Consider the following 71,700-nt stretch of genomic DNA (forward strand, 5'->3'; position numbering starts at 1 on the left):
GTTTACATACTGTAACGTTAAAAAAAACACATTATTTTCCTCATACTGTCTGCCTGAATATACCTGTATTCACCCTCTGTCTGAAACGCTCCGTTTTAGTGCATTGTAACGGAATTGTGTTGATAGGCAACAGCTTGAGTCCTTGTTTACTTCCTGTCAGCTGATGTTATTTACATACACTGCAGCAGGAAATAAACTGGGACACATTTAGAATGTTTACGTTTAAAACTGCGTAAAGGGTCTAAATAGTGTATATTTGTGACATCACAAATGGACAGAAATCCTAACGACTTGTTTCAAATGCGCAATTTCTAAATATGGGTTGTGTGTATTTCTCCGTATATTGAGCGTTTTGATAGTTTAACAGTATTTATATAGCACTTAAACCTGCATTATAATGTAAAGACTTTGACTTGTAATGGGGTATTTTTTTCAAGGTGATTTTGTGATAAGAATATGAAAACATCCAGAAGAAAGACACATTTCTTTCTTGAGTTCAGTCAGTCTCAAAGTGAGGTCCAGGGCCCCCCCAGGGGTCTGTGGCACTCTGTCAGGGGGTCTGCAAAATAATTTGCTATAAATTATAAAATTGTGCTGTATCATTAAAAAGTGCATAACTACAGATAGGGACCATTTGCGCCAATAAAACAAGCATATTGTGTCCATTACTTTCACCCACGTTAGCTTTGGGCCAATAGAAACTCTGATATGATTGTGACACATCACGTCAATCTGTCATGAATAAGTCACTTCACTCATGGCGCAACGAAATAAAGAAAGAAGAATAAAGAAATATTTGAGTCAGTCCACATTGTCAAGTGAGACTAAGACCAAATTAGCTAAATGGAGGAAATATGATGACAGTTATATCGAGCGACACCGACATGAGACTAAATGCGTCCTGTGTCTTCAGGTGCTAGCGAAGCCATGAAGCCGGCCAAAACACGAAACGCCTGCAACATCAGGGCCAAACAAAGTGGTGTTAACATGATTTAAATTGAAATGTGTTTCTGTTTATCACTATCAAACAAGTCTGAAGTATTTAGGTTGAAAAGGTTTAGAATACAAATAGTTCAAATGGCATTTAAGAGTACAAATGGTTTTAAGCATTATGCTTAATCGGTGTTACGATTATGAGGGAGTCCTAGGAAAAAATGTTCCCCTTTAAGGGGTCCCTGGCCCCAAAACATTGAGTGCGTGTTTCACATGTGATGAATTCATATAATATTTGATGTCCCTTACAAAGAGCACACATGAAATGTCTATTTTGAAACTGTACACTTCACATGAAGTGTCTGAAAACCACTTGTGACTTATGTGATTTTTTTAAAACGCTAACCATCTGAGAACATGAGTGACTTCCTCATTTCACACAAGGCTGGATTACCATCTGGGACAAACTGTCCTGGGGCTATAAGGTCATGAAAGCCCTTCCAGTATCACTATCAAATGAAAAAGTCCTCACACTTAAGTGCTCAAGGTGTGTGAATTTATGGACACGCTTTTTGCTGCAGCTGATTAGGACTTTGCATGTGTTTACTCTGCTCAATTTAATCAAAAAGGCCAGAATCTGGTTACGTCAATGCATCTTTAACCCGTAATGTCTTCTTGTGTTGTTGGCCTATTCTTAAATAGTTCTGGGAAAATTCCCATGATGGCGCCATGCATGAAATCCTCCTCTGAAATGCAGATTAAGGCCAGAGTTTTATTATGGAAAAGGTTCATCTGTGGGCGTTTCTCGAGCTGAGATCCAGCAGTGGGTCAGAGTTGGATTTTTGTGCTCTCGGAGGGAGTGGGCGTGAGGTGAAAAATTGTTTTTAATGGGTGTGTTTGAGATGGATGTCAGACCCTTTAAGTCTTTCACCTCATTCCTCTTGCATGGATGAATAGGATTTAGCTGTCATTTTTTCATCTGCTCCAAATTTAGGAGACATAAACAGGCTAAATATAACAGTCACATGTTTGTCAACTTTAGAGGATATGACACCTGCTTAATGAATAGCCTGGGAAATGTCTTTTTGCCTCTCATCTTTACATTTCTTTCCCTGTGATTTAACAGGAGCAGCAACAATATTCTCAGGTGAACTCTACACACTTTGATTGGCAGGGTAAAATGTACCCTTCTGTAGCCTAGTAACAAGCCAAAGCAATTTAAATGCAGCTTAAAGTGGTCTCACGCTTGGCGACTAGCTCAAATCCAGAAGAAAAAGGCTGCTGTGCTTTGATGGTGTGCTCTCATCACATTTCCATGCTTCGTTCGTCTCTCCGTTTTCATGCACGTTTAGATCAAATGCAGATCTTGAAACTATGCAGTGTGAAACCTATAGCCCTTCTTCTCACATGCTGGACCAAAAAAAGAAAAAAAGAAAAGTCCTTCACCCAGATGACCTCTTCACATCAAAGCTAAATCTCGAGCTTTATGGAGCGATACCGAGCTCCTCTTATATTCCCACTCATTAGTTTGATGAGCAGTAGGTCAAACAGAGGGTGAATATACTGTAAGACCGGAACTGAAGGACTCCTACTTGATGAGATGAGGAACATAGAAATGTCAAATAATAATAAATAAGTGCATATTTCTCTTTGTGGAAAGTGTTTTTTTTCTGTCTGTCCTATAAATGCCAAGCGAATGCAAATGCAGAAGGTTATTTGAGGTATTTCCTATCCAGGCAAACTGAGGACATGCTAGGGAATTTAAAGCGGAAGTATCATAACAGTAAAAGCTTCTTCTATTTATGCACATAGTATGGAAAATGAGTAATAAAACAAATTAGCTCCGCTTATTGAACTAATAGTAAGATACGCATAAAGTGGAAGGTCTAATTTTAGCAGGTTTATACTCATTTCAATGACATGAAATGCTGTTTTCTGCAAATCAACCTGCATAATGTTTTCTGTTCTGCAGGGAGGAATGTTATATAATGCATTCACTGTATGCTGTAACTAAATGATATGCATCAAAAACAGTTTTCTCCTGCATCATCTGCAGTTCGAGGCCAGCTGGGGACTTTTGTTGCATGTCGTTCCCCATCTCCCTCTCTGAGGCTGGATTACCAACATGGTAAAGCAGGCAGCTGCCCCCCGGGGCCCCAGGCCATCAGGGGACAAGAAGGCCGTTAAATTGGATTCATTTTTTTGATAATACTGTATGCACCACTAAAGCACAATGAAGTGAATGCTGAGGGCCTTAAAGGGGGCGGCTGTGGCTCAGAGGGTGGAGCGGGTCGTCCTTTAATCACAAGGTTGGCAGTTTGATCCCCGACTCCTACTGTTTGCATGTCAAAGTGTCCTTGAGCGGAACAATGAACCCCAAGTTGCTCCCCGGAAGCTTTATAGCAACCCACTGCTCCTAAATGCTTAGGATGGGGTCAGAGGTCAAATTTGATTTATGCATGTGACAGTAAAAAAAAATGACGCTTGCATTATTACCTAATCTTGAGGCCTCCGTCTCATAGAGGGGCCTCGAATTAAAATCTACTTTTAAGACTGTTAATATTTACATTTATGATGTGTTTAAAGGAACAGTGCGTAGCATTTTGGGGGATCTATTAACAGAAATGGAATATAATATTCACAAGTATGTTTTCATTAGTGTATAATCACCTGAAACTAAGAATCGTTGTGTTTTCGTTAGCTTAGAATGAGCCCTTCATATCTATACATAGAGAGCGGGTTATCTTCACGGAGTCCGCCATGTTGCTCCGCCATGTTTCTACAGTAGCCCAGAACGGACAAACCAAACTCTGGCCCTAGAGAGAGACGTTCACATTTTTACGTTACCTGAAGGCCACCGTAGTTCTCAGACACGCTTGTGAAACTGCGGTAATGTGAGCCGCAGAGTGTAAAACCGTGGTACCACCAGCCGCCGTCTTCTGTTGCTCCTAAAGTAGTGTTATTATTAGTAAGGATGGCCTCTGAGCGAGGTGAATGACGTGCTACCATGGTTTTGCACTCAGTGGCTCACGGTACTGCAGTCTTGGAAAGGGAGGAGTGAGCGGAGGGTTACTCAGTTGGTTGCAATCTGCTATCACACCACTAGATGTCGCCAAATCCTACACACTGTCCCTTTAAATGGTGCCTATTCCTAAATACATGTGTGCTCAATTAAATTACCAAATCAAACTAGAGGGGGGTCAACAGATCATTTATCAGCAGATTAATTTGGCCCTGTCTCCTCATTTCCTGTCATGTCTCTTTTATCCAATAAAAAACTTTTGTTTTATTTTAAAAAGAACTAAATGAAACAAGCATTAGATGCAGTGTGTAGACTTTTCCTTTAATCTCTGTGCAGTATATTTTGAATTAAAACCATATCTCTGTATGTATGTAGGATGTCTTTATACACCTCCGAGCATCCCAGACCGACACTCCTCCTGTCCCTGAGACATTTGACATGACCAAACTCAAGCTTGAGATCGTCATAAAAAACCAGCATCAGCCTCATAAATGTGGAAAGTCGATGTGTACTGGAACATGCAGGGATACAAGAGATTTTCCCATCATGTAGTTAAAGCATCACCTAAAATGCCAAAGCTTCCATCATGCTCAAGTGTGCTTCAGCAAAGACACTTAAACCCCACTTGGTTGCCTCAGAAGTGTGAGTGTCAGCAAAATCCCTAAACTCTGAGCCTCAACAGGCAGAAAATTGCTTTATCCGTACAGTCATGAAACCATAAGAACAGTCATGTGCACTGTGGGCTGGTTGACGGGACGCAGCCGTCAAATGTGGTGAGACGCCACAACGGCAGCATTCCTCTTCTTCTATCAGACAAAGCTTCTTCTCATGACTGACCTTCACTAAATCTGAGCCAGAGGATGAAGCTAATGATGGTTAGATGGAGCTTCAATGTGACAGAAGCCTGTTTGATCCTAATCCTCAGCATAATCCTGCACACTCAAACCTTGTGAAAATGTGGTTTACCTAAGGGGAGGGTGCTACTCGAGAAACGTGTCATATGATTCATAAATCTGTAACTGTGAATTTTTCACTTCTGTCTCCGACACAGAAACGAGATCGAGCCCTCTTTCACTTCTGCCTTCCAATCTGGAAACACGAGCGAGGATTCGTTCATTATAAACACCGTCATAGATAAAGAAGTGAAAATGATCGAGGAGGGGAGAGTACATTCCTGTGGCTTTATTTCTTCGGAAGAAGTGCTACAGTTACAGTTCAACTGAAGCCTCATTGTGACGTTCATAGTTCACACAGCTGTTTTTGCTCACGACTGATTGTGCCAAAGCAAATGGTTGCTACAACATAAACTGTAGACAGTGTAGCCTGTTTTGTTTATTATGGATTAATGACACTATACGGTGTATGTTCAGAGGGAATACTGGATTGATTGGATGCCAATATGATCTAATAAAAAAAAAAAATTAGTGCTGTCAAAGTTAACGCAATACCAATTTGTTAAAGCAAATTTGTTGGGCCTGTTGGGCTGCAGTTTGCCATGTTATGATTTGAGCATATTTTTATGCTAAATGCAGTACCTTTGAGGGTTTCTGGACAATATTTGTCATTGTTTTGTGTTGTTAATTGACTTCCAATAATAAATATATACATACATTTGCATAAAGGAGTATATTTGCCCACTCCCATGTTGATAAGAGAATCAAATACTAGACAAATCTCCCTTTAAGGTACATTTTGAACAGACAAAAAAATGTGCGATTAATTTGCGATTAATCACAATGAACTATGGACAATCATGCGATTAATCACGATTAAATATTTGAATCAATTGACAGCCCTAAAAATAAATAAATCAAATGTTCTTCATTTAATTGTGCATCTGTTCCTCTGAGTAAGCATCAACTTCACTTAAAATGAATGCTTGATTTCTTTTAAATACATGTGTCTGTATTTCTAAAATGAAATAAAGTAAAAAATAAATAAATATTTTAAACAAAATAGGTATTTTAACTACAAAGCTACAGCAACACAAGCCACTCACACACTCCATCATCTAATCCACTTCATTATCGACACTGTTGTTTAATTGTGTGATTTATCACACATTCTAATTAAATTATTATTTTTTAAATTTACTCTTTATTTCATTTTTTGGTACAGTACAGACCATGAAAATAAGATAAAACAATAATAATCAAGCCTCCATCTTTAGTACAGTGTGTCGTTTTGCTAAATGTACATTTGTACTCTCTTGTCTACTTATCCAGGTACTCATTACACTCCATATTGTACTCATAACAGATCATATTAATAAATTGTCATATTGTCAAATTTCTCAATACAGACCATGTAATCAAAGTATTCATGACAGACCATGTTATCAAAGTACTAACGGCGGACCCTGTTATTATAGTATTCATTGCAGACTATGTTATCAGAGTACTCTTCCCACTAAATTAAAAATATTATAATAGTGGTTTGGTAATTGTAGGGTAAAATACCATGAAACAATGAGATGGGTCTTTAAAAATGTTTACTTATAATGTCATACTTTCTCATAAATACAGTATCACTATGTCATAAACACATCATAATAAACCTATAATTAATTGTAGAATGATCCTACACAACTATCAGTAAAGAACATACATTTCAAGCTTGATTAGGTCACTATGGATACTACTTATCACACTGTATGTGGGGTACCATTAGTGGATGGCGCCCTCCAGCTGTTAAAATGCTCAATGACAGATGGTCTGACTTTATCACTGGGAACTGAAGTGACATTAATTACTGCCCTAATTCCAGTTAATAAGAATTAAAAACTGCTTTAAACATACAATAACCAATTGTTGTGTGTTGTTGTGTGTTTTTTGTTGTTGTTCTTCTTCTTCTTTTAGGTAATTATTTATTTTGTCTTATCTTTTATTTTCTTTGTTTTCTTTGTTAGATATGTGAAATACATGAAATGTCATGTCTGTCTTTCTTTGAAATTCTGACTAAACATTTCATTGTATAATTTAATTATTAATATTGTTAGTCTGTCTGTATGTGTATATATGTATATATGTTTATATGTAAAATTCAATAAAAATATTGTTTAAAAACAAAAAATAAAAAAAACATACAATAACCAAAGAAATCTGTTATTGTTGTTAATCTCTCTTACAGTAACTATTTGTGTAATAACTAGTATCTGATAGTACGTTTATGTGAACTTGAACAGTTATATACCCCATATGTTGACTTTAATTGTGTGAAATGATGTCATTGTTTCCTCCAGTAGTTAAAATACTCAATGACAGAGGGTCTGACTTTATCACTGGAAACTGAAGGGACATTAATTACTGCCCTAATTCCAGTTAATACGAATTACACACTGTTTTAAACACACAATAAACAATTAAAATAATCTGTTATTGTTGTTAATCTCTTTTACAGTAACTATTTGTGTAAGAACTAGTATCTGGTAGTAAGTTAATGTGAACTTAATCAGTTATATACCCCATATGTTGACTTTAAGTGTGTGAAATGATGTCATTGTTTCCTATCTACATGCTATTTGTGTGACATTTGCGTGTCATTGTAAAATGTGTACATTTTTTTTATGTTGTTGTTCTTCTTCTTTTTTTAGGTATTTATTTATTTTGTCTTATCTTTTATTTTCTTTGTTTTCTTTGTTAAATAAGTGAAATACATGAAATGTCATATCTCTCTTTCTTTTGAAATTCTGACTAAACATTTCAATATACAATTTAATTATTAATATTGTTAGTCTGTCTGTATGTGTATATATGTATATATGTTTATATGTAAAATTCAATAAAATATTGTTTAAAAAAATATATATACAATAACCAAAAAAGTAATCTGTTATTTTTGTTAATCTCTCTTACAGTAACTATTTGTTTAAGAACTAGTATCTGGTGTTAAGTTTATGTGAATTTAATCAGTTATATGTTGACTTTAAGTTTGTGAAATGATGTCATTGTTTCCTATCTACATGTTATTTGTGTGACATTTGCGTGTAAAATGTCTATACAACAGGAGGACATGGATCAGCCCCAGTGACTGAACTGAACCACAGCATGTAGTTACTGTAAATTAGTCTGTTAAAGAGGAAGTAAGCTACACCACTGTTTGTCATGCTGCCTTAAAGTGCTGTCGGATTTCAAAAATACACTCAACGAATGCGGAAGCTCAAGTAGCTCATGACTCAGAAAGCAGGGATTTAATTCACACATAAACTATGATAGCTGATTTATTGTATAGGTGACGCACATTAAACTGCTAATATCATGTAAAGAATACGCTAAAATAAGTTATTTTTAAGGTTGGCTGTTTTTATGTTTGGAAATCGGAGCTTTTCTAAGAGTACCTGAACGCGTCCTGCTGGTCTGTGCTGTAAACAGACGGTGTGTTCAGGGACGCAGCTGAACTCCGGGTGGATCTGACCAGAACCAGGACTAAACTACACAAAACAGCGATGGTAAGACCGGAAATATTATCTGTATACTTTTAAGAACAATACTATGTACTTTAAGTGAAGTCCATATAGTGTTTGAGTTTGTTTAAGCCTTCTTTAGCTTCACTTTGACCCTTTTCAGAGACAGTTTTACCTGAATGACAAAAAGAGTGAAAGAAAACTTAAAGCAAAAGACACTTGTTGTTGCTGTGAGTCTTATTTAAGCTGCAAAAACGGTCTGTTTGTTCTATTCTGTTACATCCTATTCTACTTTTTTTGTTAAGTTCCGGTTTTGTCGTTCATGCATTATAAATGCAACAAAACCAGCTTATTATTTGCTGTTCACATCAGCAAGTAATAAGCTGTTTTTGTGTGTTTTTTGTGTGTTTATTTTTTCCTGAGGCACTGAAACTAGAAAGTTTCAGAAAGTTTTTTAACAAGTAGGATTAACTGTTTGTTTTCCAGCTCTGAGTGTGAGCATCATCACACAGAAAGGAGGGACCAACCAACTGTATTTCCTTCAAAGTCACACAGCTAGGTGGGTAAATCAATAGAGAGCATCTCTGCTGGTTAATAATATAATTAATTAATAATTAATAAATTATTGTAGTGAGACCATTTTTTTGAAACTTGAACTTCACTGTATAAAATGACCTGTGGTGACCTCTAGGATAATCACCGCCTCATGAAACTTTACAACCACAAACTAAAGCACTAGAGCATTCAGAGACTAGAGACCTAGAGCATTCAGAGGATGGATGGATCAGACTAGAGACCTAGAGCATTCAGAGGATGGATGGCTTTCCTAGCTAGATTGACAATAAGGGGGTTTCTGAGAAGTTTACACAACAGAAACACTCGTCTTTCAGAAAATCTCCAAATGTCAAAAGTTTTTGATCCCAAATCACAGCATGGCTTTTTTCTGTGGTGTTCCTCAAGGTCTTGGTGTCTTAATGTGATATTTTGGAGGGATTATTGATCATTTTGATCAATTCTCAAGTGGTAAAAAATGGTTAGTTTTAGCACCAAATCTGTGTAACAAATTTATCAGTATGAGTTTCTAATGGTCAATATTGGCATCAGTACTTTTGAATTAAAGCATCCTATATATACGCAGTGATGGAAAGTACATTAACCCAATCACTGTACTTAAGTGCAATTTTGAGGTACTTGCACTTTACATGAGTATATTCCATTTTCTGCTACTTTATATACTCCAGTACAATTCAGAGGCAAATATTTCACTTTTTACTCCACTTTTATTTGATAACTTTAGCTACTTTGTAGATTCAGATTAATAATACAAAATATAGGCTATTCAACAACTAAAATATGACGTCATATTATAGATTATGATAAATCTATTGATCCATGGAGGGAAAACTACCCAGCAGATGAATTATATGAAGTAGTTTAGGGCTGCGATTATTTTCATTGTCCATTAATCTGTCGATTATTTTCTCGATTAGTTGTTTGATCTATAAAATGTCACAAAATGGTGAAAAATGTCAAACAGTCCAAGATGACGTCCTCAAATGTCTTGTTTTGTCCACAACTCGAAGATATTCAGTTTACTGTCAGAGGAGTAAAGAAACCAGAAATATATTCACATTTAGGAAGCTGGAATCAGAGAAAATAGACTTTTGTTTCTTAAAGAATTACTCAAAGCGATTGTCAAAATAGCTGGCAATTACTTTAATAGTTGACAACTAATCGATTAACTGTTAAAATTAGCCCCACATTTACCAGCTGCAACATTAAAGTGAAGTACACATGAATGCATCACTAATTATAATCCAATAATATAATATATTCTGAAATGGGCCATTCTGCATTATGAATACTTTACTTTTGGTAGTTTTAAGTACATTTTAATGCCAGTACTTATGTACTTTTACTTAAGGAACATTTTTAATGCATGACTTGCACTTATAACAGAGTATTTCTACACTGTAGTATTGTTACTTTTACTTAAATACATGATCTGAGTAGTTCTTCCACCTCTACCAATACCTGATATCTTGTGTCAAGAGCCAATATTTATACAAGAAAAAACTTCCCCACTGAGACCAGAGTACAGATATTTGTTCAGGACTAGCAGCTCCCTAAAGAGAGTAACTACAGCACACAGGCTGAGGAATTTCTAAACCTTTATTTGTATTATTAATTTTTCAATCTCAGCAAATTAGATAATTCTAACAGAGTCAAACTACTGTCCTGTAAGCTCTTAATAAGTCATGTAAGTTGGATGCTTTCCTAACATGCGTTGCGTATCTAGGTCCTCTCCTGAGTCCACAATGGCCACCCTCGAGGACGGGGGCATAAACACCTTTGGCCGGGAGCTGCCAGCCATGTTTGATGGCGTGAAGTTGGCGGCGGTGGCCACTGTCCTCTACATCATCGTCCGCTGTCTGAACCTGAAGAGCACCACATCGCCACCGGAGACCATCTACCAGGACACACCGCTCAGCCGCTACCTGTTCAAAACCTGCCCGTTGCTGACCAAAGAGTGAGTGTTAATTATTATATACTGTAGTCACAGTTTTAAAGACTTAAGTTGCACCTTGCACTGGGACATTAGATGACCAATTTGAGTCTCGATCACCTGAGAATATGCGTCACATACCTACAAGTAGACTTCTATCTTACAACCACTGACATTAATGACTCAGACTTGACCTGGAGACTCTCTGGGGTTGTAGGGTTGACTATTGGTGCTTTTACAAAATATTTGTACAGTGAGATGTTCGATAAATAATAATCAATAATGTGGATGAAATGACTAACTCTCGTAAAGGCAAATAATAGAACAGCTATAACAGTCTGGTAAAGACATGACCTTGGACTTGTGACTCGACTTGGATTTTTTTTCTACTCATTAATGTGTTTAACCCCCTAAATATTTCTGCACACTGGGGTCCCTAAACAGTCTTGTAATTACATAAATTGGGTATCACTGTAAAGTTGAGACTCTTGTGGATCCAATGAGCCCAACTGTATTCATGTGTGATGATGTTAGTCCCCATAGGAGACATTTCATTGTAGTGAGACCATTTTTTTTTAAACTTCATCTCACTGTATAAAATGACCCATTGGTGACCTCTAAGATAATCACAGCCTCATGAAACTTTACAGCCACAAACTAAAGACATAGAGCATTCAGAGGATGGATGTCTTTCATAGTTAGATGACTATAAGGGGGTTTCTGAGCAGTTTACACAACAGAAAGCGCTCGCCATGTGATCACCGAAAAATACAATTCTTGCAGAAAACTCCAAATGTCAAAAGTTTTTGATTCCAAATCACAGCATGGCTTTTTTATATGGTGTTCCTCAAGGTCTTGGTGTCTTCATGTGGTATTCTGGAGGGATTATTGATAATTCTTATCAATTCTTGAGCGGTAAAAAATAGTTAAATTTAGCATTAAATCTGTGTAACAAATGGTATTAACCCAAGAATTGTTGCAACAACTTATGAGACATAATAGAGCATGGGGATGGCCATCATGTACTTCTATCATAATGTTCTAAACCCTTATATACTTTTACAATTTATTTTAATTAATTAATTCATGTTTATTTCTGATTTATGACTAGAACAATTTGACACACAGTGCTCAGCTGCATCTCAAATTAATCTTCCGGTTCCCAGCTTCCAGATGATGTACACCACTTCTATGTGACATCTACTGCTGACCTGCTATCTCCCCCTAAAGACCCCCTGTACCCCCCTAAAAAAGACAAAAACGGATCTATTGTGGATCTCAGAGGTTTGCTGCTTGCATATGGATGAGCTGTATGTTGACTTGCTCATACAGTACATCCTGTGAACTTGAGATTCATTTCAAAGACCCACTTGAGACCCAGTTATTTCTAACACATTTACAGTACATGGGAATAAAGTGTCTAGAGTTACATGATTTGGTGGTATGAAAATGTCAAGCACTAATAAGCAATCTTCTCTAGCTCAGAGTTTTAATCCAACTGATCTGGCTGGGCTGGACAGTTAAATGACTGGCGGTGCCTGTAGATTTGTCTGCCTCCTCCTATAGTTGGAGTGGTATGTGTGCCCGTCTGTAGCGTGATAATCTGTGCTGAAACATCTTCAGGGTGGAGTTTACAGCTGTGATATGTAATATGGGGCTCGTCCTTCCCTTCAGATACATTCCTCCCTTGTTGTGGGGTAAAAGCGGACATCTCCAGACGGCCCTGTACGGCAAGATGGGACGTGTCAACACGCCAACGCCCTGCGGTGTCCGCAAGTTCCTCCCAATGCAGGACGGGGCCACGGCGAGCTTTGACCTGTTTGAAGCACGTGGAGACCACAGCACAGGAGGTCAGTGGCAAATGCTGGTTTGGATTTACTGCATGTTTAGGATTTAAACTACTGGTCTTCTGTCTTTCAGAACGTCTTATTTGATGAAGATAACACTGATTATTGTATAATTGTCCTGTCTTTTATGTGCTTTGATTGGATCGAGCAGCTCATACTACAGTACAGTATGTACGAGCAGGAGGTCCACTAATGAAATCCCAAGAGCGAAAATGCCATGCATCTCAGAAGCCAATTAAATCAACACACACACATACACACATAGCATCCACTTTTACGCCCACACATGACTCCACTTTGTCTGTGTTCCCTCTTGTTTGTGTGTGTGTATGTCAGATGACATTACCATGGTAATCTGCCCTGGGATCGGTAACCATAGCGAGAAGAACTACATTCGGACCTTTGTGGATCACTCCCAGCGGCAGGGTTACCGCTGCGCCGTCCTCAACCACCTGGGAGCCCTCCCCAACATGGAGCTCACCTCGCCCCGCATGTTCACCTACGGTAAACATCACATGGTAGACTTATGATTACAGGTTTGATCACATGTTACAGTTCAAACCATAATGGGGAAGTTCACTTATTATTGCGTATTTGATGTTGGTTCACTAAATTTAGGAGAACTACTGTAAAATTAGGGGAAGCAAAACAAGAAACGCAAAATGAAACAAAACAGGTTTCAGTCAAAGTTGCAAAACAGAAACACAACGAGAAATAAAAACTGTATTTCAGAAACTTTTTATCGAATGTAAAACTTAAAGGGAGATCCCATCTGAGTTCTGTTCCGTTTTTTTCACATGGAAACTCAGCCGTTAGCAAAAAGCAGTGATTTAGGTTACCACAGTAAGCTAATCAATAAGGTTATGAATAAGTCAAAGTTAGCTGTAAGTTTGGAAAGAACTGAAAGGCTTAGTTCGTATTTTTGAAGTGGTGTTGTACGTATACTCCCGCGTTCTGCAAGGTAAAATTACTGTTTTTGTGAATGTAGTCTGGTGGCACTGAAGAGAGCGATATAACGGCTTCAGTTCGGATTTGAATACATAAGGAACACCACTGGAAAGCTACAGAATAATATAAAACCTAAAAAAATAAATACAAATAAAACTAGAATTACCGCCTCACGGTCGTATGCCTCCGCCAACCAGTCAAGTTGTAGTTGACATCCATGTCTGTCCAAAATGTCATCACTTCATCATTTTATCCTATCAGACATTTCTGTGAAATTGTCATAATTGGCATGTGGATTCTTGAGTTATGGCCCACAAATGTGTTTTGTGAGCTCACAGGGACCTTTGACCACTAAATTCTAATCAGTTCATCTTTGAATCCAAGTGGATGTTTCTGCCAAATTTGAAGAAATTGTCTCAAGGCGAGATATCGCATTCACGGAATGGGTTGGACATGAGGTCACACTGACCTTGACCTTTGACCTATGACCTCCAAATTCTAAACAGTTCATCCTTGGGTCCAAGTGAACGTTTGTGCCAAATTTGAAGAAATTCCCTCCTGGCGTTGTTGAGATATCGCGTTCACGAGAATTGATCGGACGGACAACCCGAAAACATATGCAATCGCCGGCGAGGAGGCATATCGATGGACCCGCCCTTTAAGTATTTATCACTACACAGTTGTAAAAGTGTCTCTCTTTCATTCAGGTTGTACCTGGGAATATGCGGCCATGGTGAACCACATCAAACAAGCTTTTCCTCAGACACTGCTGGTGGTCGTGGGCTTCAGTCTGGGGGGAAACATCGTCTGTAAGTTCCTGGGTGAGAACCCATCCAACCAGGACCGAGTGCTCTGCTGTGTCACCGTCTGTCAGGGTTACAGCGCCCTCAGGTTAGTACAATGAAGGACTGGATATGACTAAAAAATGCACTGGGTTGGTCAGGTGTTTCTCCTACCTGACTGTATGCATACATTTTTGTTTGCGTAGGGCTCAGGAAACATTCCTTCAGTGGGATCAGTGCCGGAGGCTCTACAACTTTGTGTTGGCGGACAACATGAAGAAGCTCATCTTGCAACACAGGTGGAGAAACACAACAACAGTTTCTACAGTTAGAGATGTGTTACTGTTAATCCCTTCAACTCTATGACATTTTATCATACATAAATTGCAGCATTGCTTTATTCTGGTGTGTATGTCAGAGAGCAACAAGATAAAGTTTGGACCTTGCTTTCTCTCAGCTGTATTGAGTTATTTCTCTACAACTGTAGTTCTCAACCTGGAGGTCGGGACCCCCATCGGAGTCACAAGATCATTTACAGGGATCACCGGATGGTTGTGTAGAAAAAAAATAACATAACATATATTAGACTATGGGATGTTTTTTTACATTACATTGCCTGTAGCAGTGATATAATTTGCATTAGAATAGATTTTATTGAGTGTGTTTGTGAGAGTCAAAATGTGCATGCACATGATTTTCTGATGGGGGATTTCCCCCAGGTCAGGGGGAGAGAAAAAGTCACAAAAAACGCATACAAAATTCACAGTGCCTGGAGCACAATGGACAACGCCTCAGTGTTAGCTGTTAAAACTAAACAAAAATGTCATCACAAACAAAGCATTACTTATTTAGCCTACATTTATTAATCAGAACAGTCACAATAATCCCTCAAAATCAGCCGGGGGAGGTGCGTAGAAACAGCTTTTTACTCTGTTCGTAGGGGTCGCGAACACCCGCCTGATTATTCTGGGGGGTTTTGACTCAAAAAGGTTGAGAACTGCTCTACAACACATGAATTGATGCAGTGGATTTATGCAGCAAGAAAGTTGGTGACAACACACCAAGATAAACATCCATAGGAGGTGAAATATAAACAAGAAATCTGTCCTAGACGCCAGCCAGATGCTGAAAAATGAGGCTAATAGTGTTAATTCCTTCAGCTATGACTGGCTGAAGCCTTTGACATTGTTAGACAGGCTTACCAGCCAAACAGAGATTTAGCTTTCTGCCCTGATTTGTCTGAATACCTTTGTTGTGTTGTTCAACAGGAGCAGTCTGCTTAGCCTGAACTCCACCAACATAGGTGACGCAGACATCGGCCGACTGTACGCAGCAACGTCTCTGAATCAGATCGACGACAGCATCATGAGGTGGGTGGAGTTTATGTGGATTTATATATTTTGATTCGGCTGCTAATGGTCGCCACGAACTCTAGAAGCTCTTATCTCTGTCACTTATGTTATCACACGATTTGTACTTCAGGAAGTTTCACGGCTACAGCTCGTTGAAGGAGTACTACGAGAAGGAGAGCTGCGCGCACTACATGCACAAAGTGAGTGTGTAGATGTTTGTACAGGAAGCTTGATAGATTTACTTTGATATACTGCTTATATTAATACTACTACTACTACTTTATCCTCTACTATGCCTTCAGTAACTACTGTGTCTACTACTGTATTACTAGTCTTACTGTTAATACTTCTACTTCTACTGCAACTACTGGTACTACTATCACTACATCTACTGCTTTTACTGCTGTTGATACTACTACGGTACTTCATCTTTCACTAGTAGCTCCCCTCTATTACTTTTCGAGACTACTAATGGTGCTAAGCTTTATATTACTCTGTGACTGCTACAGGTACAGTGTATGGAGTCATAGGAGTGTCATAATACAGAATAAATCTGTAAAAGAATAAGAAAATAAGTGTGGAAATATAAAAAAGAATAAATAAAAGAATACATAAGTAAATAAAAAAATTGGAAATATAAAGAGAAATAAATAAAAGAATAAACAAGTAAAAAAGGAAATGTGGAATTAAAAAGATAAATAACTAAAAGAATAAATAAGGAAATAAGGAAATGTGGTATTATAAAGATAAATAACTAAAAGAATAAATAAGTTAATACATAAATGTGGAAATATAAAGAGAAAAAAATAAATTAATAAGTAAATGCGGAACTATAAAGACAAATAACAAAACATGAAAGAATAATTATAGGCATTTTCATTTATTTTTACATTTAGTTGTCAATTTATTTCTGTATATATTTCTGTATTCTAAAAATGTTTTAGTTTTTTTTAAAAAAAACATTTATATTCTTTTACAGATTTATTCTTTATTATGTCACTCCTATGATTCCATATTGTTACTGCCTGCTACTGCTTCTACAACTACTATCACTAGAATATACTAGTACAGCTTTGACACCTTGTCTCTTAACCAGGTCTATGTGTTCTCAATGGTTAAAGTTAAAGTAGTTAAAGTAATATTTTGACATCACTCTCATGTCTTTGCGTTAAATATGGAGTTAGACAGTGGGATTTAGCTTAGCTTAGCATAAAGACTGGAAGTAAAGGGGCAAAGAGCGAGCCCGGCTCTGTCCAAAGCTCAAAAGAACTACATCCCAGCACCTCTAATGCTCTCTAGTTAACAACACATTGTATCTTGTTTATTTAACCGTAACACAAAAGGAATTTAAAAGGGACAGTTTGTGGTTTTAGAGGAAGTTACACGGTGTAATTTAACTATTTCTTTACAATAAACCGTTTATCCAGTGGCACAGTATTCCTGCACAGTGTCTTTGCTGCTTGGTTGCCTAGCAACCTCACTACCCCCCCAAAACCACAAACTGTCATCTTCAGTCTTGATGCTAAGCTAAGCTAATTGCCTGCAAGCTCTAGTGCCAGACTTAAAGCACAGAAACAAGAGTGGTCAAACTGTTCTTTTTATGAATGAGTGATTGTGAATGGTACAAATAGTGCTATTGCCTCTACACCTACAGTACTACACTGACTATCCCACTACTATAACATCTACTATTACTACTGCCGCTGCTGCTGCTGCTCATAAAGTCATTCAGAAACAAACTGTTGTTCTGTCTCCAGGTCACGGTGCCTCTCCTCCTGGTAAACTCCTCAGACGACCCACTAGTCCATCAGTCACTACTGGATATTCCACGCACGCTCGCGGGTTTGTGTTAAATAGACAAGATTCTTTCATCAGTGGTAGATAATTAGAAGTATTTGCGATGGTGTCGTTAGCTATAATATATCACTTTGGTCATGATGTATACCGTAGGCTGTATATGAAGATGGACGGCATGACGGCTCCTCAAAAGTGAAGCCAAAACATCTGGAAATGACGTCCATATCTCAAGATGGCAGGTCCCGTATCTGGGATATTTTGGCTTCGCTTTTGAACAGTGGGAGGAAGTGGAGACACATCGTCCATCTATATATACAGTCTAAGATGTAGAGTAATTAATCAGTTATAATAATATCGAATATTTCATGTGTTTTATTTCTTTAATTTCTGACAAATCTCTTTCCATACTCTTAATGTATTGATCACCCATCTGTTTTTTTAGTCTCTTCATATCAAATTTTTTATATTTAGAGAAGGATAGGGCGTTAAGAGGAATATCTTCACTATCTAGTTCCATCTCTCGCCACCTAGTTTTCCTTCTATCTTGCATCCATACTCTCACAGCTCTTACTTGTGCCGCCTGATAGTAGGCTCGCAAATTTGTTAGGTCAATAGACCATCCATTTCTTTTGGCAACTTCAGACATTTTAATTTTAATTCTCTGTTTCCTACCCTTCCATAAAAATGTTGCTATGAAAGTACCATTACTTAAAAGTACTTTAGGGGATATAGATGGGTAATATTAAAAAAAAAAAAACAACAGTATTGGCAATATGTTAATTTGCGCAATTCTCACTCGCTCCCAAAGGGAATAAGGAGTATTCAATATTATTCAAATGGATTTAAAGTAAACCTGACACAAAAAATAATTTGGCTAATCTTTATGTTAAAGTCATCTTTATAATAACCAAAAAAAAACTGTTTTGATAGAAAAGCCTTCATCAGAGTCTCATGATTAAGAGACAGAGGCTGCAACTTTCAACACTGCCTTAGTGGACCAATCAGAAAATAGGTGGCATATAAAGGCAGCATATAATAATAAAACGGTAATGTTCATACCTTATGTAAACAGTCAAAGGGGAAGTATGCAGTATGATCTCATTCCTCTACTCATCTGATTATGCCATAAAATGCGGAGGAGTGAACTGTTGCTATGACGGCTCATATTTTGTTTTGAATGTTTGGCGTGTTTCCTAGAGAATGAACAACTACAACAGTAAAACATTGTCCTCGCTGTGACACAAGCTGAGACTAGTGTAGAGAGCGAATGCACCCGTTGTCCTTTCTCTCCTCTGGAGCCGGACACTGGAGCCGGAGTCTTAAGTGTTGATAAAGTCTTGTCGCAGCTATCTGCTCAACACCGCCCAGCCCAGACAGTCCTGTTGAATTTTTCAGGGCCATGTGATACGACTAGGCTGTTGGATTATATATAGAGAGAGAGCAGTGTGTGTGCGTGTGTGTGTGTGTGTGTGTGTGTGTGTGTGTGTGGACCAAGCCTGTTGCCTTGTCTTGCCTCGCTAGGTCACATGCACTGGCCCCTACATGTGTAAATCAGTGTGAGTAATGACTTAAACCTTGACAAGTAAAATTCTAAACTTGTCCTCAACTATTCTTTACATACTTCCCTTCATTTCTAGCTGCGACACAGTTGTTATTAGTTGTACAAGTTCCAACTAAGAATGGTCGAACAAATGCAAAAGCCACAACGCAAATGCAAAAGCCGCAAAGCGAATGCAAAATCCACAATGTTAATAAAAAAGCCACAATGCAAACGCAAAAGCCAAAACGCAAATGCAAAAACCAAAACGCAAATGCAAAAGCCGCAAAGAGAATGCAAAAGCCAAAACGGAAATGCAAAAGCCGCAAAGCGAATGCAAAAACCAAAACGCAAATGCAAAAACCAAAACGCAAATGCAAAAACCAAAACGCAAATGCAAAAGCCGCAAAGAGAATGCAAAAGCCGCAAAGAGAATGCAAAAGCCAAAACGCACATGCAAAAGCCACAACGCAAATGCAAAAGCCGCAAAGCGAATGCAAAAGCCACAACGCAAATGCAAAAGCCACAATGCAAATGCAAAAGCCGCAAAGTGAATGCTAAAGCCGCAACGCGAATGCAAAAGCCAAAACGTAAATGTCACCGTAAAAAACGTGTTAAGGTTGGAGAGAGTGTGTAGGTAGTGTAGAGTAACAGAAAGGGAAAGGAGGACGGCGTATTTCTGTGTGGAAACCGAACATCAGTTACCTCCACAAAGCAGGAGAGTTTAATTATTTACCTTCACATTGACAAGATCAGAGTGACTTTAATTACCAAATGACTGGAAACGCTTAACCAGGGAAAAGATAGTGACACAATGAAGCGCAAAAAAAGTTGCAACCTCTCAAACAACTCAGCAGTTACTCTCAAGATATTTCTGCTGTACAGTCTTTACCAGCACTGTCTATTCCTGTGACTGTGCCAACCAGTGTCCCCCTAATCCCAAAATATCCTTTCACCTTCCTGTTGATGTTTTGAAATTCAATCTCTGCACGAGTTCACAGTCTTGTGCAGGGTCTAAACTGTTAGATGCTATAAAATCTGAGTTTATCTTTGCCAAAATTCCTTAATTGTCACAATTTATTCATTTTATTAAGGCTTCCTATGCTCTGAGTCATATTGTACAGTTTGATGAATATGATTTGTTGGATCTAGTTGGTGAACTTAGACTTTACACGTATGAACTAATATCATGTTTGGCTCTGATGATTAGTACAAACTAGCCCCAACTTATTTTCCTGTTACAGATACTTCCACTATGTTTCAACCAGGCAGAAAGTGAAGCCAATGCTGAAGTGCCCTTAACTTGTATTCTTTCTAACAGCCAGCAGGGGGCGACTCCTCTGGTTGCAACAAGAAGTCTGATTGTATAGAAGTCTATGAGAAAATGAGCCTACTTCTCACTTGATTTATTACCTCAGTAAACACTGTAAACATGAGTTTATGGTCTCAGTCGCTAGTTTCAAGTCTTCTTCAATACAGCATGATGTTCATTTAGTAAATTATGGTCCCATTTAGAGTCAAACAGACCATAAAGCAGGGGATGCTTTAGGGCGTGGCTACCTTGTGATTCACAGGTCGCTACAACGGCGGTGTCCGGTCTGAGAGTTGTCCGTGTTTTTGTCTTACAACTTTAACCCTTTCACAGTGTGTTTTCAGTTCATGAAAGTTAATTCAAACCTTTTCGGGCGCCTAAAAATGTCTTATTCAGCTTTTGGTTGTACTTAGCTCCACCCTCTCTTGGTATATAGTCCCCTTATATTTAGTCTATGATTAAAACAGCTGTTTGGAAGTATGAATGGGCTGGCACTAAACTAGGTGTCATACTTTAACTGCTGAGTATCTTACCTCTCCTTCTATCTGTAGAAAAAATGCCGAATGTGATATTCGCCCTGACCCAACACGGAGGCCACCTGGGCTTCTTCGAGGGAGCCGTGCTGTTCCCTCATCCCCTCACCTGGATGGACAAGGTCATAGTCGAGTACACCAACGCCATCTGCCACTGGGAGAAGAAGCAGCCGGCGTGCAGAGGAGCAGCCACCAGGACATGAACTCCTGCCTGCAGAGCACAGGGGTGACACTCAGTGGGTAACATGCTGTACCTAGACAAGTCTGGAGACAAAACAATAGACCAAAACATACACACTCTGTATTTGCTCTACTTGAGTACTAATGGCACTTAAAGTTGAGGAAGTAATTCTGGGAAATGTAGGAAGTCACTGAAATGGATCAGTAAAGGCTAAGTTGAAGCGGGTAAACTGAAACACATAAGATACCTGAAAATGTAACATGACTCCATGGTGAATCGGTCCTTCCTCTTGTTCCCAGTTAACCTCCAGTGTAACACGAGTTCACCCTCTGCTGGTTTTTGGCAGCTGCTGCTTCTTCTTGAGTCTGGAAAGCAGAGTGATATAATTAGTGGGGAGGGAGACGTACTGCAACCAGAGGATGACCTTTGACCTGCATGTAGAAAAGTGTGTTTTTCTACATGAAAACTTTCCTAGAAACTCAAATATTCATAAATCAGTTTACAAAAAAATTAGACAACTCAATCATTATAAAAACTGGATATTCATCTTAGTGTGAAGGACACTAGTGTGAAGCCTTGAAACCTTTAACCATAAAATACTTTAACACATACCTGAAGACCCACGAAGCATGTTATTATCTATTTAAAAAGTCTTTCAGAATTTAACTTGTTAAGTTCATATGTAAGTGCCTTAATATAAATGTAAATCTGCATAGATTTGGTTTCTCAAGAATCACTGAGCTACCTCTGATTAGCAGCAGTATGACATGATTTATAGTTTACAGTGGGGATTTCCAGCTGTTGCTCAACATAACGTCTGTCGTGTTCAGTCAAACTGTAAATTTAATTTCCTTAATATGGATATAATATGACCTTTTTTTTTCCATTGAAGAACCAGTGTGTAACGTTTAGGGAGATCTAAGGGCAGAAATGGAATATAATATTAATAAGTATGTTTTTTTTTGTGTATAATCACCTGAAAATAAGAATCGTTGTGTTTTCGTCACCTTACGGAGCGTTCCATCTTCATGGAGCCGGCCGCCATGTTTCTACAGTAGCCCAAAACGGACAAATCAATCACTGGCTCTAGTTTCAGTCGGTTGCAATCTGCAACCGACTGAAACTAGATGCCGCCAAGTCCGACACACTGTACCTTTAAGAGAAGTTTGCTGTTTTATTGTAGGACAAATGTGTTAAATAACAACCAGTTTGGTTTATTTATATATATTGAGGCATAAATTTGACCCTTGTTTTTTATTTTGTATTTCCATTGTGTGCGGTGGACCATCAGCTGTTATTGTTGCTGCTGACCTTCACAATAAAGGAATCAGGGTGGCAGGTTTTTAAAAAGTTAGAGAGGTATAAAAATGCAGACAGACAATCCAGAGAATTAATATAGCTGCAAACAACTATTGTCTATGTAAAAATATAGAGGAGTTATGTCTACCTGAGCAGAGAATAAAGTCACTCTCCCTCTGTGCTTTGTTGACATAACCGGGCCGGCCGTGCATGCTTTTTAGTGCATGTGAGCGTGCCCCATTGGCTAGCTCTCAACCGCCACTCTGCACTGCTCTCATACGGCGGTTACAGCTGATAACGCCTACCCTCCGGTTCCCCCTCAGGTTATCACTGTTGACACTCTGTCAACAGTGTTGCCGTTGTTTTCACTGTTAGCGTTGTTAGCGCTGTTATCACCGTTGGCTGCGAGCTGCCGGCTCAGCCGTTGCCATGTTGCGGAGGCAATATAAATGCTCCCAATCTGGCATTAGCACCGTTAATGATTTATTTCTAACACTCCTGTCTGTGTTGTTGACTGGAAATACGGACACTTAATACAAACTAGCGTTAACATTGTACTGCTCCAGGTCAAGCTTGTCCCATTCCATGAACTGCTGTAATAGCATGAGGATGGTCAGACGGGTTCATTTCCTAAAATGCTGCTGTTAATTCTGTCAACAGAATATGTCCTTTATTATATTATAATTTAGGACGCAAGATGACTGATCACAATAGAGCCGGGTCAAACTGTGTTGACCAACACTTTGAACAGAAAGGAGATAAGAGAGAGCAAATGGGACACAAACAGTAAGCGTGTTAAATAAGATATCCTATTGTGGACTCATTTTATGCACTTACCAAACAAATGGACCAAAGCACTCTTCACTTTTCAATAAAATTAGCTCAACTTTTGTACTTTTAATGATTCTGCTGCATTTTTTTGGCCACATGTGTTTCCATGGCTTTGGCTCAAATACAAGTCTCATATTAGACATTACTTTGCACAAGGGCTAATTAATATGTTTCATAAGTGGCCAAGGTTATTTGGGGATTGTTTTAAGCTGCTTATTGCTACATACTGGATGGGTGGAGTTTGCCATGTAAAACAAAAAAAACAACTATTTTTTTGTTTGTATTAAAACACAGAAGACGCATGAAAACTATCACACAAAACTTACCTCTGTTATATCTCATGATATAGTATATTTCCATGATAAAGATCTCAAACATTGACAAAATAAGGGGTGGATTTTATGTGAAGAAATTATTTGTTTTCTGTGGTTTATTCTGGGCCTTTGGTGTGCATGTTTGATACGTTAGTCAGTTTCCTGTGAGTAACATCCTGTCAGACTCTGTAAATATATACAGAGGACTTCCTCCACCCGCGTTCATGCAAGTCTTATTAAAACTGAATATAACCTGCGACACTTTTGTGTCTGTATGTGCAATATGTTCTAACTGTTTGAGATACGCTTGCACTTTACTCTCTATTGTTCTGTGTGGCACCATGTATCCGCTTATGGGTGTAACATTTATAATCTAATCTTAATGTGTTCTGATGCGGTGCACAGTCGTGACTGATTAGTCATATTTGAACTCACCCTTTAATAAATATTTTTCACACAGATTTTTTTGTTGTCTGTTTTATTGTAACCTACATGCTATCGCCATGGAAACGTCGGTTAGTCCACCACTTAGTCCAGGCTGAAATATCTCAACAGCTATTGGATGGATTGCCACGAAGTTTTCTACAGACATTCGTTGTCCACAGAGGATGACTCCAACTGACTTTGGAGTTCCTGTTACTTTTCCTCTATAGCGTCACCATCTGGTCAAAATTTGTATCTTCTAAATACTTTTTTCTTTTGACCAAAGACCTGCAAAAATAATGACATTCCCGACATTCTTTAAGGTTTGAAGTTTCGACTTCTGACCTCCAAGTTCTCCAGAAGCACGACGCCAAACAAAAAATATTGCTGACCTCAACAAACTGATGTGTCTTCGACAAGTGTACACACAGTTGAAATCCCAGAAGTGCATCCTCCACATTATTTTTGGCATTTTTTGCGTTTTTCCGAATAACTCTTATGCAGAAAAGATAACTTTCAGAGATTGTTACCAGCTACCTAATAACATGGCGACATATTCTGTCACCAATTTATATGCAGATCTCATCTTTATTTAATGCTCCTTCCAGACAACTCGGAGGTTGGAATTTCCCAGTTGAAATTTCCAACTTCCGACCTCAAACGTTCCAGGTGCACGACAACAAACGTACACAAAAAACATGACTAACTGTGACAAACTGTTTCTGTGGCAAGAGAGCACACAATTGAACACTTAGCAGTGCAGCCTCCACATTTTTTCTGGCATTTTTGACATTTTACCGAATAACTTTTGAGTTGTTATATACCATAACCAGCTACCTAATAACATGGCGACATATTTTGACACCAATTTACATGCAGAACAGGTTTTATTCTATGATAGTATATATTATTTTAATTAAATAAAGGCAAATATACTTTACGCTGGCTTTTAGATAATGGTTTAACATTTACAATGCGCGCTTTTGTGATTCATTGTTGTGTGACGTCAGACAACTGCTTCTTTGCGAAGTCAGGGTAGATGGATTTGCGATTTGCCCGTGTGTTGCCTGCGACTTTGAGTGGCGTTTCATTGTACTTTTTTCCAGTAGGAGGTCGGATATTTTTGAGTTACGAGTTGTCTGGAACGCAGCATTAGTTTAATACCAATTAGCAAATGTTAGCATGCTAACACGCTAAACTAAGATGGTGAACATGGTAAACATAATATCCGCATGCCGACGCATTTAGCTCAAAGCACCACCTGAGTGCAGCCTCACAGAGCCAGAAACATTGTTGTTAGTCTTGTTCAGATTTGCAAACTGATGCAAAGACTACTGTACAACTTATATTTATATACAGTTTATTGTACATTTATTGACATTCTTATTGGTGCATCAGGTAGCACAATGGGTAAAATGTCATAATATTCATATTGAAGAACAATCTAAAAAACACATGAGAGAGACAGGCACTTGTTGGAATATCAGCCTTGTACTTCAAGGAGAGATGGTTGGGGGGGAACAGATGGTGGAAACTCAGAAAGCTGGAGCCAGCCAGAGTTAAAACAAGCTATGTGGGTGAATACAGTCCAAACAAAGCACAACTAAACAGGTGACAGACGGAAAATCTCAAATCTCCCAGCCAGTTACAACTGAATATTTAATCTTTTTTTTTTCCTTTATGAAATGACATTTAATAAAAGACTTTATTGTCTCTGAATGATCAAAAAATCAAACTGGTGCTTTTGCACTGCCACTTTAGATTAAATACTGCCTCCAGGACAGCCATTGACTTCTATTCATTTGAGTTTGGTATGAAAATCAACTTGCAAAGCCTTGAAATCTGCTTAAGATACCATCCACCACCGAGGAGGACATGTGGTCGCAGCTATTATTTGATCAGTTACAGTTATGCAGTTGAGAGCATGAAGACTTTTCCTTGTTGGTGTCTTTCAGTGAGCTCTGAGATCTCCTGTTTGTGAATCAGTAAAACAATGGACATCAAAAAGAATATTGTGAATTTGGTCTTTTCAGAGCTTCTTTGAACACACCGGCAAGGAAGCGTCAAAACAGCGCCTGCCAAAAAACTGCTTTACTGTGCAAAAATAGGTAAAGAAATAAAGGCAACTACATGTTCATTGTGATGAATTGTCTATTTCAAGCCAGTCTTTAAACTAAGGTTGATTTTTACACAATACTGCTGAGAAGTGAGGTCAATGGTTGCCTGGAAGGTTGAAAATCTTAAATGTTAATGCATTATAAAACTGCAAATCTGTAAAGCACATGCAGTCTGTCATTAATGATCTAAAACAGTGTCTCCAGTCCCATAATGGGTAGATAAAAATGAGGAACTGTAACTGAATGGTTTATACAGAATACTGCAGAGTGGTATAATGAGTGAGAGTGAGTGGTTTCCTGTTGGACTGTGCTCTGGAAAACAAAATCACTTCAACTTCTCACACACTTTCATTCATAACTTGTTTGTCATTACAACCACACAGCTAGATTTGGGCTTTGAGTCTCCACAGTCTGTGGGGTTTGTGATATATATATATATAACGGCTCTTCAAAGGAAGAGGGAGGAGGTTTAGTCGAACAGCTTGGTGGCCGTGGCCTTGCCATCGTACTTGGAATCTTTTCCATCGAACTCAGAGGGAAGGATGTCGGCGTCGAACTCCTTGTAGTAGTTTTCCAGCTCGTCTCCGTGGACGAACACCTTTAGAGCGAAGACAGCAGCTGTTAGAGGTATTTGAGTCTGTCTAACATGTAAATAGGTGGACATTTAATTTGAGTGGATATCTATAATACCCTGAGGTGGGAAATCTTTAAAAGGCAGTGCAACACATAGTTAAATATTAGAAAAACAAACAGATGAGACATTAATTGCATAAACACTGCATAACGTTAATTCTAAAGTGGCATTTTGGGGTATATTGTGGGTATTTGAGTATTATTGCAGGCTTGCAGCAAGCTCCACCAAAAAGAAGCACAAATATTTTAAACCAACATGTTATTCAAATGAAATAGAAAAACATAAATCTTCAAATTGGATTAAATCTGTGTTTGAATCCAAAATCTAAAAGCTAAATTAAGATAATTGATGATAACAATTGTGTACTTTTACTGCTGGTACTATTTCAGTTAAAATGCCTCAGAGCTTCATGTAATGTCACGTCACCTCATATCAGTATAATGTTACGTTCAATTTCTCAATAAAATGATTTAAATCCTGCACTGAGACCCGTTCTGACTGTTTCTTCTAACATGGTCGTGTCTGATAGACTGAGGGAGGAGCAGCAGTGCTGCAGTCGGTCATTAAAGGATCAAATGCAGCTGACTCACTCTCTCTAGCAGCTTGCCCTTCATCAGGGGTTTCACCACATTGTAGGTGGTGGTGAAGTACCAGGGCTGGTGGATGAAGTGCACCGCTTTGAAACGGGCAGGGAAAGAGTCCTGGCAGGAAAAAGAAAAAGTTAAACATCTGATCCTCTAACCTGGTAACCACAATCAGACATGAGGAATAATCTACACAATCTTCTGAGAGTAACATTGCAAGAATAAGAAAACAAAAACATATTTTCCACTAATCTAAAATCTATGGTATCTAGCCGTGCAGAGTTTACAACCTTTAAAAATGAGGGAATATAAAAACCATCTGAAACTCAAACTTGGCTTTTCATCTGCAGCTTTAATATTCTAGACTATCCCTTTCTCTCCCACCTGCAGCATGTCCACCATCTTCTTGAGCTCGGTGGGTTTGATTCCTGACGCCTGCTGCATGGTGAAGCCCTTGAAGTTCTCAATAATGCAGAAGCCATTGATCTGAGTCTCCTCGTTCTCCAGCAGCTTCTCCAGGATCACGCAGTAGGCACGCAGGATCTGAAAAAAAACCAACCCCACCCATGTTGATTGGCTGATTTATTGATTTAAATACTGTATTGCTGATATTTGTGATATGAAGAATAATTATGACAAGTTCCAGTGGTGGAATGTAAGTGCATTTACTCAAGTACAATTTAATTTTGAGGTACTTGTACTTTACTTGAGTAAAGTTAAAATAGTATTAGGAAAAAACAGTAAAAGTTATAAATTTGGAATTTGTTTTTCTTCCCTCATTTGGGATACCTCTATGGATAGAGGCGCCCCTAGCATTCGGCAATGCCGCCTATGCCTCCTAGGGCCGGCTCTGCTTTGCATATTTAGGTTATTATTACAAAATAATAAACTAATAAATTATGATATATTATTATTAAAAACAGTATATAAAGCAATCAAAATTAGCCCTGCTTTTACTAGCTGCAACATTAGATACATCACTAATTGTAATGAAGTGATATAATATACTGTATATAATTATGAAACGGGTCATTCTGCATTAGTGATTTAACTTTTTGTAGTTTATTTATTATATTATTACATATATTATATTATATATTTATTTAGTATATTTCGATGCTAATAGTTTTTATTTATTTTATTTGTTTATTTTTACACTGTGGTTTTGGCTACTTTTATTTAATCTAAAATATAAAAATCTCTGAGTACTTCTTCCACCACTGACGAGATCAGACTGGTGCAACAAAGAAGTTGTTTACTAATTTAAATGAAAAGTGAGTTTGTAAACATGCTGTTTTCTAGGTGCATTGTGGGACATGTGGTCACCCAGAAACCCCCCCACGTACCTCATCGAATGTGATCTCCTCGTAGTCCCAGTTCTCGATGTTGAAGAGCAGAACCACGCGGCCGTACTTGTCTCTGCTGGGCAGGATGCCGGGGTAGCCGGCCTCGATGGTGCTGCGTACGGCCTCAGGGGTCAGATTCTCAAACAGCTCGGGGTAATCCTTCCTGAAACGCACGTAGCCTGGCGGGAACAAAGGAGCACGTTAAGGGGGCACACCAGGCTGTAAATCTGGCATTTGTTTAATTGAATATTAATGCACAATTTATTCCTGTGAATGAAAATGTAGGTTCAGTCACGTTGTCTCTAAACCGATATCAACAGTCTGGTTTCAGTGGAGAGTTCAGTGTCCCATGAAGATCCTCTTTCAAAGGCTTTTTCACCCTGACAACAATAAATCACTGTAATTTTTTTTAGCATGAAAATGATCACCTGTAAAAGTTGGGACATTATTTTGTCAGTGCAAAAATATATTTATTGGTATTATCCTTCAATAAAACAGGTCATTTGAATCCTGTTTTTGATCATATTTTTGTATCCTTATATTATATTCCAGACACCACTGACAGATTTTGATTTTTTAAATTTATACTCGTATATCCAAGTACATTTACTCAAGTGCTGTACATTTTTGAGGTACTTTTTATTACTTTTAGTATTTCCATTTTATGCTACTCTATACTTCTACCTCACTACATTTTGGAAGCCAATATTTTACTTTTTACTCCACTACATATATTTGATAATTAAATTACTTGTAACTTTGCAGATTCAGATTATTAAAACTAAATATATAAATGGTAACACTTTACATTAAAGTCTTTTTAAACATTATATAATGTATAAATCAATACCTTAGTTAACATTAACACCATTGATAAATGCTTACTAGACACTTCAGTAACTGTTAATTTACTGTTAGATAAGGAAGGGCTTGTTTGAATGTTTAATTAATGTACCCTTATTGTAAAGTGTTATAGTATAAATCAACAAATAAATGATGTATTATTATTACACCGCTTTGTTGAATGCTTGATTCTGATTGGTCAATCGCGGCGTTCTGCGGCATTTAATTGTTTTATAACAGACCGTTGCTATGTTTAACAGACTGTTGCTATGTATAACAGACCGTTGCTATGGGCGCAGTTCTGATGTCAGACTCTGGCGACCGTTTTTGTGTCAGATTATTGATTTCTTAACTAAGCAGTCGTGTAATAAGCGTGATAATGTACAGCGTGCCGGTCATTGCTGTGAAATAAACCCCTTCAGGGCGATGAGAGACCCCTCCACTTCGCCCTGTCGGGTTTTATTCCACAACAATGACCGGCACGCTGTACATTATCCCTTACATATGTTTTGCCATTCTGCACAATGAGTACTTTTACTTTTGGTACTTTATTTTGATGCTAATACTGTTGTACTTTTACTTAAGTAAGATTTTGCATGTCTGACTTTTATAAAGTATTTTTTACACAGTGTTCTTTTGCTAATAAGATCGGACTACTTCTTCCACTTCTGCTCATAACATACATACAGATCAGCATGTTTATTATTGCTTTCTCTTATGTTGGATTCATGTGATATAATCAGGAGTTTGAGATTTTCTGGCAGGAAAAATGCTGTCGGTATATTCAAACATTCTTTCTAACGTACCCTTCATCAGGTCGTAGGCTCTGGGAACGTCGTACTTCCTGGCACGGATGAAGCGGACCAACAAACTGTCGGGTTTCTCCCCAAACGTGTCCTGCACGCCCTTGGCCAGGTCGTCACCCACCTCGGCCTTCTCCTTGATGGTTCCTCGCAGCTCCTTTACCGCCGACACCCGCTTTTCATCTGTCTCGTTCAGCTCATCCTTGGCCTGAAGGGGGAGCCGGACCAGACGGTTACCTCACAGTTTGTTATGCAGTACAGTTTAGTGACATAAATAGTAGTTACCAGTTCTTTGAGTATACGGGAGGAGCCCTCTAACAAAAAAAGTAAATGAAAGGTTATGTTTATTAATGTTGCCAGTGACTGATGTATTGTCAGAATGTGCATGGAGAGCTGCGATACACAGAGGAGTACTGTTCGACAAGGCTATCTCATCATTTTAGTTTAATCTGACTCTCTACTTGCCCTGATATTCAGTCCAACCTTCAGCCTTCATGTCAGCCGTTCTCTGTTAGTGAACAACTCATGTTTGTCCTACCAAGATCTACCCTATTGACTTAACTTAGTGTGTTATCCCAGCTTATAAGTGCATACAAAGCTAGCCAGCCTTTTACCCTTCTTTTGCTATGTTTTTAGTGCATTCTTTTAAAGAGGATTAACATGAGCAAAAGTACTGCAGTCGGGTTTGGACAGGAGCAAAACTGGTACTTAACGGGGAAAAAAACTGTAGCTAAATGCCAAGTGTGAGCATAGCCAGCTAGTTTCCTGTCTTAATTTTCTCTTCCTAAATCATCTTATATATAATCTTATATTAATATGTAGTTTAATACATCATAATTAGCGATATACTGCAGTAAAAAGGGATTAAACTCTTGAACGTGAACTATGTTTTGTATCCTGGTTTTTCAGACTTGGTAATGTGAGATCAGGTCTGGTTACCTTCTGCTTGGTGTGGTCCGGCAGGCTGTCGCAGGGTCCAAACACCGGTCCATGGTCCTTGACGGTGAGACGTTCCAGCTTGGCCCTGAGAGCCTGCTCCTCCTCCGACACCATACGGTAAGTTCCACTCTGGAAAGAGAACGGACGACTTGGTAAAGCCTGGTTCTCGACTTCTAGGTGTAAGTGTTGCTGTAACTGTAACTGTCATAGAGTTACTTTACAGGTGCATTATCTTAGCAAAAAGCAGTGTGCCATCTCTACATTTTGCTTCCATTGTAGGATTTGTTAGGGCTCCACATAGTGCAATCATGTTACGCTTATAATTCAGAAATTTATAGAGTCAAGCATTCTGTAGTTCGTTGTAAATACAGGACATCTTATTGTGCACTAGCTGATATATCAAATAGAACTCTGTTAACTGAGCTTTTGAGCTATAAGTCCTGGGTATCATCTAAAATCGTTTTGATATTGGAGCCTATTCAGCAGTTGTGTCTAGAAGTTAACCCATAAATTGCGAAAAAACTCTCGCTACACTCGTTACGTCACGACGACCTATCATAACCTTAACCATCTCGCAAGAGTTTCACAATTTGCGTGTTACCTTCTAGACACGAGTCACGACCCTATTCGGTGTCGACACTAAAACGATACTTTCGATTTGTGATATTGGGCCGTATAAACGGGCGGCAGTAGCTCAGTTCTGTGGGGACTTGGCTTGGGAACCGGAGGGTCGTCGTTCAAGTCCTCGCACGGACCAAATACAGACTGTGAACTGGTAGCTACCGAGGTGCCCTTGAGCAAGGCACCAGACCCCCAAAACCCTCAAACATGTGATTTACATTTACACAAATTAAATTGAGTTAACTTGAAGTTCTTAATAGTTGAATATTGTTGCTTAAAAGACACAAACACAAGCAGCCATATAAAAACTTGGCATTCAGTAAATATCTGATGAATGAATAGAAAACACTACAAATCTGACCAGACATTTGATTCCGACATAATTCAATATATAAAAAAAAGATATGATATTATAGGTCTGACACACAGTCCTACAAGATGCACCTGTAATGTTTTTTAGGGCACAAAACTGTTTCTGTTTCATTATACTAACAGAAGTCAGAGCAAAGCAGCACTGCACCACATAATTATCTATAATGATAATAATAACTATTGTCTCTGCTCAGCAGGCTGTTGCACTGTTGGCCACCCATGAATAGGTCATCTCTGGCACACGTGTTATTAATGACATTAATAATGGATGCGTTCCATTTAGCTGAGCCGGTTGCATGTCGCTGGTATTATGGATACTCACTAACTGGCATTTAATGTGTCTACACAGAGAAACACTTGTACTCTTCTCCTGCTGCCTGCTGGTTAATCTGGTGATCTAAGTTGGTTTCTAGTCTTGCATGTTGTCAATTTAATTCTCTCACAAGACTCGGTTGTACTGTGTGAGGTTTAAAAAGCACAACAAAATACCTTTCCACCAGTGCAACAATCAATAGGCCTCAGTGTTTGATTAATCTCCCTCACATGAGTCCAGTAAAGCCTGTAAATACATGGTGAGGACTACGAGCAGAGATTAGCAGCTAAAGCTACTGTAGCCTGTTGACAATGGGTCTTTTTCTAATGCTGAGCTGCAGCTGAGTCCACGTTAAAGGAAGATGAAGAGGTATTTGTCTTGGCGAATTACTCAATCAGAGCTCTTCAACGCTCCCATTACAGCTCAGAAATCCACCTAATAATATCTGCATTGATTTGACCACAGTTTTAAGTAAGTAAAAGTGCAAACACTTACAACCACAGCCATGTCTTCTGCTCTTTATATCAGCTTCGTACTGTCTAGAAGGGAAAAAAGGGAGGTATAGTAAAACAAACAAACAATTGACACTCTGTTCTCCACTTTAATCCCTCTTCATCCCACCCTCGCTGCTATCACAGGGTACCTTGATTCAGCTATATTTAGCACTTTAGCCCATTCCTGGATGACTTATCAGGAGATTTAAGCTCGACAGTCTTTTGGTTTCATAATCCACAAGCTCACAGTTGTTGTCAAAGTTTAAACTATATTTGGTATCATTGCCAAGAAACTCTGCATATCAAGGTTGAGAAATTTGGTTTGTATTCAACCTTAATGTCCCGTTAAATCTCCTAAAAAGTAGACTTTAAACTAAGCACATGTAGTGTCCTCCTGTTCTAATACAGTAGTAACGACTTAATTGATAGATAGGCAATCAATTAATCATTTCTCAAGTAAAAATACAAAATACAGCCTAGCTCTTTGGAGGATATGTGACATTAAATTTCAATAAATCTTTGGCTTTTGATCAAACAAAACAAGCAATTTGAAGATGTCACCCTGGCAACTGTGATTTTCACGACCCTATAGAGTTGCATTTTATAGAACAAAATCAATAACAACCAGCAGATTAATTGATAATGAAAATGATCGTTCGTTCACACTTAAACTGGGTGAAAAACCCAATGCACAGTTGTATGGCTGCAACATTATTTTAAATGTCTTGTGCATCATTTTACACACATTTCTCTGCAATATTTGGATACCTTGAGGGTTTTTCTCATGGGTTTCATGTGCAGACAAGCATTTATTCACCCTCTTTAACATAAATTACTACTCCATTTCTTTATATTGAATATAAGTTACGTTCATCAACATTTAAATTTTGCAGGCAAAGGTTTGGAGGGACTAAAAGACCTTCCACCTGCTGTACTGAGTCTCTACAGCATATTTCTAAAGACATGTGAGTCCAACATGTCTACACTACATCGATATCTTTGTATTATAACATAATATATACTCAGCAGACACTTAAATCCAAAGCGGCAGAACCACGAGCACATTTTTGGGATTGTCGGTCACAGTGGGGATGCAGCTTTGAACCTGCAGAGGTAGTCCCATGATGCACCTACTGAGTCTCATAACTTAATTATATTTAGCACTCAAATACCTCGAGATACAAGAAGGAAACTGTGTTTTGGAGTCAAAGGCAACAAAATATACACAATTTTGTGACGTCTCTGGTGAAAATCACTGCTTCTTTAACAGTTAAACTACAGAGGAACCCAGTTTTCCAGAGTTTGAGTTGTACAACACCCGAGGAAGAAAAAAGAGAAGCACATGAAGTAGAGGAGTCTTACCTGAGGCAGATGTGAAGTTGCTGGCGGGGAGTCGTCGGTGTGGAGCGAGGTGGACGGGGACCTATGATTTGTAGCGTTGGGATTAGTGGCGTCACACCAGATTACATCCAAGTTTTTTTTTCTTTTCAATCAACATAAAAGTGGGCAGAGGGTGGGAGGAAGTGATGGCGAGGGTGCTGTTGGTCCAATGGTGGAGGGGCTCCCGTGATGAGAGGCAGGGCCAGTGCACATTATGGATGATGTAATTTTGAGTACACACTTTAGGTAAGAGCTGGTTTTAAGAGGACGGAGGGATTTGATTGCATTCCAAAGAGACTTGAGTGAAAAGTGACCATTGTGACTGCTGATTCCCAGTTTGATTTCTGCAACGTGATCGCAAGAGAGAGGAGAGAGGAGAGAGGTGGAGGCTGGTCTGTTTCACATGTTTAGAGACATCATGATCTGCTTCTAATGTTGGGACATGTTTTAATGGGACCAGCACCAATAGGAATGACTTTATTTATTGTTTCAAACAAAGGGCTGGGATTTATAATAAAGTCTCTGTCTCTCCATGTGACTAAATCAGCATTCATTATACAATCCCAAACTCAGTTTAGCAGCAAAATCTAATAAGTAAATGAATCTAATCCACCAAATGTCAAGGAAATCTGTCCTAGTTTTTGAGACACTGTGTCGATGGACCAGAGGCAAAAACGTATTCTCACAGCATCACATTATGTAGGATATATACATGGAACAAACTATGTATAAACTCTATCAGTGCTATATAAATACTGTTAAACTATCAAAACGCTCAATATACAGAGAAACACACACAGACCGTATTCAGAAATTGCACGTTTGAAACAAGCCGTCAGGATTTCTGTCCATTTGTGATGTCACAAATATACAATATTTAGACCATTACACGGTTTTAAACGTAAACATTTTAAATGTGTACCAGTTTATTTCCTGTTGCAGTGTATATAAATAACATCAGCTGACAACAACCCAAACTGTTGCCTAGCAACGCAATTCCGTTTTAATTCCGTTGAAATGTGCTAAAACGGAGCGTTTCAGACAGAGGGTAAATACAGGCATATTCAGGCAAACAGTATGAAGAAAATAAAGTTTTTTTTGAACATTACAGCATGTAAACATTTTCTAGTAGAAACACAAAATACAAGTATGAACCTGAAAATGAGCATGATATGGGACCTTTAAAGGTGTTATGTGAACAGCTTTCGTTGATTTGTGAATATTTTGGTCTGTAGCTGCCATCAGATTTGGTCCACATGCTTTCATTTTTGCAACATGGACAGGCTTAAATTCATTCAGCAACTGGTCGATTAATCGATTAGTCAATTATCAGAAAACTAATCAGCAACTACTTGTTTGAAAAGTTGTTGATTTTCTCTGTTTTATGTTGTAAATTGAATATCTCTGGGGTTTTGGAGTGTTGGTCGGACAAAACGAGCAATTTAAAGAGGTCAAATTGGACTCCAAGAAATTGTGATAAGCATATTATTTTCACTATTTTATGAACATTTCATAGACTCTTTACCAACCTGGCCTAATTCTTGAGTTATGGCCAAAAAAGTGTTTTGTGAGGTCACAGTGACCTTTGAGCACCAAAATCTAATCAGTTCATCCTCGAGTCAAAGTGGATGTTTTTGCCAACGGTGAAGAAATTTCCTCAAGGTGTTCCTGAGATTTGTTCACGAGAATAGTAAGGACGGACAACTCGAAAACATGATGCCTTCGGCCACAGCTGGAAACGGCGCGGAGGCGTAAAAAAGCAACTATTTGGTAGTTAGAAGGGCACCAAATATGCCCTGGTGCAAAAAATATATATAAAAAGGTCTCAAACCACTTTTATGTACTTAACATATTTTCATAAACATACCTACACACACACATGAACACACACACAAGCCACAAGGATTTGGATTTAGACTTACGTGCATTCATATCAGTAAACACGGACCCTAAACTATCCACAATTCCCTGTGATCAGATTAGTTCTCACATACACAATCTGTCAGCGCTAGGAGCTGAGAGTAATATAAAGGTTTATATAACGTGAGCACTTCATCTAATCGGACACACGCGTACTCTGAGGTCTGAGGTTGAGTAAAAAAAAAATCTCCAGATTAATCCCAAGTAATTGAGCAACAGAGAGGTGTGAAAACAAATTAACAAAGAGCAGCTGGACGGTAAGTAAATACAACAGGAGACTGTAATCGGAGTAATCGCTGTGGTTTTTGCTTTTGAGCTGCTATTTGAGCAAAAATTATGATTTTTCTGTCTCTTATCAATAACTGAAAAACTTTCATCTTTCATCTGCAATAGACTGTAACAAATGGACTTGGTAAATGGTAAATGGACTTGCATTTATTTAGCGTTTTTTCTAGTCTTCCGACCACTCAAAGCATTTTACACTACATGTCAGCATTCATCCCTTCACACACACACATTCATACACAGAGGCTGCCATGCAAGGTGCCAATCTGCCCATCAAGATCTAAACTAAATACTCATTCACACACACCGATGGCTCAGCCTCCGGGAGAAATTGAGGGGTTCAGTATCTTGCTCAAGGACACTTCGACATGTGGACTGGAGGAGCCGGGGATCGAACCGCCAAACTTCCGATTGGTGGACGACGTCCTGCTCTACCCTGTGAGCCACAACCAAAAACATCTCTGTGCATTAATTCACAGACTAATCCTAAAAAACATCCCGAGTTTCAGTGATGATGTTCAAGTGCCTCTGATCATCTGAACAGATTCAAAGTTATTTCTAGAGAGAACAGTTTTGTTTAAGGAAAACGTAAACACACACGTCCCGATATCTGATATTTTATCATTTAAATATACACTGTTTTTTATAACATGTACATATCACTGCCACATATAAATGTGAGCTGCTGTATATACTGAATATACTGTAAACTGACATGTATATATATATAATATACTGTACATATCCACCTACATCATGTATGTAAAGCAACCTGTTTCATTAATCATTAAATATGTACTCCAGTATATTTGCACTTCTGTATCATTGTTTGCAATTTAAAGAAACAGTCTGACTAATAGATACCTTGTTGTGTTGTATTGTAAATTGTAAAATTTGCTTGTGGCTTTAAACACCCAAAACTGTTAAACAAAATTATAAAAGATTTTTCAGCTTGCAAGCATAGTCCAAGCATCGCACCTTTTAGGCCATCAGGCCAAAATAAATGCTTATTTTTGTGTTTCAGTAGGTTCTTCAGTAGTCGTTGGATCTGAACTGGGAACGCCACAACCCCACAGCGAGCATCCCAAACATCCAGGCCACCAGAACGGCCGCGATTTTAGTAGTTGATAAAAAAAGGCTGTTTTTAAAAGGTTTAATTTCTGTAAACTTGACATATATCTTAGACATATATCTTATCTCACATCGACGCAGCCGGTTGTTCTTTCTTTCTTGTGGTTAATGTTTGTCGACCATCTCCCTCTCTCTGACCCTGGTCACAGCTAACGTCACCAACACACGTTTTCCATCCTGATGCAACGATGAAGGAGCAGGCGGCCGCCTAGTAATCTGCTAAATCAGGCCTGATTTCAATAAAGCGATTTGGGGAACAAAATTAGATGGATTGGTCAAACAATGCTCCTCTGTGTTTGCTCTCTGCAGGCTGAGCTGTTGGGCCAAGGTCAGGCTTTAGATGTGTGCATGGGTTTGAAAGCTATTTAGAGAGAGACGGAGCATAACAACATGTACAGCTCCACCTGCAGCTCGCTGTGTTTCAGGTTTATAAACTAAATTATAAACTACAATATATCATAATCTAGTGTCATACTCGCATCTGAGACCTTTACAAAGTTACATAAAGCTGTGCAGCTCAGTGACTCACATGGGTGCAGTCGCTGGGATTTAACTGCTGGAAGAGAAGAAAATACCATCATTAAAAGTGACCATGGCGCTTTTGTTTGACGACGTAATATCTTCACACTGTGGAGACATTCTTTCTCGGGTCAGCCCACCTTTGTAACCTATTTGGACATTGGTGCCATTAGACAGATCCTGATCCAGTGTTTGTGACAGACCTTGAACGTTTCCCAACACTAACAGAGCCGTGGTTACACGTGTTAATAATATGCTGCTGCTGCTGCTAACAATGCTGCCGTTAGTGCTGATCTGGCACTGGATCAAGTGGGATGACTCAGCCGCCATGGTTAGGAGGTTTTCCTTCTGCAGTTAAGTGTGATCCTGAACGTAATGATTCATCCCGCAGACATAAAAATGATCATTTATTTGGATGTTTCTATCCACCTGACGAGTCCAACATTCACTATTTTAGCTCTGTTTTTGGTCTCCACCAACTCCTGAAGGAAATACCTGTTTTTTTAGCTGTTAAATGCTCCACTATGTTCCCCAGCTAGTCGCTAACTGTGTATTACACGGGTTTGTTGAACATTCGATTGTGATTGGTCAATCACGGCGTTCTGCGGTCTGTTATTTATTTATTACAGACCGTTGCAGTTCTGATGTCGGACTCTGGCGAACCGTTTTTGTGTCAAATTATTGATTTTTTAAAAGAAAAAATGTTCATCTCTTTTATATTATAGAGCAGATTTAAGTGCTTTATAAATACTTTTAAACTATCAAAACGCTCAATATACGTAGAAATACACAGCCCGTATTCAGAAATTGTGCGTTTAGCGCTATTTAGCAAATGTTAGCAATGCTACCGTGGTAAGTAGGGATTCAAAAACAAACAGTAAAAAAACAAACTGTTCAATGATGTACGAACCGAACAGTGGGCTTGTTGAACTGTTGCACCACTAATGCTAAGCTAAGGTGGTGAACATGGTTAAACATTATACCTGCTAAACAACAGCATGTTAGCACAGATTACCTGCGTAACCTGGTTTCTCTGAGTAAGTTCTGTGAATGCAAACGCACACTGTGAGCATGTTAGCATGCTGATATTAGCATTTAGCTCTACTAAAAGTTTTAAAGGTCCCATATTGTAAAAAGTGAGATTTTAAGGTCTTTTATGTTATAAAGCAGGTTAAAGTGCTATATAAATACTGTTAAACTATCAAAACGCTCAATATACAGCGGAATACACACAGCTCGTATTCAGAAATTGTGCGTTTGAAACAAGCCGTTAGGATTTCTGTCCATTTGTGATGTCACAAATATACAATATTTAGACCATTACACGGTTTTAAACATAAACATTCTAAATGTGTCCCAGTTTATTTCCTTTCGCAGTGTGTATGTGAATAACATCAGCTGACAGGAAGTAAACATCGACCCAAGCTGTTGCCTAGCAACGCAATTCTGTTGCAATTCCATTGCAATGTGCTAAAACGGAGCGTTTCAGACAGAGGGTAAATACAGGTATATTCAAGCAGACAGTATGAGGAAAATAAAGGGTTTCTTGAACATTACAGCACGTAAACATGTTTTAGTAGAAACACAAAATACAAGTATGAACCTGAAAATTAGCACAATATGGGACCTTTAAGTAAGTAGCCGTGTAATAAGCAGGATAATGTTCAGCTAGCGGGTCATTGTTGTGAAATAAACCCTGAAAGAAAACAGAGTGACAGTGTTTCATTTGAACAGGTTTGCCGTTTTATTGAGACATTTAAGAGCAGCTTACAGTGAGAAGTGATGAAATACCACCATTACAATTCACAATTGTAACAATATAAAACCTTTAAGGCCACATATACATGGAGGTAGCTGCAACAGTTTAAACATGAAAATGGTTTGAACTAGTTTTTAAAAATGTGTTTCCCTTCTGCCTTAAAGACGGTGAAAAACATTTTAAAAGCTGCAACTTGATTTGTCGCAGCCACATTTCCATGTTCTCATGTGAACAGAGATACATGAATAAAAACAACTGAAAAATACAGTTGTGTTTTCCAAAATAGCAGTGGCCTAAGATCAGTTTTATGTTATTAACAGTTAATTTTTTACCTTTCAAGTAAGAGCAAATACTGTTTAAGAACTCCGAACTCTTCATATAATAAGTTAATAACCTCCAACTTCCAAGAGCACCAACATTTGTCACCCTATAAACATTATCAAGTCTGTCACAACTAACAACTCTACAGGTAAACATCTGGTATCACTAGGGATGTCACGAGAACCGATGCTTCGGTACCAAGTCGATGCCAAAATTCTGAATCCGTTAGCTTCGTGCAGCTTATCGGCTGCTAACTAATGTTAACTAGCTCTGCTCGTGCCGATTTCAACACGGGAGGTGACCATCATTTACATTATGATGCATTCAGGCTCTATTCAGTAAAAAGTATTGAGCGATGGTAAATTCTAACATTATCGTTTTGTGTTCAAAATGTAGTTCTATTGGCGAGAAACTTGAATAAATCAATTTTTTTGAATGTGATGTTATTACAGCAATATAAAATATATAATAGAGGGAATTATGACTTGTTTAACTTTCTAACAAAAAAACCTGGTATTGATAATCATGGAATTTCAGTGGTACTGGCATCGACTATTACATTTCTGGTATCGTGACATCCCTAGGTATCACAGCAAAAAAAATATGCTGTCAGGAACTCCAATCATGTTTAACATGTTTAAACGTAATAAGTTATCATTTTCAGGCTTTAAAGTTGTTCCCCCCCCAAAGTGATAGAGTACATCTTCTCATGTGAGACAATGCAGATAATATTTCCATATTCCCATTTATTAACATTACTTTTAATCCAGACTTGATTTACAGTCAAGATGTATTTTAATTCACATTATTTAGACATCTGCTCTGATGACTCTACATCACCGTGTAGTGTAATCTGTTGAGGTATTTCCCACTACACATTATGTGAATATGAATACTCTGCTCTCATTGGCTGTCAGCTATGACCTCATTGGGCCAGTACTCGTCCTGCATGTAGTGGTTTGAGGAGGCGAAGCTCGGCTCGCGTGGAACGTCGTCGTCCCTCAGCTTGTTCTGCAGCTCCTGCTCCCACTCGCCCTCCACCAGCTTGTAGAGGTCGAGGGCGGCCAGAGCGTCCTCCACTGAGCAGTGACCTCGCCGCCCCACCTGGACACGTAAACACAGACAGGGTCAACCACAAATCAAACTGCTTTTCATACTGGAAGCAGACTCCAAAATCATATATTTTAAAATATGAAAGATTAATAATAAAATCAACACACAAGCAGGACAGCAGCAGCATGTCAGAAGACTTTTGATAGGAACTTTAAATTTGGTTATTTAAAAACTGTGACCATGAGACTGAGCAGCAGCATTTTACAGTTGAAAAATAAACTCATCAGCGCTCTCTGGTGGACAAACATCATGGTGACGCTTTCTAAATTACATCCCACATTTTGCTTTTCTGTACCGACATTCCCTGTTACTCATCAGTCGTAAATATGTGCTGATACCAACATATCTGTGATTTGATTCTGGCCATGAATCATTTGGGTTTCAGTATCCACTTTACCTTTCAGTTAACAGATTCCTTTATTCCTCTAAATCCTTTTCCTCTACGTACACTTGCTGCTTTCAACAAAAGCAGACAAACCTGCTGAAGCTCACTGAGCAACTGGTTCATGAGCTTTTCAAAATACAAAAACATTCTATAATATTTGACTGAATAACCCTGCGGTTGGATACTAAGGGACACTAATCCTTACATGTGTCTGTGTTACAGGTCTCTTTATACCATATGCCTAAAATAAAGCTCCTTGATGAACTACACAAAGCCTGTTTTTATCAATTACTGGTTGGATAGATAAGATAAATACATCAGAAAAACAACAGAATTGCATGAGAGTATGTGAGAACCAACACCTGGATCTCTTCTTTATAAGGGTCTTAGTTAGAAACATTTTCTTTACAACTTCTAGTCAGTAGTTTTAGGGCTGCAACTACCGATTATTTTCATTGTCGATTAATCTGTCTATTATTTTCTTGATTAATCGATAAGTTGTTTGATCTATAAAATGGTGAAAAATGTCGATCAGTGTTTCCTAAAGCCCAAGATGACGTCCTCAAATGTCTTGTTTTGTCCACAGACTCAAAGATTTTCACTTTACCGTCATAGAGGAGTAAAGAAACCAGAAAATATTCACATTTAAGAAGCTGGAATCAGAAAATTTTTACTTTTTTTCTTAAACCTTATTTATCATTATGTATATAATATGTGAGATAATAAGGGGATGAGCTATTTTAACTGGACATCTGTCTACAAATTTTTTATTTTTTTAAAAATTTCTAGTATAAATGAAATCCCATATTTACAGAGTATGAAGTGTGAAGTTGCTCACCTGTATCTTCCTGTTCAGCAGCTTGCTGGCCATGATTTTGAGGGAGAGGCAGCGCTCGCGGGGGAAACCGGCCAACCGGCTGAGGCGGCGCGTCGTGCACGTGTCCCTGACCATGTGACCTGGATGGAACATGTCCAACGCCTCAAAGTCGTTGTAGATGGAGTGGCCGACGACCACTTTGCCCTCAAGTATACTGAGGATCTACGGGAGAGAAGCCATGCAAGTGCAGAAGAGGACAAATATGAATTGACCTGCCGTTACTGATCATGAAGGGTCGGCTGGGTTTAAACTTGACAATTCAAACCACGTTGAGCTGTTTATAATGGAGCTTTATGTATGATTTAAAACACAGAGACAGCACAGAAGGTATCTTAAATATTTCCCAGACTCCTCCTCAGGCAGAGCTGGTTTTGTACTTCTCTTGTGCGACTCATTTAACCTGCAGTACAGCTTCAGTTTTTCTCAACAATTCCTCACATTTCTACGAACTTGTTTCCCCTGAGGGAATGTCGGCTGCTCAGTGTGGAGCAAAGTGACAACTCCTGCTTGGGAAAGCCAGATAAATGCATTCACATGCTGTTTCTTTACTTTTGTTTTTTTTGTTTGCTGTGAAAGGTTATATTTGTTTGTAACAAGTGATACCCTTTCATACATACAGGAGGTGACCTTCTACTTAAAAGGAACAATGGACATTTTTTAAAACATTGATATTATTCTGGAGGCGAAATAACATGATGGAAAAAATACTGCAACTTGCTCATGTACGTGCATATTTCCAATGGACAGCACTTCCATAAACTATAACTACTGAAATGAAAGAAGTCAGAAAGGTATGACACAGTTTCCCTGTCTTATAAGGTTTCATTGTTAACATAAAATATATTCCGAACTACAACCGACAGCATGTTTATTTATTCTGCAAATGTTGTTGAAATTCTATACTTCATTCATATTGCCACTGACAGGCAGTTACTGTTTACCATGATGACGTTGTCACTTTCTGGTTTCCTGGCACACCCTCGCAATATGCGCGTACATTAGTGAGTTGCCATATTTTGTCCAGCATGTTATATATCAATGTTTTAAACATGGCCGTTGTTCCCCTTTAATGTTGCCTCCAAATGTTACATTTTGTCAGAGGTGAAAATTAAATTGTTTATAGTGATAAATGCTTTTTTTCGCCTAAACAAAAAGCTGAAAATAGCTCATAACTTGTATGAAGGATACAACTCCCGGTTAACAGCTTTAAATTTCAGTTCAGTGTGCTGTAACGTACTTCAAAAGCTCCTTCTGTTCGATGAAACAGCTCCGTAACGAGACCATGTTGTGTAGTATTGTGTATTACTGTTTGAACCAGATGTTTATTTGAGTCAATAAACTAACCAACCTTGGACATTATAGATGTATACTCAGTGCCTACGCTGACTTATTCATTGTATACTGGGTAAACATTAAGTATTTTGAGAGAGGAGATAATTAGAGAATCAATCAGTAGATCTCAGATCCAGAAGCGAAGCGGGCCTCACCTCCTCCCTGGCCTGAGCGAAGGGCACGGCGTTGTACAGGTGATGCCTCCGGATGCCGCTCCAGCGAGTCCTGAAGTCTGTGACGGGCTGACACGGCCGGACGTATTTATCATACAACACGTTGCCGTGATAGTCCAGGATGCTGCAGCGGGCCAGCTCACTGCAGCGCCCGCCAGGCCCCGTGCCCACCATCTCACAGTCCAACGCCACCACCGTGATCGAGCTAAGGCACGGTGAGCTACGACCGCTGGCCGGAGGACTCGTCTCAGAGGAGAAACCGCTGTCCACCTCCCAGGTGTCTCTGAAGGCTGAGGCTAAACTGTGGTGCTCAGAGACTCCAGGTTTATCAGCGCTCTTGTTTTCAGAGTTCAGAGTGCTTTGGCTTTCCGGGTTTGCATCGCTCGATTTTGTTTTTTTCACCAGTTTATTTGTATCTTGTGGTTCGTTGTGGTTTGTTTTCCTCTTCACGTTGGTGATTATTATTTTATTCTGGCATATCTTCCTGGCTCTTGTGTCCTCCATGGCACAAAGCATCATGGATTTTTTGCACAAATACCGGTAGTTGCTGAAAAGCCCCCGCGAGGCGGCTTTATTCCTTTTCGACGACTCCGCCATCATCAACAAATGAACCCCATCTTGCAGTCATTTTCTGAGGAGATAAAATAAAACAAAAACATTCAGTTATTTAAAAATACAATAGGTGATCACTCCTATTCAGGATTCAACTCTTTTAAATCTACACCTTGGCTCCGGTAAAAGGTAGCATTGTACAGTTTGTCACTGAGGTTGTGCATAACCTTGGTTCTTATCTCAGTGTGAATGTGTGTACAGGCAATGTGAGAAAACCATACAAAAATTACATTGTTTTATTGGCCAATCGTGGTCTCAAGCAGACACTGACATTAGGAACAATGTAAAGAAATGTTTTTTATAATTCCTTTATGTTACAGCCCACATAAGATTTTGCAGACTTGGCCATGCAGAAATATCACTCACTGACTTTAAGGGGCAGGTGATTGACAGCAACAACTTGCAAAAGGCCAACTCTGAAGCAGCAAACTGATCTTGTTTACTTGAGGAATTTAACAGTCAAATGAGCTAATTAATAGTTCTAATAAAGCAGTATTTTTTCTTTTTTCTTTTTCTTATGTTTCTTTTTATATCTATATATCTATATATATATATATATATATATATATATTGTTGCTGCTCTCTGTATGTCCCTTTATAAGTATGTGTATGTATTCCTTTAACCTTAAATAAAAAAAAATTTATAAAATAAATAAATAGTTCTAATAAAGTTAATTATAAAAGTGTGTGAAATGTCAGGAGGGCATCATGCTGAGATATTCATTTAATTTAATTTTAAAACAAAAATTGTAACTTGCACACTTTGCTATTGTATATAGTATGTTATTGTTCGAATAATTGTATGTTATTGTTATTCTAGGTTTATATTTTAGTTGTAGTAGTCAGGTATATTTATAGTGTATTATAATATATTCTTTATATTCTGTATACTATAGATATTATCTCTAGTGTTGATGTGTACATTTACTGTTCCTGTACATTGTCTGGTTAACCTGCAGCTGTAACACAATCATTTCCAAATCTATCTATCTAACTAGATGAGAGAAAACAAATGCAGACAGCCACCAAACTCCATTCAAAATTCCGTCAGTTTAATGCCACGCTCGCAAAGCATGCCTATGCATATCTATAGGAACGTTACTGTAAACGTGTCTCCCTCGAGCAGGCCGTGATGACCAAACCATCGTTATAATAAAGCGTATTATTATTTTATACGAGTGTTAATAAAGCCGTATTGAACACTGGCCCTAAAGGATTCAGAAAAATCGGAGAATCGTGTTTAATGTGGAGTTTAACTTTGACAATAACAAAGACCAACTATAACTGCCAGATTTTTCAACGGAGTTTGGTGCTCAGTTCTGGAAAACCAACTGACATCTAGCTAACTAGCTGACGAAAGACACGTCAAAACAACACGCTAACATCATTCCTCGAAGACAAATATCACGTCAGATTAATAAGAAGAGATAAACGTGTTGATAAAATAAGAGTAATGTTAAGACATGACATTGAAAGATAATGATTTGTACATTACCTTTAGAGGTAGCAGCACGTGTAACACTCAGTACAGTCTGAACGTGTCTGGACGAGTCTCCTCTCCGAGCCTTCTGATTGGCTGTTTTTCTTCTTCGTTTGTTTGTTTCACAGCAAGCGTTCAACTGCCAAATACCTTCGGAGACGCCCCCTACTGGTTGGATGCGGTATTGCCCCAAATAATAATAATTATGTTTCACAAGTGCAACATTTCATAATTTAACCACTTAAATATAATTATAAAAAATAATAATAATAATAACAATAATGATGATGATGATTATCATTATTATTATAACAATAATTATAATGATAGGATAATAATAATTATAATGATAATAATGATAATAATAATAATTATTATCATTATAATAATAATAATGATGATAATAATCATCATTATTATTATAATGATAATTATTATAATGATAGGGATAATGATAATGATAATTATAATAATAATGATAATAATAACAAATAAATAATTTAAAATAAGATTGGGACCACAGACACATTCAGTCCCTGAGGTCTGGTGCATTTATAAACACAGAAATATAAATGTGGTGTGTGTAGCCAAGTCCCATTCACAGAAGCTCATCTGCAACCTGTTGAATCAGCAAAAACCTGCATTGGATGGATGGATGGATGGATGGATAGAAACTTAATTCAAGTTTCCAGCATCACAGTTCCATAGTGCAAAACATGTTAGTAAAAAGGCAGTCAAAAAGTTAGTAGTACAAAGTACAAAAAAATATACCAGATATAAAAATACAAGGAGATGAAGAGAACTTAAAACTGAATATAGTGCAGGGTAACAGCTGTGATACACGACTATTAAAAAAGTGAATATAGTGCAGAAGAGATTGTTAAACTCCAGTAGCTTAGTCTATGAAAGTGCATTGTGTGCATTATTATTATCTCCACTCCAATACTCTAAAATGAAAGAAAAACAGGCCTCTTCTGAATGCCAATTTTAGATTATGTTTCAGTTTTCTATTCTGTTATGATGGGAGTAATTGTCTTATCTACCCCAAAATTATTCACAGGCCAAACCATATTCATTTCAATATAGTTTTTATGTCCGCCAATTTATATATGTTGATGGATAAAAAGCTCGTCACAAGTTATGAATAACTGAATAATTGTTAAAGTTATTAACGTAAAAAAGATATTAAAAAACAAAATTAGCCATTTCATTATAAATTGAATATCTTTAGGTTTTAGACTGTTGGTTGAACATAAAAGACCTTGAACTCTGAGAAATTATGGACATTTTACCATTCTTACATTACACAGACCAAATTATGAATTGAAACAATTAACAGATTAATTGATAAAATAATGAACAGATTAATTACAGCCCTATATGTCACTAAATGCAATTGCTTAATACTACATTGGGAATTACACAAAAAACTCAAAAGAGGTAGCATGATAAAACATTTCTGTTGATGAATGAAGATCATACAGTTTGTTTTGGTTTTGTGGGCCTTTTTATTTCACAATCCTTCCAAATGTACAAAAACAAAGACGTGTTACAAAAACAAAACAGAAAAAAAAGGAATTCACCATTACCATTATCCCCCGTGACGACGACAACAGAAACCAAAGCGACAGATGACTGGAGACTGGTGTCAAACCAAAGTGCATCAGCCTGAGGTGTAGTAGACAGACCAGGGGAAATAAAAATCTCAATTTTCAAAAAGCTGTCCCCTCTTCCCTAAAAATTTGTTTTTGTTTTTAAACATCGGGCAGGCCCTGGCCACCACCTCTCCACCTTCCACAGTTTTCCCAGAGCAGCGGAGGACCTAAAGGGAGGGCCGCGTCTGTTTCGACTTGGCCTCAGAGCATTCGGTAGTTCACTAAGAGAGTGGAATATAATTTAGTTCTTTCTTTTGCATGATTTCCCCAAACTTCCTCCTCCTGTTGTGGTGGGGATGTTGAGTTCCTGATTGGAGCTTTTATAGCTCTATCTTGCCGTCGTCGTCCTTCTTCTTTCTCTTCTTCTTGGTCTCCTCCTCCTCCACCACCAAGGGGCTGGAGGCCTCCTTCTTCAGGTAGGTGATGAAGTCGCTCACCTCGCGACCTCCCTGCAACGCGAGCGGAGAGACGGGACCATTAGCCACTGCATTCTGATACAACACATGAATTTACTTTGTTTTTAATGATCACTTCAAGCGGATTCTCACCTCGTATTTCTTTGGGCTCATCTTACGTCCGGCTGGAGAAAAGTAAATCGTGGGGAAACTGGAAAAGCAAAAGGTTGAGGAGATTGATAAGAATTCATATCATTAACACGTCATACTGTATCAGACATTTTGTTCTTCAGACCCTTTAATTTAAAACTGTAATTAAGCCAAAAAAAGACACCTTCTTATCCGGATTCCCACATCTACAAAACATAAAATTAACATTGTAGCTCGACTGACAGGATTTTTGAGGCAAATACCGATGGGGTTGTCACGAGAACCGATACTTCGGTACCAAGTCGATGCCAAAATTCGTGACGGTAATAATTTTAGGGTTAGGGCTCAAGACTAATGGCGTACCGTCGTTCCAGGGACGATAGAAAATTTCCCCAATAATGTTACATTGTGAACAACAAATCCATGTTGAAATCGGGCGGGAGGAGAGCTAGTAACGTTAGCTGTTAGCAGCCGGTGGGCAGCACAGTCCTGCTTCGTTAAAAAACGGAGCCAACAGCTAATGTACGGAGGTTGTACTGAGTTACATTATGATGTGTTCAAGCTCTATTTAGTAAAAATGTATTGGGCGAATATATATTATAACGTTATCATGTGTTCACATGTAATCTTGTAAAAACTTTGTTTTTGGTGAGAAACTTGAGGAGGATCATCAGGGTTTAATAATACATTTGCAAAAAAACAGTATGCAAATGGTAATAAAGAAGTGTATGATGGAGTACATGGGATTTATTGCTTTGTTTTCTACCATGGTATCGAATTTGGTATCGAGGATCTATCGTGGATTTTCACTAGCAGTGGTATCGACAACTAACTTTCTGGTATCGTGACATCCTAGCCACAAGCCAACTTTAAAAAGCTTTAAAAAAAAGGCTTTGCTTTTCTGATGAACGGTTGCCACGCGGCGGTGTGAAAGCAGCTTCAGGTGTGTTTTTCTTTTTCAGAAATGTGACCAATAAACATACTGATCTACATGTCAGCTGAACTGTTCTGTAAATGACTTGCATTTCTGTACTGCAACTTCTTGTTACTTATCGGCCGACATATAGATCGATACAGATATATCTGCAATACGCCGATATGTCAGCCGGGATGTTTAACTTCTAGTACAAGAACTAAATGAGAAGTAAATTATATGACAAGGTTTTATGTTAAGACTTGTCATGCGTGATCAGGAGGTATATCTTAATTGTGTATCATATCTCCTCCATACTGGGATGTGGTGAGCAGTGTTGATGAATTTGGGTCTTACATATCTAAAATATTATGTTTCTAAACTTCACAAACCTTCAAGGCTTCCCCAGCCTTAAGGGAAGCCCAAGTATTACATCAACATGACTCATGACTCACCCGCTGACTTCGTATGGAGATGGCACATCGTTTGCTGTGGCGTCCATCTTGGCGATGACAACGTTGGGATCACCGGAAAGCTTTAAGAGCAGAGGAGAGAGAAACCGTTAACAAAATCTACTTCTAGACAGCCTTGTCAGTTTTGACAAGTTTTGTCTGGACCATGAAAGCCAGACAATAACTAATCCAACCTTTGACTTAATGCCAGTAAAACAGTACTCGCATAAAGTGGTTTCTATTCTTTTACGTACTACAGTACAGAACTGAGGTTAATGACTGCCAACACACTATTCAACCTCAAACCGTTTCTTCCTGTCAAGATGTTGATGTTTAATCTGTAATCTTAATATAGTATGTTGAAGCAAACACTTTGCTGATTAAAAGCAGCTTTTATTTCAGAGTACCATCCCTCCGTTCCCTCACCTTCTCTCCCAGCTCGTTGAATTTGGGCTCCAGGCTCTTGCAGTGTCCGCACCACGGAGCGTAGAACTCGATCAGAACGTCTTTGCTGTCGTCGTTGACGATGGAGTCGAAGTTCTCAGCCACGATAACCTGGAAACAAATGAAAGATGTCACAAGTTTACTCATTATGGATTGATGAGCAGCCTTTTTTTCTCAACTTTGAGGACCTTCTTAAGAGAGCATTTTATGTCATGAGCGCTGTGACTGTGGTGTTACACTTTGATAAATGTTCAATAACATCTATTTTAGTACGCTCTCAACAAGCACAGCATCTGATTCTGGACAATAATCAACACTGTACAAAGTTGTGAAGGCAGCATTACAGTTAAAATGTTAATTCTTGAAAGTTCACTGTACATGACAGTTGTTAAGGCAATCAGCAGGAGTCATAAGTACAGTATTTGCAGGGTTTCCGCCAGTGTAATGCAGTCCAACTGACTCCACACCAAGCCTAAGCATCGGGGAATGTATTTTTAAACTAAAATGTGTTGTACAAGTAGCGATCTCCTTTAAGTAATAACCCAGTGTGTAGGCTGTGTGCTTAACATTAGCGAGTGTCGGTGTTTGCGGGCAGGAGAGACACACACGCGTGTGTGTGTGTGTGTGTGATGGACTGACGGCAAGTATGAAGATACTGCAACAGTATAGCTGTGAGCGTAGCAGTGTGTGTACGGTTTAGTCCTCAAGACACAAACCAAGTTCCTGTGTCTTGTCCGATTTCGGCTCAGGCTTAAGGTGGGCTGTTAAGGTGGACCAGAGCTATTGTCATTATGACAAGCCGCTCCTCCGAGTTTTGCTCAGCACAACGCTCTGGAGTTATTTAAAATGTTTGGATCACACAAGTTGGAAACAATCCTTCGCAGCCACCACTGGAATTCTACTAATAGTATAATACTAATAATATTAGTGTAGCCTGAACTTTATCTTCAACTGTGCAGAAATACCGGCTTTAAACAGAATGAATACAAGTGCAAAAAAAAAAGCTGCTCAGCTTTCAAATGCTGATTTAGAATTTGAATGTCAACGTTATGAATGAAAGTCTTCGGTACAGCCCTAAACACCGCTACACAGCACATATTAAGGAGAATCTTCCAGGAGGTTTCATCTCACCTTGACGGGTCCGTCGTTGTTCTCTGGGATGGGCTCTGATTTGAGGTAACGCTTCAACGTGCCATCAAAGTAAGCCTGCAGGAAACGCTCTAGAGCTTTTCCATCACGACTGTTAAGAGAACAAAAACACAACTTGTTTCAGTAATCAGACGGGAGTGTTTGGAGACAACAAACGCAGAATCAACACATCTCTAAGTTTTCACTTGGATTGGAAGCCGTTAATCAGACTTTAATGTACAACATCTAATCACTCAGCTCCTACAGGCAAATGAAAATGAATGACTTGTACTGTATTTCTGTTCATCTGTTCATTTAGTGGTTTAATATATTAGATATGCACCTCCTCACTGTGATAAATGTGCATTTACTGAGTCACACGGTGTAGAAACATCATCAGTTCAACATTCTTTTAAAGTATAGCCAAAGGGTTGATTAAATGATTCACAATGTGTAACATTTGACTCGACTTACGAGAACTCCTCGGTCATGACGTATTTGTCTCCTTTGGCGGTGCGGATGGCCACCAGAGGCACTTCTCCCGAGCTGCCGTCCATGCCGAACTCAGAAATGTCGTGGCTGAACATGCTCTTGCTGGCCACTGCGAAGTTCAGCTTCTTGCCCTGATCCAGGAAGCTCTTGGCCACCTTCATCACCCTGTAAAATGTTAACATTTAGTTTGTCTTAAAAGTCGTGCTTTCGAAAAATGAGGATGAAAGTGGCATCTCAAATCAAAGGCAGTGTTTAGGGAGTGAAACGTTGAGCTAAATCAAACTCTGAGGGGACAAACAAGTTCAGCCAAGTATTCTCAGGGGTGCAGTGAGTAAAAAAAAGCGGAAGATGAAGTGAAAAAACAAGTGTTGCTTTCATTTTTCACTTTCACATTGTTTATTACAACCACAGAGGAAACACACGATCTTCTTGTGTTAAAAAAAGAAAATGATTTTGATGAGATGAAATGAGATTTGATTTGGTGCTGAGGAAAGAACAACCCTGGGGTGAGTTTAGGGACACATACCTGTTCCTCCAGTAGTTGGAGCCCTTGGGGTTTTTGTCATAATCAACATCATAATAAGCCACCAGCAGGTCTTTCCCCTTCAGCTGGTCTTTGTTGTCGTCCGTCATGTGGGGGCAGATTCCAAAGCTGAGTTGAAAAGACAAAGCAAGAAAAGAAAATCAGTTTACTGAAGGAATTTAGCCGGTTATGGACAACCGCATAAATCTAATCATACAGGTGGTTAACCACAGTGCAATCATTTAGTTTGTTAAAGGGTTCAGACAGTTCACACCTTTCAAAAAGTCTCCACAAAAGCAGACTAGTTGAAATACCCCACACATACTGGTGTTCAGCAGACTTCAATGTGACGCAGTTAGTGTTTAGATAAGAGGCGAGGCCGCAGCAAGTGAAAGTAAAAGTAAAGTAAGTAGGGGTATTTCCCGTCACGTGGACAAAAATACAGCAGACTCATCTGAAGGAATTTGTCACACGACTGTTAGTGGAAACATGCGTACAGCTACTGTAATCTTTTTTGTTACAGTTTTATCAATACGTGTCCTTGAAATTCCAAATAAAAAAAGCTAAATAAGTGCAATACCTGCATTTAAATTAATAAAACGTAAAAGTAAAAAGGCATTTATCACATATACTGGACAAAATATACAGAAAGCACTGCAAAGAGGATTCACTTGTCTTTATGCCATCAACTCCTAAAAATATAAATGCACTGATATGGAAACACTTTATCACCACATCACTTTTTAGTGCAGTCCTTGAGCTCAGCATGAATGCAATTGAGGGGCAAAAATAGCAAAAGTAAAGTAAATAGCACGCTTGTGGTTTCACACTTAAGAGTCCTTACTAAACCACGTGTTTTAAGATCACTAGGGCATAACTGCGAATGATACAAAGGCCGGTTAGTTGTACTCACAAGTACCCACGTGTCTCCAATCGTATTAACTTTTCATTTTACTGAGTTTGAAGATAATGATCCTCTCCTTCAACTGTAATACATCAAACAAACACAGAAGAGGCGTCCTTCTGATTCTCTAGATAATGATCCAGCCACGATGACTGGCAAAGACTACAAATAGCAACTCGTTTGTTATTTTTCTATTCTAACAGAATCCCTCAATTATCTTATTTAACCTCCAAAATGTCACGACACCAGATTACAGCCTAACTGTATGCAGAGAGAGCTGAGGGTGTTTACAGAGTGGACACCTCACCTTCAACACAATGTCCTGTTGGCACTGGGCCATGAAAGTAAATATGTGCTGTTACTATGCAAGATGACTGTATGTTTTACCACAGCCAACGAGACAACCTACTGTAAATGTGCTTTGCAAAAAAAACAGGGACTATCTCTGCTCCCTCTCTGTAGCACGAGCATATGAATGTTAGATGATGGGGCATTGATTGATTGAGATAACGGTCACTCACACATTGTCCTGGATGAACCTCTTGATTTTGTTGCTGGTGTATATGTCCTCGCTGTATTTGACGGAGCCGTCTTCGAACTTGTTGCTGAGTCTTGGTGGGCGGAACAGGATGACTCCCCTGTAAACCAACACAGGAAATGTCACTGTAGTCTTGCTGCTGCACCAACAGCAGCTACACTGGTGATATCAAATGTGTGAAGGCGGACGTTATTTTGACTTTTTTTTTTGCAAATATCTGCTCCCAAGGACTCAAGGCAGGAATAATGACTGGACCAAAGGCTACTTACTCTCCGTCAACGCCGTGGCTCTGGAGGAGAGCCTCAGAGTTGGTGTGGGCGAAGCGGTAGTTGTCCCTCAAGGCGCTGGCTGCCTTCAGGAACTCGATCTGTGCTGTGCTCTTGTCATCAGCAAAGAACCCTGGGAAGGAAAGATGAATCATGTTCAGATCAGGATCAGAGCTCTCAACTAACTTTTTTTACCATCCTCCCGGAACCATACGTTGTCAAGGAGGTTTAATAAGATCTGTGTGCTCCACAAAATGTGCAGTCAGTTTCATTTTAATCGCCGTTCATTGTAACGTTAGCAAGGTATTTTTCTTTCAACTCTCGTCCCAAAATTAATTTTCATCGTCCCAGATCCAATTTTTTTGGCCCCGAGACGAGGAGACACCTTTAACCTCGAGCCCTGATCAGGATGCCATAACCATGGTCCACTGTTCCCAAATTTCACCAACAGTGACAAAAAAAATAAGTTCAAACTCACCAACAACACTTGAGTCTTGGTCTGAAGTGTACTTCGCCAAGTCTGCGTCAGCCTTAAGCTCCACAGAAGCTGGTCCAGCCTGCTTCTTAAGGAAACTGACAATCCCATCTACAGAGAGCACGAGGAAAGAACACAGAGAGAAGATGGAGAGAGGCAGAAAAAAATAAAGACCACGAGGTAATAGAAATACGCAGATATAAAGAGTATTTGTGTGAGAGCTTTGAAGACATTTTAAAACACAAATACATCAGAGGCAAATACCTGCAGTTCTGGGACCATCATAGGGACCAGTTTCCTCTCCATCCCTGAAGATCTTCAGGGTCGGGTAGCCACTGACTCCGTATTTGCTGCATACGTTGCTGTTGGCTGTGCAGTCAACCTGAGGGGAAAAGAAAATCATTCACTTTCTGCAGAGATACACAGAGTGCTATAGTACAGAGTGCAGAGGGCAACATTAAAACGGCCAAAGTTAAGTGAACTGCATTATGCAATACCTTGGCCAGAGCGACGTTGCCTTTCAGACGTGTGGCGGCCGCCTCGTACTCAGGTGCTAGCCGTTTACAATGGCCGCACCTAATGGACAGAGGATATGGATCAGTCAACCAGGAGAACAAGTTGCACTAAAGCTGTATTCAAGTTTCAGTTTGGCAAAGATCCTGAGGGGAGATGTAGTGATTTCAGAGTGGAATTTGATACCAGTGGGGGTTTGTTAAAAAAAAGTGTGGAGGGAAAGAGTGATTCACAAGATTGAAAATCATCTAACTTTCATTAGCTAATAAAGAGTACTAGAAGTGCAACTAACAATCATTTTATTTGATTACTCCATTGGTCATTTGATTAATCATTAGCAAATACTAAAAAAAAACCATCACAATATACTAATGCCTGATTTAGCATATCAGTATTGCTTACTTTTTCTGTGCAATAGTCCAAAACCAAAAGATATTTAGTTTATTATCATAGGCAACTAAGAAAACCAGCAAATAATCACATTTTATTAACTGAAACCAGTGCATTTATTTAACCATTGTTGCTTGGAGATTCACTTTAACACTCTAAATATAACAAACGTAAAGATAAAAGTGTTTAATTTCAACAATTGAACAAATATTATTCTGATTAACTTCATCAGTGCACTTTCATAGACTAAGCTACTGGAGTTACCCTGCACTATATTCAGTTTTAACAGTTTTCTTCATCTCCTTGTATTATTATATCTAGTATGTTTTTTTTGTACTTTGTACTACTAACTTTTTTACTGGCTTTTTACTATGGTTTTGCATTATGGAACTGTGATGCTGGAAAGTTGAATTTCCCTCTGGATCAATAAAGTTACTCACTATTTATCTATCTATATATATATATTATTTTTTTTAATTATTATTTCAAAATGACAGTATACATAGTAAGAGCAGAAAACATTAAAAACATTTAAATACAAAAGAAGCATAGCTAAAACATAACCAAAGAGCTGTGCCAAACATAAAAGGATAACAGAAATGAAACAAAACCAACATAAAATTAAAAAAAAAAACACAATAAAAATAAATCAATAAATAGATAATAATTAAAAAAAAGACCACGAGAGAGTATGACAATAATTTCCCTTAAAAACTTTAAACTATATATCTCATTTGTTCAAGTTTGGCACAGTGGCACCACGTCACAGTTCCTCTGGACCAATCAGAGGTGGACACCAAAACTTCACCGGCCAATCAGAACGTTACAACGGTGAAAGGACACGCCCCTAACTTCCTCATAGCCACATTAGCATCATTAGCATTAGCCCGCAGTTTTCCATTGAAAACGACCCGCAGCGATATAAATCAGAAGTCAAGAATAACTGCATTTAATCTACGCAGTTAAATGTTTAATATACTGTCAAAATACAGCACTATTTGTATCATTAGTTAAACAAAACCTATGAATACAGCTAAGGTTGGTGCACCTTCTCTGCTGCTAGCTAACAAGCTAAGGTTGGTCTCTAGCCAACAAACTGGAGATAATGTGACAGTTTAAACTCTGTTATTGTTAGAAGCAAACTGTTTTCTAACTATACAACTAATTAAATACTTTCTTTAGTGATCTGTCTCGGTGTTACAAGTCATGCATGTCAGCTAGCTGCAGGAAGCTCCACAAAGCCAGTAAAACAGCATATCTGCAGACAGTTTCTTTGCTCAGATTCTCTGAAACTACTCACCAAGGAGCAAAGAACTCCACCAGACAGAGGCCATGGTCTCCAATCTTGCTGTCGAAGTCATCATCGGTGTAATCGATCACATCACTGGCCCAGGTGAAGCCGGAGAGAGCGGCCAAGAAGAGGCAGAAGATCAACCTCAACATCTTTAAACTGCTTTAAAAGAGTCAGCTAGAGCAGGTTATCGTGTCCGTGGCAGCTCCTTCCTCTTCAGCTCTTCGTGAAGCTCCTCGGACAGGAGACAGGGTTTAGGGAGGCCAGAAGCAGACTGGAGGCTCGATAGAGAAAGAGAAAGAGATGGAGGCGTGTTGGAGGATGTTTCAGACTAACATGCTCCTAACCACAGTGTGGCAGCCTCCCATTGGTCCGTCTGACGCGTCACTCAAACTCCGTATCCTCCATCAGCCAATGAGAAGCTTGCAAAAGGAGTTACCCCATCGACTCAGGACCAATCAGAACTCGACAAGATCTAAAGTGGTTAATAGTTTACTGCTTTGATGTGACAACTGTACATGTGTCAATTTTGTAAAAAAAAAAATGAAGAGACAACTTAAAGTTTATGAATGTTTTGTAGGATTCTGGAAAAAATAATAATATAATTTTGCTTGCAAAGGAGATACCCCATCGTCTCAGAACCAATCAGATCTCGACAAGATCTAAAGTCATCTATCACACAGCTGAAGTGGTTAATAGTTTACTGCTTGATGTGACAACTTTAAATGAGTCAGTTTTGTAAAAAAAATGAAGAAGAAACAACTGAAAGTCTATAAATGCTTTGTAGGATTCTGGAAAAAATAATATAATTTTGCTTGAAATGGAAGATACCCATCGTCTCAGAACCAATCAGAACTCGACAAGATCTAAAGTGGTTAATAGTTTACTGCTTTGATGTGACAACTGTACATGTGTCAATTTTGTAAAAAAAAAATGAAGAAGAAACAACTAAAAGTTTATGAATGTTTTGTAGGATTCTGGAAAAAAAATAATATCATTTTGATACTTAAAGGTCCCATATTATGATCATTTTCAGGTTCATACTTGTGTTTTGTGTTTCTACTAGAACATGTTTACATGTTGTAATGTTCAAAAAAAACTTTATTTTCCTCATACTGTCAGCCTGAATATGCCTGTATTTACCCTCTGTCTGAAACGCTCCGTTTTAGCTTATTTTGACGGAATTGCGACGACATTGCAACAGAATTGCGTTGCTAGGCAACAGCTTGGGTCCATGTGTACTTCCTGTCAGCTGATGACATTCACGTACACTGCAACCAGGAATAAACTGGGACACATTTAGAATGATTATGTTTAAAACTGTGTAAAGGGTCTAAATATTGTATATTTGTGACATCACAAATGGGCAGAAATCATGACAGCTTGTTTCAAATGCAGAGTTTCTGAATACGGGCTGTGTGTTTTTCCCTGTGGATTGAGCGTTTCGATACTTTCACAGTATTTATATAGGACGTAAGCCTGCTTTATAATAAAAACAACATGAAAATCTCACTTTTTTATAATATGGGACCTTTAAACCAATTATTCAATTAAGCTGGAAGCCAATGATGTAATATTATCAGGGCCGGCTGTAGCCCTTTCGGTGCCCTATAGGGTTAGGGTTCTGGTCCTTAGGGTCCTAGCTCCATCATCCTCCATCAGCCAATGAAAAGCTTGCAAAAGGAGATACCCCATCATTTCAGAACCAATCAGAACTCGACAAGATCTAAACTCATCTATCACACAGCTGAAGTGGTTAATAGTTTACTGCTTGATGTGACACAACTCTAAATGTGTCAGTTTTGTTAAAATAAAAATGAAGAAGAAACAACTAAATATTTAGTTTATGAATGTCTCATAGGATTCTGGAAAAAAATAACAATATCATTTTGACACTTAAAGGGACTGTTTGTAACTTTCAGTAATGCTTGTTAACAGCGACACCTGTGGCCGTTAAGTCAACGAAAGTCAGCGTCGGGCTAGCACTTGCGAGAACGAGCATCGCTCAATACAGTGAGGCGACACACGTCAGCTAAAACCACAATATCACTCTATATTTCACCTGCTTGGCAGTAATGTTAGCTGACCAGACGAAGGGCTCTCCATGAATCAATGCTGATCTTAGTGTTGGCTTTTCCTGCCTCAGCCTCCCGACCGCGGCCGGAGGAAACAGGGGAGACGCCGGAGTTTTGGTCGGAGACTATAACTTTTCTCGCTTCGGAGCCCCGTCACTTCACAAGACACGGGAAACCTCTGTTGGTCTGGAGGAGCTGCAGCAGTTACTTCTGCACAAACATCCACTGTACATTCACTAGATATTCTCAGAGCTAAACTAACTCTTCTGCAGTGTGTAGTGAGCGCGCATAAACGTGAGGGTGGAATGAAATAGCGAGAACGAGCGCGGTGTGTGGGGTGAAGGCAAGCAGGCAGAGGAGCAGAGGAGCGGAGTACAGCAGAGACTCCGGCCCTGGAGACCAAAGCTACGGTCTCCCCCGCGTCCTCCGACTGCAGCCAACACTGTTGAATTTAGGAAGTACTTTGAGTCTATAAAAATTATAAACAACAAGAAATATGCTCATATAGTTAATATGCTACAGGAATTGTTTAAAGAAATTGTATTGCCTAACGTTTTTTACTGTATTACAGTTTCCCTGCTATCCAGTCCTGCAACCATGTTGAATGTATCATCCTATAAGATGATAATCACTCTCAAGTTTCATGTAAAACACAATTTGACCTTTTTTTTAATGTGCAAAGTTAATTTATTACAAGCCCTGGCACCACATAACATCAAGGAACAACTAAGCATGTTGGTATTAGGGCTGCGACTAACAATCATTTTTATAATTGATTAATCTGCTGATTATTTTCCAAATTAATCAATTAATCTTTTGGTCTAAAACATAAGAAATCTGTGAAAAATACCCAACAAATTTCTTTGTTTTGTCCGACCAACAACCTAATGTACAGAAATATTCAATTTACTATAATTAGCAAGATAATATAAGCATATTCTTACAATTGAGAAGTTGAAACTTGAAAATATTTGGCATTTTTTATTGGAAAATTACTTTACTTTTTTTTTTTTGTATTACTATTTATTCCTTCAGGCAGACTGGCAGCATTATAGTGACCGCTTTAGCTCCTAAGTCCTGATGAACAAATCCCCAGTGTTCTTAAACTAAGTACAACCTGCTCAGATGTCATAGGAAAGGACAAACACACTGATCACCATGTTGATCTGCACGTCTCTACAGTCTTTGTGCCACGTATACCTGTTGTGGAAAAAAAGTAAGCCCCCAGGATTTAATGTGCTGGAGCCATTACTGATATAACAGACCTTTCTTAGAAATGAATTGTTATTACCCGAAGTTTGTTTTTTATCAAGGGTGAGTCCTGCATTATTACTTAATCTTGGGGGCCTGCATGTCTTGTAGAGGGGCCCTGCCATTATTTTAGTTTATATTGCACTCACATTCCTCAATAAAGATGTGAGTAATCAGAACCTGGAGGTACCAGGTTCATACAGGTTTGGGTACATACTCTGAATGTGGGAGGACGGAGGGGAGACAACAGGCGTAACAGGAGGTTTTTGCCCCGAGGTCCACTAACAGATTAATCTGGCTGGGATTATGACACAACTATGTAGGCGACCAGTTTATTAAAATTCCTTTCGGGATATACAATTTAAACGTGTATGAGATATGTAAAATTAATGTAATGCTGGTCATCTAAGAGCATCTGATGTTGTTTAGGTAGATATATAGATAGATAGATTTATGTGTGTTTGTTTTGTATGCCGGTTGTCTGACTATGAATGTTTCTTGATCTCAATTTCAATGAGACAACATGATTAAATAAAAGTTTAAATGTGCTCGGGTAGATGGACATTTGTTGTTCATTAAGCAGATTTCATTATGTGTTATTATTGAAGACACACAGGCAACAACAGGCTTCATATTCATTAACACAGCTACATACAGTGTGTGCTAAACATAGGCCTTCTTTATAAAGCTGCAGTTACATTCATATGCCAGCAGAGGGAGCTCTCTGACTGTATTCCATCCAAGTCATACAACATCTCAGCATTATTTACCTTCCTGTTAAATATACAGTACAAGAAATCCACCTTCTGCAGTTCCAGTGTTCAGGTCCAAGTTTACCTGATTGTTTATGCACTGATGGATTTTCAGGCCCAATAAAGCTCCATTATATACGTCTAAAAACATGTGCGTCAGCGTGGAAAATATTCTTTTCTTCATTATTATAAGCCTAACTTCCTAAACAGGCCAGTTTCTTTCAGCAACACCTCAGAAAGTCTCCTCATCCTCATCTCCGTGACAGTGAGACTGTGAGCGAGCTGTGCTGCTAATCCTTTATAGCAGGAGCTGTCTTTCTTACAGACCAGTCACCGTTTACTGTAAACTGACAGCTGAGATAGGAATGGCAGAAGTAGATGGAAATAATTTAGGGATCAAATGAGGTTAGAGGATACACTTGTGTTGCTTTTTTTTTCATCTGGAGAAGACGGGCTGACTTGTTAAAGGGATAGTTTGGGTGTTTTTGAAGTGAGGTTGTATGAGGTACTTATCCATAGTAGGTGTATTACTTACAATAGATGACGCGTCGGTGTGCCCCCAGCATTGAGAAACAGACACTGGAGCAAAGCAATACAGTGCTGTGGACGCAGAAGAACATAATTTAACCACCTAAAAGAAAGGCTCACCTAAAGAAATCAATATCAGTTTAAGTGTACGCTATATTTAGAATATTTCTGATGGAGAACTGAAGTGAAAGTGAAACATATCTAAACTGGATTTTGTCATCTGAGCCCACTGGCTTTGGAGAGAGCATAAATAAGCTTTCAGTTTAGTTCCCCGTTGGAAAGGAGAAGGAAGGGCTGTCTGACGGCAAGATAAAGAGGTGAAAATATTCTAAATATAGCGTACACTTAAACTGATATTGATTTTTTTAGGTGAGCCTTTCCTTTAGGTGGCTAAAATATGTTTTTCTAACAGCCCCCGTCCACAGTACTGTATTGTTTTGCTTCGGTGCCGGTGCTTCTGTCTGCTTCTCCAAGCTGGGGCTGTGCAGACCGTCATCTACTGTAGGTAATACACTATGGATATGGAGAAGTACCTCATACAACCCCACTTCAAATCAACCGAACTATCCCTTTAATGTCAGTGGAGCTGTGAACAGTATTGCACTACACAGCATTTTGTGAAACATACTGTACTGTTTCAAGGTCACTGATTAGACACTCAATGACATCTGAGCACATTACACTAAATACTGTAAAGCATTGTCATCATCATTTTATCCCGGAGTCTGTTACAGTATTGTCGTCACTATTCAACCACCATTTTATCCCAGGTGTTTTATGTGTGTAGCTCTACAGCTCTCTTCTTCTGCACAGCAGAGATTTGTTCTCTCTTCCCCCCACAAAGCCTTTTCCCTCCCAAATCGGAGCCCCCATTGCCTTAGTGAAGCGGTTGCCACGGCAACCCGCTTGCTCCTCAGCCATATCTGGAACAAGGAGGAGGAGAGATGAGGTCTGCAGCATTATGCTCATGACATGTGAGAGATGTAGAGAGGGAGGGAGGGAGGGAGGGAGGAAGTATTCAGGACATCAGAACCTTCCTCCAAATCCTCGAAGAGAGAGAGAAACAGATTCCTCACAACACCAACACTTGACGTCTCAGCTGCGTCTCGTCAGAACACTGAACGCCTTGTTGTCCTGTCAGCGTCCAGACCAAAACACTGGAAGAAACTGTTGCCTGTTTCATCACTGGAGACAATAAAAATCTATTCATTCACAATGGGACAAAGCACTTGTTACATACTCCCTGCACTGCAGAGAAAACACTTTGCACTCGCTGTTAAACAAAAGACAGACACATATTTAGCTGTATATTCACCCTCAGTGATGAGGCGGCACAAAATTAATTTAGCATATTTATTAGCTGTGGTTGTGTACTGGGCGTTTGCAATATACTACACGTGTTTATGGTTAGATTTAATAGTAATTCATCATGAAGCTTTAAGGATAAGTTTGGCAATATTTTATATTTTTGTATATTTTTGTTTAAAACATCCAATGAAAAGACACAAAACTAACAATGTCGTTCAATATGTCCCAGCTTCCTCACCATGTCTCTGACACTCAGCAAACACCACTGGTTCCTACTGAAGACATCTTTAAAAACAGGTCACAAATATAAACTATAATTTTTGTTAACGCCAAAATAATTAATAGGGCAAATTAGTTTAATTATTGATTAAGCCGTTGATTAATTGTTTGGTCTATATAATCAGAATCAGAAATCCTTTATTGATCCCGAGGGGGAAATTGGGACATTACAGTTGCTCTTATATAGAAGCATAAAGAAATATAATAAAACAAAAGGAGTATTTAAAATATAAATGATGTACATAATGCTACAATACATAACACAACATATGCAGTGTAATATAATTAAATAATAAAATTAAGAAATACATGAAATATGTATTTCTCATTTCTCAAATGCTAAGCAATTTCTCAGAGGCCAAGGTGATGTCTTTAATTTGCTTGATTTGTCTGACTAACAATCTAAAACATTAAAATATTCAATTGGCAGTATTAGATGACAAAGAAAAGCAGCAAATTCTCGCATTTCAGAGGCTGGAACCTGGACATTTTGGCATTTCAATTCAATTCAATTCAATTCAAATCACTTTATTTTTCCTCAAGGGGGCAATTGTAGAGACTCGTAGAGTACTACAATTAACAACACAATACAGGAAAATTTGAAACATCTTGAAAGTTAAAAATAATGATACTAATATAGTTCTAATGAATTATAATAATACATTTTTACTTGAGAAATGGCTGAAACTATTAAAGCTAGTGTTGGTAATCTCAAGAAACCAGCAAGAGTACGCTAGCTTAAAAAAAATATCTAACCAAAAAACCAAGACCAGTTTTACCAACTCTTTTCTAATGACAGTAACTCCAAAAGTTCCTAAATCCAGCTAGAAAGCAGCTTGTTGACGACTCCAGTGACGCGCAATGAGTGCACGGGTAGGTAGACAGCCAGGTAGCCTTTCTAATCATTTCATTACGGGTTTATTACAGTTCTGCAACTGTGACAGATACCAGATATGTTTCTCTTTTTTTGTCAGAGCATTTGATTAAGTGATTTCTGTCGAGCTGTAAATGCAACAAATATAACGAAAACTGGGTTAATTTTCTGTCGATCGACTAATCAATGAATTGCTTGTCATTGCAGATCAATTAAACAAATTAATTTACAATTACCTGAAACAGCAGGGCCCTGTAGCAAATTCATAGCTATTTTAAGCCATAGATGAGAATGCAACCTTAACCCTAAAATGTTAATTAAGTAAAAAAAAATCTGACATCTTCCAGATAACAATAACGCTCAGTATCAGCCTTTCAAGCATAATACAGTTTTGTTTCGCCTCTGACTAAACATTGTCACATGACACTATGCAACCACGCTGATCGCAATCACGCTCCTAGAGCTTGGTTACCATGGTTACTTAAAGCTTGGGCTTCATGCTCCAGCACAATCCTCGCGGATACCAAAGAATGACGTCTAGTTCATCAACAAAATGAGAGACAGGCGGAGGAAAGCTACTGTTAAATAGATGATTTCTTTAATAAAAGATATTACAGTGTGACATTCAAGATGAGCTGGAATGATATTGCTTCAGTAGCTTACAGTACAGAACCCAGCCCGGCCAGTGTGTGTTATACTAACATTACATTATGACACTTGTGTGTCACCAGACAAATCCTCTGAAGAACACAAGTGTCTGTTCAGTTTTACCCTGTTAATCTACATTCAGATCCACTCAAAATGGTGAAAAGAAACTTTGTACACACAATCCACGATGGGAAATAAGGCTTACAAATGGATGGACTAAACAAGCACCTGATGACAGGGATGACCAATCAACACACAGGAATGAGGGGAAGAGACAGGCTGAGTATAGGACATGCGGCAGGAAGGGGCCGAGGCGAGGTACAGCCAGGTTTGGTGGGCTGAGGAGTGCTTTGGGTGCAGAGCCATAGATACTGTTTGGCCATGTAGACGGGCAAACTGGCTGCCATCTTTGCTCCATTGCAGCAGCCTACAGTTTGTGCATCTTTTCCTTAATGTTTGCTGCCATTTTAGAGCGAGGTTTGAATTTGAGTTTAAAGATTAAAAAACTCTTCAAATACATCTGAAACACGCTAAAGTCCAAAGCAGTATTCTGGGACTCTGGTTTGGTTTAGCCAGACAGCTGCGTATAATATGTGTAGATTATATTAAAGGGAGGTATACTGTGGGGCAGGGAGGGGGGGGATTAAATAAGTCGTGGAAACAAATGAGGCAATGACATAGATATTTATAATATCTATGATATTAGATAGATATTTATAATATCTATGGGTATAGAGCGGGGGTGTTTGTGCATGTGTGTGTGTGCCCAGAGGTTTGTGGGGTGGGGGGGGGTCAGGGATTAGTGTCTACTTGAATTGTTTAAGTGGTGGGGGCACCTTGATGTCCTGGCCTTTCTCCAGTCTCTTCTCACACTCGATCAGGTAGTTGACGCCATCAACCACTGTCTGCACCAGCTGGACCTGAGGGAGGGATGCATCACAGTTTAGTGCTTTTATCCATTATATTTTTGCTTAAAAAATGAACAGCTGTCGAACACAAATTATTTTTCAAAGCAGAATATTTTTATATCTTAAAGGAGCAGTGTGTAGGATTTAGTGGCATCTAGTGGTGAGGTTGCAAATTGCAACCAACTGAATACACTCATTTTCTGATAGTAATTAGGATTCCCATTCCCTAAGCTAACGAAACAACAACGATTCTTAGTTTCAGGCGATTATACACTAATGAAAACATAGTCTGAAAGTAACATTTCATATTTTTAATTTGGTTTCCAATACCATCTCATAGCCCTAATTAAAGGTACAGGTAGCAGAGCTTTCTCCAAATACTGTGACTGTCAGTAACTACAGACAAAGAGCAGTTTGCAGCCCTGACATCTGCAAACCCCTCACTACGAAAGTATGGACATTACAAACACTACCAAATATAAACACAAGCAGACTGCACTCTTAAACCGAGCTGCGAGACGGCATCAACAAGAGGCCGATGACCTTATGGAGGAATGCCTCCTCCAAACTACAGTCTGGTCAAAAGACAGTTGAATATAGAGGGAACAACACAGGATGTTTTGTACTTTCTCACAGATGAAGAAACATCAAATCTTATGTCTTTAACTTACAATTTTTTCACAAATTTAGATACTATTCCGATACTGCAACAGGTATTCAGTTGCATGTTAAGGGGGGAGACAAAAGTTCTGCGCTCCAGCCGTAAACTACCATGAAAAGACATTTTGAAAGACTTATGAGCTCTTTCCCGATGTTTTTCCAGAAATCAAGATTTTTGTTTTGCACATCCAGGATACCGTCTCTGCTCTAACTGGAAACTTCGTATCATTGTCCTTCTGCACTTTGCTCCAGCTGTACCTACTTCATGAATTACTCCATCTATGAACTTGTGTACTCCACCCTCAAGAGTGCTCCTCATCAGTCTGGATGACGGAGGACCAAACAGCAGTGAGCAGCCCATGCTCTCACAAAAAAAACCCCCAAAACAAACAGAAATGGATGTTGGAGTCAGACGGGCGCATCGCTCCACTTACCTTCCAACTCTTAAACCTCTCTATGTCACAGGCCTGGATTTATTTTTGCACAGAAGCAATGAGCAGCAGAGAGATGAGTGATTCTCAGTCTGCACCATATTGAGCACTAATTTGTTCACTGCACTCCACCCCGAATCAGTGAAGAGCCATCTCCTCTGACTCGCCATGTAATCTGAATAAAATAAGCGACCGCACGCTCACAACAATAGAGAACAGCTCCATTGTACTGTATGACTCTGTCAGGCATGACAGCATTAACAAGGACATAACAGCAAACTAAATGTACAGCCTGGACAAGAACACTCCTCTTCTTCTCCTCCTGCAATTGTAACAAACAGTTTTATTTGGCCTGAAAAAACAACGACTGTCTCACCGTTTTGTGCCATAAATGAGTTGCTATATTTGCTCCACAAAATCTAACACGCTGACACAAAACATCCATTTGGCAATGGTCCAGTTACATGGTAAATGCTACACTGATAACACTGTGATGCAATAAATATTCATATTGACTCTTTGTTTATACAGGGAGGATTTACTGAGCAAACATGCAATGTTTCCACAAAGCCCTGATTGTCACCGATATGTCTCTTGCCTGAGGGACAACCATTGGCATGTACTATTGGCTAATAAGTAATTCAGGTACATAAACTGGCAGGTGAATGTTTTGCCCTGTAGATGAAATGTAGATAACTACTCTCACTCTTCACACTTTACTCAGCCACCATCTCTGTGCATTTCTACAGAGGTTTCCCTACCTCAGACAGTCCCAGGCGGTCCAGGTTGGAGATGTCGAACACACCGCCCACAGCAGCCGTGTCCACGCCGCCGGTCCCTCTCTTCTGCAGACGCAGGTTGTCCAGGATCTTACTGAGACGGGGATCCTTGGGGTTTGATGGAGAGGAGTCAAAGCACTTTAATCACCACATTACTCAATGTGCAATGACAATTTTCTTTACTTCCAGGTATCATTCAGACATTTTGAGGACACAACCACCAATATTTAAAGGAACAGCGTGTAACATTTCAGGGGATCTATTAGCAGAAATGTAATATACTATTCATGTCTATGTCTTCAGTAGTGTATAATCAATAAACAAATTATTTTATTTCTATTACAACTACTGTTACCTTGCTCAGCAGGGGCAGTTTGACGTGGACCCCGGCCCTGAGCCCCGTGCCCAGGTTGGAGGGACAGGTGAGGATGTAACCGAGCCTCTCGTTCCACATGAACTCCCAGCCTCTCTCCTGGATCAGACGCTCCACCTTAGAGAGACAGAATCAGTCACAACACAATGAGTGTGTGTTTCATTCATGCAATCTCTGACCTTTGGTACATCTGATGGATGTGTGCATACTGACAAGTAAAGGATGGAGAGTTGTTGACTTGTAGGAATGTTGGATGAACTCTGGTGGGGAGTGGATTGGCACCAACACTGGCATAGTGGCAAGTTCCACTGCTCATCCCTTTTCTCTAATGGGGAACTTGGACCGCTTAGATAAATAATTTATGTTTGCGCGGCCGTGTTTGGACAATGTGTTTTTGTGCGTCTGTCTACAGGCTTTATTTTCGTGGCAGGGCAAAGACTAGTATAAGCATTTTTTTTTGCTTTCGCAAGCATACCCTAGATGCTTTTACACTGTATTAATGTCCTCCCCTTTGGCTGATTAAATCCCTGCAGCCATCTGAAGCCAGCAGAACAGATTTGTTTGTTACAGCTACTAACGTAAAGATGGTAACTTGGTTAAATCATGCACAACTGTTGTGGCAATTCACTGTAACCCTTATTTATGTGACATCCTGGGGTGCATTGGAAACTTGGTGCATACAGATCAGAGTGAAAAATCTTAAAGGGCCAGTTCACCCCAAAATCAAAAATATCTATTTATATTTTTCGTCTTACCTGTAATGCTATTTATCAATCTGCACTGTTTTGGTGTGAGATGCTGAGTGTTGGAGATAACGGCCGTAGAGATGTGGGCTACAGACAAATAAAACCCCAAATGATTACATTATATCCCGTTTAGCGACTGGCGGATGCCGTCTAGTTCCATTATATTGGAGAGAAGGCAGACATCTCTACGGCCGATATCTCCAACACAATCACGATTGATAAATAGCACTACAGTTAAGAGGAAAAACATGTATTTTTGATTTAGGGGTGAACTGTCCCTTTAAGACAATCAAAAGTTCAGTCCCAGCCGTAGTCTCTCTCATCTCAACATCTTAAACGGTCCACACATAAATATATACAAACACAGGCTTACCTCCTTGAGGCCTTTGCAGAACCTCTCAAAGACTCTCTTCATGTTCCCTCCCTTCTCCATGGAGATGACCCTGGTGTGATCCTCCTCATTTATCCAAACCAGGAAGGTCTTCTCGTTGTTGTGCCTGCACAGACAGAAGTTATATTGAGTTATATAGTATTGACTGCGGTGGATGAGGGCTATTTGTCCTCTGTGTTTGTCCCATCATGGCTATAAAGGAGCAGTGGACAGACACAGTGCAGCACATGCAGGGAAGGGTAATTTATTCTGATGCAGTAACACAGAGCTGATATCCATGTCTTATCCATAGCATACGGACAACTTCAATATATGTACTGATTACAAATATGAATATATCATTCGTAAATCAATATTTTAATCTTTTATTTCCAGACTGAATCAATACACAAGTCTTATTTTGGAAGCCTACTGGGAGAAAGTGTGCAGTATTATAAGTTAATAAGTAGAGATTGGTGATGGGTTTTCTCTATTAAGGGAGCCATGTGATATTGGTGATTAGAGAAGAGGCCGTTAACCATCAGTCACTGAGGATAATGCTCGTTTCTGCCGCGGGCCATCGACTGCTGTGTTTCTCAGAGTGGTCTGCACGGCTGCACGGTGCTTACATGGGCTTGTAATGTGGTATTAATTTATGACATACTTAAAAGAAAACAGACATCTTTTAAAACATCACGTAAAGTAAAATCTGTTGGATGGAAACTCATGAGGATCAGTTTGTCAGCAATAGATTAAAGCTTACGAGAAAGCCATGCTTTAAGCTTTCTCTGACATTTTTATTTCTAAAAATAAATTAAATGTGCAGTGTGTAGGATTTGGCGACATCTAGTGTTGTGGTTTCAGATTGCAACCAACTGAGTACCCCCTCCGCTCACTCCTCCCTTTCTAAGACTGCGGTAATGTGAGCCGCGCGAGTGCAAAACCATGGTTACACCAGTCACCTTGCTAAGAGCCCATCCTTACCATAATAACAAAACTTTAGGAGCAACGGAAGTCAGACGGCGGCTGTCAGTACCACGATTTCGCACTCTGTTTCACACTCTGGCTCTAGTTATTGTAGTTTCACAAGCGTGTCGGAGAACTACGGTGGCCTTCAGGTAACGTAAAATTGCACAAGGCTCTCACTAGAGCCAGAGTTTGGTTTGTCCGTTCTGGGCTACTGTAGAAACATGGTGGAGCAACGTGGCGGGCTCCATGAAGAGGACCCGCTCCCTATGTAGATATGAAGGGCTCATTCTAAGCTAACGAAAACACAACGATTTTTAGGAAAACATAGTTATGAATATTATATTCCATTTCTGCTGATAGATCCCCCGAAATGTTACCCACTGTTCCTTTAGACAAGTCAATAAATGAGTAAGTGTACAGAAAGTGTTGTATTGATGTTGCTATCTTTAGCCACACTAGCGGGGCTCTACGGATAGTGGTGTCAGAAGGTTTGCCTGTCTGTTGGTCCCACATTAGAGTCCAGATTGAAAAAAATCAGATGGATTGAAAAAAATCAGATGGATTAAAATGTTACAGGCATCCATGTTCTTCAGAGTATAAATCCTACTGATAAAATCCCTGACTCTTTATCTATTGCCCTAGTAAGTAAAAAAACAAACACTTGTCAAATGTACTTAGATACTGCAAAAACGAATGACTGGATTACCATGAATTTTGCTATAAATATTCATGGCATGCAGAATATAAATCATTATGATTTATGACCTTCCCTCAAGTGCCACAGTAAGGCTAACATTTCCACTTGTAAATGCTATAATTAAAAATCTGAAAAGCAAAGTACAGTGACATTTGCTGAACATATTCACGCTCCCCAGAGGAAGCATCCATTGGATTTTGATGACCTAATGACCCCTCCCTATCACCAATCTCAGGGCAGACTTTCAACTTTTTACCACATGACATTTCAAATTTTAAAGTGCACATAGCCGCTGTCAGCCACTACAAAGACTTTTTGTCCACACGGACCTCCTTAATGTTGTTAGAGATTTAATAAGGTAATGGATAGGTCACGGAGACAGCAGGTTGGGGAGAGGATGAGAGAGAGAGAGAGAGAGAGGGGAGTTAGAAGGGAATACAGTAGCGCAGAGATACTTGAATGATGATGAGAAAAAGAACATGAGGGGAGGAGTGAAAGAAATAGGAGTATTAGAAGGGAGGGGGATAATAAGCAAAAATGAGAGAAAGTAGGGGTGGGCGATATGGTCAAAATCTTCTGTCACTGTATATGTTATTTTATATCACGATACAGTAATTGTTCTGTAAATTAAATTAAGAAATGGTTTAAAATCACCATACCATACTTCACATTTCATTATCTTCTTGTTTTATTTGGAACCTCCATACAAACAAACACAATTGTAGTAGTAATACAAATAGGACGAATAACAATAATCGATATGTGAATATATATAATAGAGTGATAACACGACTATCTCTCCATTATTTACAACTATATCACGCGAGAATCACAAGATCACAAATAGCTACCCGCGGTGGAAACGGTATTGCCAAATCTCTACCGGTGAACACATTTCTACTGTCGCATTGTATACAACGTCATATCGCCCAACCCAAAGAGAAAGCAGAGCATGACATATGGGAAGTGAAAAAAACGAAAGGAGAGAAGGAGCCAGAGAGGGAAAAGAGAAAGCTGCCAGTGGACCTGAAAGAAGAGATGATGGAGGGATGAAGTGAAGGTGAATTATTAAGGAGAGGCTGGCAGAGAGAGAGAGGAGGGAGGCTGTTGATTGATTTTGGCTGGCTGACGCGTCGTATTGGGCTATTCCT

At 38.9% G+C, this 71,700-nt stretch overlaps 5 protein-coding genes across 6 annotated transcripts in view; 1 reads left to right on the top strand and 4 right to left on the bottom strand.

Annotated features, from left to right (window-relative positions):
• The first annotated feature begins 8,118 nt into the window (after window positions 1-8,118).
• LOC119487162 (monoacylglycerol lipase ABHD2-like) lies at window positions 8,119-21,665 on the top strand. The gene is made up of 11 exons (XM_037767827.1): window positions 8,119-8,402; window positions 8,844-8,916; window positions 10,657-10,887; window positions 12,538-12,713; window positions 13,047-13,214; window positions 14,366-14,549; window positions 14,647-14,739; window positions 15,709-15,810; window positions 15,923-15,992; window positions 17,550-17,634; window positions 20,990-21,665. Exons 3-11 carry the CDS (start codon window positions 10,676-10,678, stop codon window positions 21,172-21,174), a joined length of 1,275 nt encoding a protein of 424 aa, XP_037623755.1. The 5' UTR covers window positions 8,119-8,402; window positions 8,844-8,916; window positions 10,657-10,675; the 3' UTR covers window positions 21,175-21,665.
• A 3,700-nt stretch (window positions 21,666-25,365) lies between these two features.
• On the bottom strand, window positions 25,366-35,147 carry rlbp1b (retinaldehyde binding protein 1b). 2 transcript variants are annotated; one of them, XM_037766720.1, is made up of 8 exons: window positions 34,448-35,147; window positions 33,087-33,130; window positions 31,286-31,414; window positions 30,350-30,554; window positions 28,701-28,879; window positions 27,739-27,897; window positions 27,361-27,471; window positions 25,366-26,734 (listed from the first exon to the last, which is right to left on the bottom strand). In XM_037766720.1, exons 2-8 carry the CDS (start codon window positions 33,096-33,098, stop codon window positions 26,606-26,608), a joined length of 924 nt encoding a protein of 307 aa, XP_037622648.1. In that variant the 5' UTR covers window positions 33,099-33,130; window positions 34,448-35,147; the 3' UTR covers window positions 25,366-26,605. The 2 variants fall into 2 exon arrangements, with proteins under 2 accessions (XP_037622648.1, XP_037622649.1); XM_037766721.1 differs by lacking the exon at window positions 34,448-35,147 and adding an exon at window positions 33,235-33,568.
• A 5,687-nt stretch (window positions 35,148-40,834) lies between these two features.
• On the bottom strand, window positions 40,835-46,537 carry isg20 (interferon stimulated exonuclease gene). The gene is made up of 4 exons (XM_037766718.1): window positions 46,388-46,537; window positions 44,263-44,911; window positions 42,737-42,937; window positions 40,835-41,504 (listed from the first exon to the last, which is right to left on the bottom strand). Exons 2-4 carry the CDS (start codon window positions 44,878-44,880, stop codon window positions 41,304-41,306), a joined length of 1,020 nt encoding a protein of 339 aa, XP_037622646.1. The 5' UTR covers window positions 44,881-44,911; window positions 46,388-46,537; the 3' UTR covers window positions 40,835-41,303.
• Window positions 46,538-47,856: 1,319 nt separating this feature from the next.
• pdia3 (protein disulfide isomerase family A, member 3) lies at window positions 47,857-57,224 on the bottom strand. Its single transcript, XM_037766717.1, has 13 exons — window positions 56,911-57,224; window positions 55,205-55,283; window positions 54,972-55,089; window positions 54,711-54,818; window positions 54,236-54,365; window positions 53,950-54,066; window positions 52,528-52,653; window positions 51,984-52,166; window positions 51,513-51,621; window positions 50,364-50,492; window positions 49,941-50,020; window positions 48,576-48,633; window positions 47,857-48,476 (listed from the first exon to the last, which is right to left on the bottom strand). Exons 1-13 carry the CDS (start codon window positions 57,051-57,053, stop codon window positions 48,348-48,350), a joined length of 1,509 nt encoding a protein of 502 aa, XP_037622645.1. The 5' UTR covers window positions 57,054-57,224; the 3' UTR covers window positions 47,857-48,347.
• A 7,320-nt stretch (window positions 57,225-64,544) lies between these two features.
• The window catches only part of LOC119487231 (creatine kinase U-type, mitochondrial-like), a 20,492-nt gene continuing 13,336 nt past the window's right edge, over window positions 64,545-71,700 (bottom strand). The window contains exons 6-9 of the mRNA XM_037767939.1: window positions 68,887-69,010; window positions 67,750-67,884; window positions 67,377-67,502; window positions 64,545-65,536 (exon numbers count right to left, since the gene is read on the bottom strand). Of these exons, the coding sequence (XP_037623867.1) occupies window positions 65,423-65,536; window positions 67,377-67,502; window positions 67,750-67,884; window positions 68,887-69,010 (499 nt within the window). The 3' untranslated portion in view covers window positions 64,545-65,422. The remainder of the gene's footprint in view (window positions 65,537-67,376; window positions 67,503-67,749; window positions 67,885-68,886; window positions 69,011-71,700) is intronic.

Source organism: Sebastes umbrosus, chromosome 4 (genome assembly GCF_015220745.1).
Source record: "Sebastes umbrosus isolate fSebUmb1 chromosome 4, fSebUmb1.pri, whole genome shotgun sequence".
Lineage (NCBI taxonomy): Eukaryota > Metazoa > Chordata > Actinopteri > Perciformes > Sebastidae > Sebastes > Sebastes umbrosus.

What these genes read in the sequence shown, in the direction of transcription:
- LOC119487162 (XM_037767827.1), top strand. Translation starts at nt 10,676, where the DNA reads ATGGCCACCCTCGAGGACGGGGGCATAAACACCTTTGGCCGGGAGCTG. An exon ending in AAGCTCATCTTGCAACACAG is followed by an intron (nt 14,740 to 15,708) that starts GTGGAGAAACAC and finishes GTTGTTCAACAG; the next exon opens with GAGCAGTCTGCTTAGCCTGA. An exon ending in TATTCCACGCACGCTCGCGG is followed by an intron (nt 17,635 to 20,989) that starts GTTTGTGTTAAA and finishes TTCTATCTGTAG; the next exon opens with AAAAAATGCCGAATGTGATA.
- rlbp1b (XM_037766720.1), bottom strand. An exon ending in CGGACCACACCAAGCAGAAG is followed by an intron (nt 30,555 to 31,285) that starts GTAACCAGACCT and finishes CTCCCCCTTCAG; the next exon opens with GCCAAGGATGAGCTGAACGA. An exon ending in AGCCTACGACCTGATGAAGG is followed by an intron (nt 28,880 to 30,349) that starts GTACGTTAGAAA and finishes TGTTCCCGCCAG; the next exon opens with GCTACGTGCGTTTCAGGAAG.
- isg20 (XM_037766718.1), bottom strand. Translation starts at nt 44,880, where the DNA reads ATGATGGCGGAGTCGTCGAAAAGGAATAAAGCCGCCTCGCGGGGGCTT. An exon ending in TCGCTCAGGCCAGGGAGGAG is followed by an intron (nt 42,938 to 44,262) that starts GTGAGGCCCGCT and finishes TCTCTCCCGTAG; the next exon opens with ATCCTCAGTATACTTGAGGG. An exon ending in TGCTGAACAGGAAGATACAG is followed by an intron (nt 41,505 to 42,736) that starts GTGAGCAACTTC and finishes TTACGTGTCCAG; the next exon opens with GTGGGGCGGCGAGGTCACTG.
- pdia3 (XM_037766717.1), bottom strand. Translation starts at nt 57,053, where the DNA reads ATGTTGAGGTTGATCTTCTGCCTCTTCTTGGCCGCTCTCTCCGGCTTC. An exon ending in TCAACGAGCTGGGAGAGAAG is followed by an intron (nt 50,021 to 50,363) that starts GTGAGGGAACGG and finishes CTGCTCTTAAAG; the next exon opens with CTTTCCGGTGATCCCAACGT. An exon ending in TGAGCCCAAAGAAATACGAG is followed by an intron (nt 48,477 to 48,575) that starts GTGAGAATCCGC and finishes CTCGCGTTGCAG; the next exon opens with GGAGGTCGCGAGGTGAGCGA.